A 72089-nucleotide genomic window follows, 5' to 3' on the forward strand; every position below is an offset into this window, starting at 1 on the left:
TTTACTTATGATGGATTGTGCAATGCGAATAAAGTGATAGTTCACCCAAAAATAAAAATTCTGTCATCATTTACTCACCCTCAAGTTATTCCAAACCTGTATGAGATTTTTTCTTCTGTTGAACACAAAAGATGATAGGCCTATTTTAAAGATTACCTCAACCTGACAGTTAACGACACCAATGGGCTATATGCACGCATAAGTTCCGCATTTGACGTAAGGATGCTCGTCCATTTCCGGTTGTGGAGATTAAAGCGGAGGAAAACCGGAGAAAACGGGATTATGGCAGAGTCTTCAATATTTACTGTCCTCCCATCTTTGAAACGAAACGTACATACGTTTAGATGTAATTTTATATATAGTTATGTTTATTTAATATAATTTTAAAAAGAAGCATAAACACAACGAGGGGTGTCTGTTTTATCTGTTTTTGTGACTAACGTTTCATTAGTATATGGAGTATAAAATTCAATATAAATCCTCGGTATTGCATTGGACTCTATGATCGGCGGAAGTTATCGAGCATCCTTAATCCTTCACCGGAAATAACGCCGTGCATAGAGCCCATTGCCAGTTTTTTTTTTTTTTTTTTCCTACTATGGAAATCAATATGTGCAGTTAACTGCAATATTCTTTAAAATATCTTCTTTTGCGTTCAACAGAAGATAGAAACTCATACAGGTTTGGAACAATTTGGGGGTGAGTAGTAAGTAACAAAAATATATCATTTTAGGGTAAACTAACCCTTTAATTTGACTTTGAAAGAAAACTTAAAACATGCACGAGTATAAACTTTATAGGCTACCACAAAGTTTAGAACAAACAGCAATTAAAGACACTTTTGAATTGGCTATATTGGTTAGCTGAGACATTTGACAAAGTTCAAAGCATCCTAGTCAACAAAGTCAACAAATGAGTCCTAGTTTCAGCTCGGGGTATGAACTGTTTAATCATTTATCTCAACGTAAAATAAAGAGGAGGGGCCGTATATGAGGAACTGTAACACGACTCGAGCAGTCCACAAGCCAACACCCATTAAAGTTGGCAACAAAACTCCCGAAACATTCCCGCTAATCTCCCCACATCCATTTAGAGTGACGGGTCTCGCGCATCTCGTTGAATCCAGCGCTTCAGGTAAGACACATTGAACAGAATTTTATAGAATTGAATACAAAACGTGAAAACTTAATCGCGTTGATGTCTCTTTCGGCTCTATAACGAAACTTTATAGACGTTAATTTTCTTATTTAATAGGCGAATAGAAAATCATGTTATGGAAATAAAAAAGCAGTAATCGTGAATTGAAGCTTGTAAAAGAAAGTGCTATCCTAACGTTTTTGCGAGAGCACTAACGCCCATAATTCCTGTCACGTGACTGTACAGCAGCTCCACATGATACTTCGATATGTGTCTTTCATTAAAATACAATGAGCTTTGCATTGCAAATAAATTACAACACATATTTTACATATACATGACAATGACCTACTTCTGGTCTCACAGGAAAGAAAGAAAAAATCTAATATATTTCTTATCTAACAGTCTAATTCTTATTGTGTCAAACGTTAGAGTTTCTGTTTTAATTTCTTCAGAGGAATCATATTTAGTTGATAAATCTTACAACTGAGTCTGAGATATATTCTGAGCTCTGCGCACTAATTTGCAAATGATAGAAAGATGCTGAGATCTTAAATACTGAAATGTTGTAGATGTCAATGAATTCATCTCCAATAGTGTGAGTCAAAATCAAAAGAGGTTTCTGAATCATGTCAAAGTTGCACTGCAACTGTGTCAACATTGAATGTAAGGCACGTTGAATAAATTATTAAAAGATCATTTAATGATGCATTATATCATCATAAAGCCATGTTAGAATACAGTAAGGTGAAAATTGAAAGACTGCCAGCTGCTTCTGGGTTTTAAATGGGGTCTTTTGGGGTTTAAAAACAAAAACTTGCAACAAAAGGTTGTACGTTGATTGTTTGAATGGGGAAACTGATACAGAGCAGAAGGCTGTTAATTACCGGTTGAGCCTCTTCTGTTTAATGAGCTGAATAGTAAAGTGGAAACCATTTTGCTTGAAGCATCCATAGTTATAATTTATTTAACAGTGTCATTAACCCTGTTATTAAGAGCTCAGTCCCCTTATTACCTTTCAAAACCCAAACAAACTGGGCTGGGTTTCCCATAAGCTTTGCAAGTAGATCTCAGTAACCACTAGCACAAGTGATCGATTTAGGATGCTTTGGGGAAATGCAATCTTGATTCCTTTTAATTATTCTAGCAAAAAGATAACAGAAAAAAAAAAACTTTTTTTTTTTTTTTTTTGCTTCATGAATGTTTGTGGATTTCAAAATCTTGGCGAATAACAAACCACTTTTGAATTTTGACAGTGTAAAAATGTATTTGTGTTTTATATGCAAAGTTGCTTAATGATTTTAATGCTGTTTTCATTAAAATTTTGTATTTCTTGCCTTTAGTGTTCTCATCTCTTCATCTCCAGACTGAAACTTTTCCTCCATCACAATGGCAGCGGTAAGAAAAATATTTTGAATGTAAATAGAGGTTTAAAATTTCTAAACTTAAATTGCACATCCACCATTATATTTCCCAAATAGTCCATTATAAAAATATACTGTTACCGTCATCTTGCTATTTACCATTTGTATAAGCACGTCTGACGTGTTTATTCATGCGCTAGCTAATTAAAAGGCAATTTAATTTATCACATATTTGTAGTAAAATAAAAGTTGCTTTGTCTCATTAATTCTCATTTTGCTTTGCCATTAAAAATTTTGAATCTTGTAAACCTTTTGATATAAAGGCTTCTGCCTAAATGTGTCAAATTAGTTTTGTAGACAAATAGTTATTGTGTACATTTTTTAAATAATGGAAAATAGTTCTGTGGAAAAACATCATGATAGAGAATGAGTACACTACTATTCAAAAGCTTGGGGTCATTTATAATGACATTTTATAATGTTACAAAACATTTCGATTTCAATCAAATGCTGTTCTTTTGAATTTTCTATTCATCTAAGGATCCTGAAAAAAATGATTTCAACAAATATTAAGCAGAACGGTTTTCAACATTGACAATAATAAAAAAAAATGTCTCTTGAGCAGCAAATTAGCATATTACACTTTGATATTTTAAGGATTGCATTACTCTGAAGACTTTAGTATAATGATGCTAAAAATTCAGCTTTCCATCACATGAATAAATTACGATTTGAAATATACTAAAACAGAAAACAGGGTAACACTTTATTTTACGACCCGCAAAAAACTGTGTAAATACACTGAAATTACGGTGTACGTTTCTGTAATTATAGTGTACTTCCGTGTAGGTATAAGGGAACAATATGTTAAGTTTTGGGTAATAAAGGGGTAACAAGCACCACTTTAATTTACAGCCCGCAGGAGTTACACTTACCCAGTAACTACACAGAACAACGGGGTAACAAACGCACTTACTATGTAGCAATACGAAACAACACTATTTGCAAAAACAAACAAACAAACAAAAAAACGTTTTAATTACACAATATATTTGCCCTGACATTTAAGTGTCATTGCAATTCAATGGGATAAGGTAAGTAGTAGCCTAGTACTAATTACCACATGGTACAGTATAAATTAAATCATAGCAAAAACAAATTATTTTGACTTAACATTAAGTCGCTAATCTAGTAAGAAATGCCAATAAATTTAATTTTTATCATAGTATATATATATATATATATATATATACTATATATATATATATATATATATATGTGTGTGTGTGTGTGTGTGCGTCGCAACCGTGGGGGATGTGGGTGTTTTAACACCCACACTTTTCTCGGTGAGAGTGTTCAACACCCGCACTTTTTCTGTCGTTTTTCCGCAGTTTTACACAAACGCCTTCCTACAGTCACTCCTCCGTTTCTCTTGCGCTCAGTGTGTGTGTGTGTTCGCTCACTGCGGCTGTCTCCTCTCAAACATGACACCGGCTTTGAGTGTGTCCGGCTGATGATTAACTGTTCTGCCTTAAAGGAACACTCCGACTTTTTGGGACTTTAGCCTATTCACCTTACCCCCCAGAGTTAGATAAGTCCATACATACCTTTTTCATCTCCGTGCGTGCTATAAGTCTGTTTGACGCACCCACCGCTAGCCTAGCTTAGCACAAAGACTGGATGTGAATGGTTGCAGCTTTCATTCTAATCCAAATGAGTGACAAAATGACGCAAACGTTTTCCTATTTACATGTTGTGGTTTGTATAGTCACAGAGTGTGCAAATATCAAGGCCATATGAGACACAGACATCTTTTGACCATATAAATACTATATTTTCTGAAGGGGAAGCACTGCTACTTGGGCAGAGTGATAACAATCACCTGAGACGCACCGTGACGAGGAGCAGAGAGTTCGCTTCGCTCAGTGTTGGAATAAAGAGTCAGCAATTACTAACGTTAGATAGAAAAGCATAGTTTATCATGGGTGTTTGCTTTATTGTATGAGCTGTGACAATAAACAGGGGAGACCAGGTAATACAGTACCATGTTTCATTGATTTCCAACCAAAAACGTACCCAGATTTATAAATATCAAATGAATAAATAATTATTATTACAGGAATCAATATATTTTAAATGCAATTTATTAGCTGAACCAAATGTATTCAACAGTAAATACATTTGCCTATATAATATACAGTATTGCATTACTAAAGGATAGAATAAGGGGAAAGTAATAGCACAAATTGTTTTTGCACAATGAACTCACAGCCTATCGTACCCTTTTGCACGCTCAAGTCCGCGCGCAGGGTGCAAGTTTAACGCGGTGAACGCGCTCGTTTTTTTTTTTCCCAAGCGCGTCCGCACCGCATCAAGATAAAAACATATTCATACCCTAATCATATAATAGTGTCACTAATGTTACATTAGATCTGGCTAAAGGCACTGTTACAGTAGGTCATCTAAAAACATAACGGAACACTTACCTCAGCCGCAGGTGATCCACTTGTCCTGTCTGTGCTATCGATGGGATGGCCGTATCCTTCAGCACATTATGGTCCGTGTGGCAAATTCCATTTTTTCAAAATAGTCGTCCTCATTGAAATGTACCGAGCAAACATAATGTCCCTTGATAATCTTAGGTGTGTTTGGATAAATATCCAGAGTAAGTTAGCCATTTCTTCATCCAGTCAGCGTTTTTAGTTGGAATTCTGTGAAACATGGTTACCTCCCCTGTTTACAGTCGCAGCTATTTACAATAGAGCGAAAACCCATGACTCTAAACTACGCTTTTACTATTTATAAATTGCTGACTCTATTACCCAAACACCGAGCGAACTCTCCGCTCCTCACCACGGCGTGTCTCAGGTGATGCGGTTATTACGCCGTCAAAGTAGCAGTGCTTCGCCTTCAGAGAATAGTTCCCAGGTTTTATACGGTTAAAGATGTCTGTGTCTCATTTGACTTTGTTATTTGTACATTATGTGACTATACAAATCACAACATGTAAATAGGAAAACGTTTGCGTTATTTTGCCACTCATTTGGATCAGTATGAAAGCTGCAACCAGTCACATCGAGTCTTTGTGCTAAGCTAGGCTAGCGGTGGGTGCGTCAAACAGACTTATAGCACGCACGGAGATGAAAAAGGTATGTATGGACTTATCTAACTCTGGGGGGTAAGGTGAATAGGCTAAAGTCCCAAAAAGTCGGAGTGTTCCTTTAAGTCCCGCCTCTCTTGATGTGTTAGATGTATCGGTCAGCTCGTGCTGAGGAGGCGGGAACTTATGGTTGTTTACATCTCCCTTTTCCAGGTACTTTGAATGAGTGTTTATGCTTTCGAGGTTTTTAAATAAGCTTGATATGTGTTTGGGAAGATGTTATGTTTATGTTTTATTGACATGTCCAGTGTTTTCATTATTATATTTCGTATTTTTGGATAAACAGTACAAGACTTGCGTTAGGCATTCTGTTTGTAATGCTGCGTGATTTGAAAAAAAAAAAAAAAAAAAAAAAACGCTCTCTTTGCTCACACGATCAGCATGGTGTTCTGTGTTTTCTCCTAAATAAAAGCTCAAGGGTTTATTTCTTACAAGTGAAGAAATTAGGACAAAAGTATTGTAATTTTGATAGCGTAATATAGAATATAATGACAGACTCTATATCATAACTATAAAGATGTTTGAGCCCTCTTTAGGTAAGCAACAAGTCAATGCTTTTTCGTTGTTCAATGTGCACAGGCCTGGGTCGAATCCAGTTGAAGCTCTTAATTTTGAGCTCTCAATGTGCTCCAAATTGATGCATTTAACCTTAAAGGAACACTCCGACTTTTTGGGACTTTAGCCTATTCACCTTACCCCCCAGAGTTAGATAAGTCCATACATACCTTTTTCATCTCCGTGCGTGCTATAAGTCTGTTTGACGCACCCACCGCTAGCCTAGCTTAGCACAAAGACTCGATGTGACTGGTTGCAGCTTTCATACTGATCCAAATGAGTGGCAAAATAACGCAAACGTTTTCCTATTTACATGTTGTGATTTGTATAGTCACATAATGTACAAATAACAAAGTCAAATGAGACACAGACATCTTTTAACCGTATAAAACCTGGGAACTATTCTCTGAAGGCGAAGCACTGCTACTTTGACGGCGTAATAACCGCATCACCGGAGACACGCCGTGGTGAGGAGCGGAGAGTTCGCTCGGTGTTTGGGTAATAGAGTCAGCAATTTATAAATAGTAAAAGCGTAGTTTAGAGTCATGGGTTTTCGCTCTATTGTAAATAGCTGCGACTGTAAACAGGGGAGGTAACCATGTTTCACAGAATTCCAACTAAAAACGCTGACTGGATGAAGAAATGGCTAACTTACTCTGGATATTTATCCAAACACACCTAAGATTATCAAGGGACATTATGTTTGCTCGGTACATTTCAATGAGGACGACTATTTTGAAAAAATGGAATTTGCCACACGGACCATAATGTGCTGAAGGATACGGCCATCCCATCGATAACACAGACAGGACAAGTGGATCACCTGCGGCTGAGGTAAGTGTTCCGTTATGTTTTTAGATGACCTACTGTAACAGTGCCTTTAGCCAGATCTAATGTAACGTTAGTGAGACTATTATATGATTAGGGTATGAATATGTTTTTATCTTGATGCGGTGCGGACGCGCTTGGGAAAAAAAACCGAGCGCGTTCACCGCGTTGAACTTGCACCCTGCGCGCCTAGCCTAAATTTGAAATAACCATGGAAATAACGAACTTGAGCGTGCAAAAGGGTACGATAGGCTGTGAGTTCATTGTGCAAAAACAATTTGTGCTATTACTTTCCCCTTATTCTATCCTATAGTAATGCAATACTGTATATTATATAGGCTACTGTTGAATACATTTGGTTCAGCTAATAAACTGCATTTAAAATATATTGATTCCTGTAATAATAATTATTTATTCATGTGATATTTATAAATCTGGGTGCGTTTTTGGTTGGAAATCAATGAAACATGGTACTGTATTACCTGGTCTCCCCTGTTTATTGTCACAGCTCATACAATAAAGCAAACACCCATGATAAACTATGCTTTTCTATCTAACGTTAGTAATTGCTGACTCTTTATTCCAACGCTGAGCGAAGCGAACTCTCTGCTCCTCGTCACGGTGCGTCTCAGGTGATTGTTATCACTCTGCCCAAGTAGCAGTTTCCCCTTCAGAAGTATAGTAAATATAGTATTTATACGGTCAAAAGATGTCTGTGTCTCATATGGCCTTGATATTTGCACACTCTGTGACTATACAAACCACAACATGTAAATAGGAAAACGTTTGCGTTATTTTGCCACTCATTTGGATCAGTATGAAAGCTGCAACCATTCACATCCAGTCTTTGTGCTAAGCTAGGCTAGCGGTGGGTGCGTCAAACAGACTTATAGCACGCACGGAGATGAAAAAGGTATGTATGGACTAGGGTTGCAACGGTATGAGATTTTCACGGTATGATAATCGTCTCAGAAAATATCACGGTTTCACGGTATACGATATTAAACTATCATTATTATAATCAGCATCAGCTACAATGGCCCTTAAATGAATAAAAACAGATATTGTCTTTGGTTGAACATGGTTTATTGTAACAAAGTTTTTTTCAGTCTTTATGAAATGTATATTTATTTCCTCAGAAATTCTGGGTTGTCTGAAATAACTGGTCTGGATTCTGTGATTGAATACAAAATGTATTTTTGAGAATGCAATCAGATAAAATGTAACAACTTTAGTTTGTCTATACACAAGAGAAGTTTAATAAATTAAAACATGGACAAAAAAACTATACACAATATATATTTTAGTCATAGGCTAAACCAAACTTTTTTTTCTCCAGGTTGTAGGGGAGAGCAGGGCACAACCTAACGCTTTTTGCTTTTGGCTCAATTAATTAAAAAATAATTAGGTTAGATTGATACTTTTTTTACACAAGCAACATGCACATCTCTGCTACAAATGAACACTTAACGTTTTTTTCTAGGACCTACCATTTTTGTACAGTTGCACTGAAAGTGACAGAAGTGCAAATGTTACAACTTACCCCATATGCGGCGTTAATTGTAACAGACAGAGGGGTTAGTTGTAACACTTGTGTGTAACACACATAATTCAGTACTATTTTATTTGTATAGTTTGATATTGTTTGTGCATCTGTATAGACAGATATCCATACATATCCCTCATCCAATCATCCTTCTATTATGGATCAATATCATGGATAGAGACATAGAAAAGGGCTGCATAGTTTTGCAATAAATAATAATAAATAAAATTATAAATATTGTAATTGCAATTAAATTAGATTTGTGTGTGGCAGCTGCATGATGTACAATTATTATTATTATTAATAATAACAGTAATGATAATACAAATTAGCTTAAAATAAAAATTTAAAGGGTTTATTGCATTAATAACAGGCCATATTTTTAATAAATAAACAAGTTATCATTCATAGAACACTAAATTTTAAACATTTTAAATCCCAACATTGTTTGTGAACGTCTAACAAAGTTAAATGTATAGGCTACTCAAACCTGAAAAGTTGTGTGGCTCCGTTTTCATTTGATTATCATTGTACACTTGGAGGCTTAGTTGTACCACTCTGTTAGAATTAACCCCGCTGTGTATTACATATTTTAAACCTAGCTAACAGTCGCTAGGAATTGCTGACATGTTTCAAAACGGTGCTATGTTTGAGCCAACAAGACCAAGAGGTCCTCGCTGCAGTCTGTAGCACGATGACGTAGCTGGACGGTCCAATACGTGTTGGACCCTGTAACGCGCGCATGCGCACTAGTCAAGTCAAGTCATCTTGATTTATATATCGCTTTTAACAATTTAGATTGTTTCAAAGCAGCTTTAATTTAATGTAACAGATTGTTTTTGCTTTATAGCGGTTCGTGAATAATGTTATTTTACAGCTATAGTTAGTTTTGATTCTGTCGAAATGATAATTTGTTATTAAATTAGGGGATGACACCGTTCTCTCTAAACAGACTTTAAACGCGATCCTGTGATAAACGCTGATGGCACTTGCACATTAAGAATTCATAGGCCTAGTTAGAGAGTTGGTGAACAATCGTTGATCTTCCAAGAATACATTTCACGAGCGAAGCTCTTATTTTCAGAGCTTTTTTTTTTTAATAATTGCGACTTTTTCCTTACAATTGCGAGTATACTTTTCGCAGACTTTATTTCTCAGAATTGTGAGATATAAAGTCAGAATTGCGTGAAATAAAGCCTCAATCGCATGTTATAAAGACATAATTGCTTGAAATAAAGCCTCAATCGCATGTCATAAAGACAATTGCTTGAAATAAAGCCTCAATCGCATGTTATAAAGACAGAAGGTGGAATAAAGCCTCAATCGCATCTTATAAAGACAGAATTAGGTGAAATAAAGCCTCAATCGCATGTTATAAAGACAGAATTAGGTCAAATAAAGCCTTAATCGCATGTTATAGAGAAAGAATTAGGTGAAAGAAAGCCTCAATCGCATGTTATAAGGACAGAATTAGGTGAAATAAAGCCTCAATCGCTTGTTATAAAGACAGAATTGCGTGAAATAAAGTCGCAATTGTGTGCTATAAAGTCAGAATTCTGACCTTTTTTCTCGCAATTCTGAATGTATAACATAAATGCGAGTTTATTATTAAAAGATTTATTTTCCCCATGCTGTTATTATTTTAGCATTTTCCTTACTTATTCATCAATAATTACTTATAATTATTTAACAGTATTATACTACACAGTTTGAACATCATCTCAGTACAATATTGAGCTTACATATCACTTAAAACCAATGCATTCGAATTATAATCAGAGATCGGCACTGCGCATGCGTAAATGACGTCACCAAAACACACATCCATCCACTACGTATTGGACCATCCAGCTACGTCATCGTGCTACAGGCTGCAGCGAGGGGTGTCTCAACAAGACGGTGATTAAGGCAATATAAAGTTAGATTTGGAAACGTATACACCCAACTCAGAAACCGAAAAAAAACCTATGATGAAAAAAATTACTTTCATGGTGTCAAAACACTCTTTGTCCAGTATCTTCACGAAATAATCAAAACTTTCCGCAAATTCGCGGGAGACCGTCTTCTGGCAGCAAGAGAAAAATAGCGGAAAGACAGCCTGCTTGATCCTGACGAACTGTGTAAACGGTCCGTGTTACATTTAACCCCGCGTTAACACCTAGGCCTACTGAACACCTATGAGTTTCAGTCAGTGTATTTGATGATTATTCTTTAAAAAAATAATTATAAAGTGCACATTAAGTGTTCTCTGTCTAGATATGTTCATGTGTTCACGTCTTCGTAGTGGCTGAGACAGCTTTAAAAACCATGAGCGTCATGCGTACTTGAGTGTGTACTAGATCTACTAGACGAAACGGCGCTGCTCATTCAGAGACACGCTGAATATAGAAGGGGCTTGCACACCAGTCTTTTTGCTATGTATATTCACAGACACGCACATCGCGATTTGATTTAGGCTACTGCATAGCTATATTTTGCTTTATTTATCCATCTATCTTTTTAAATCGCACATTTTACGTGGCATCTGTTTTGTAACGCAAAAAGACGCATGTGTGCGTCTTTTTGACAGACCGGGATTCCCTCAGCATGACAGAAATAATATGGCCTTATAAAAGTTATGAATAGCCTTTATCTTCACGGAGGGATGGTGTTCCTGAATATGGGAGACGTGTTTACTCCTTTTGCAGCCACTCTTCGTCCACATATCTTGCAAACTGGATATCCATCTTCAAGGACAACATCACTATCGTTTTTCGGATATAAGTTACAAAATATTCCCATACTGCAGATTTTATTTATTTTTTTGGCGGGAGATAGAGATTCGCAGCCCCTGTCTCGGACATTTTCAGCGCTGTACGGATATGGAGTAAGCAGTCAAGCTGAAAGAAGTTGCATGCGGCAGTGCAGGTGAATTCTGTTTGTTTGTTTTTTTTAACCGCGGATAAGCAAATGTGCACGATATGATAATCGTATATGTCAATATCGCGATAAACAGGTACCGTACCGGTATACCGTTACAACCCTAGTATGGACTTTTCTAACTCTGGGGGGTAAGGTGAATAGGCTAAAGTCCCAAAAAGTCGGAGTGTTCCTTTAAAATGTACCAAATTTTCTTGCGGAGGAGCATGCCCCCGAACCCCCCTAGAGGGACAGGGGTCTACGTAACATGCCCAAATTTAAATGACACATCCATCCCCCACACTTTTCAAAAGTTTGCTACGCCTCTGTGTGTGTGTGTGTGTGTGTGTGTGTGTGTGTGTGTGTTTAATTTTTAACCCACAGATATCAAAATTACCCTGTAGCATTGCACAAGAACATATTTTGCCAGAAATGTGATATGTTTTATAAACAACAGACATACAATTTTTGCCTGGAATATATTAACAGAATAGGTACCTGTTATTTTTTAACTAAATAATTTGCTTGTATATCTGCTTGTTACCCCTTTATTACCCCACTTAATATGTTGTTCCCTTACAACTACACGGAAGTACACTAAAATTACAGAAACGTACACTGTAATTTCAGTGTACTTACAAAGTTATTTGCAGGTTGTATATATCTGTTTGTTACCCCTTTATTACCCCAAACTTAACATAATTGTTCCCTTATACCTACACGGAAATTCATTATAATTACAGAAACGTACACCGTAATTTCAGTGTACTTACACAGTTGTTTGCGGGTCGTAAAATAAAGTGTTACCGAAAACAGTTATTTGAAATTGTAATACATTTTTATAAGCAATTGGATTTTTCTTTTACTATATATTTGATCAAATAAATGTTGCCTTGGTGAGCAGAAGGGACTTAAAAGCATTAAAAAAATCTTAGCGACCCTAAACTTTGTATGTCCAAGATTGAGAGATAGTCTAAAATACATTTTTAACACGTTTTTTCTTTGACACAATCTGATCTTAAAAATATGTGAGTTGTCAAGCAGCCCTGTGACAGGAACTCTAAATTAAGTGTCAGTTTACACTTCTCTGTGTAAAGTTGCTGTTATATCTTCTTTTTGTAGTTGGGCAACCGTGGAACCGTGACTGAGGCATCAGGCTTCAAGCCAGAGGAAGATGCCCAGAAAATCTATGGTGCTATGAAAGGAGCTGGTAAGTGATCAGCCAAATCAGAACCGGACTTCGAGATGAGCATATTTACATGATCACATTTTCTGCTCATTTGAACAAAATGAAAATCATCCCTTTGCATTTTAAATGATGTCTAAGCATTAATTCCTCATATAACAGGAAAAAAATCTCTGGTATTTGTCCTGCACCCGAAAAGGTGTTTCCTCATCGGTTTAGACTAGAGCTTGGCATTATGATGAGAATGCTGCTTTCTAGTTTAATGGACATCAGCTGATTTTAGTGTGAGAAACATTACAAAACACCACTCACACTGTTATGGCGCTGTTATTCACAGAGTCGCTTGTTTGCCTAAAGTGAGTAATGAGAAACATGCAATTTGTATACTATAAATAACAGTGAACATATAATTCTGAAAGTGTCAAAAGTGGAAAAAAAAGAAATATATCTTGCAGTTTTACAATCAAGCATGTGATATCTTGCCTGAGGCCTTAAGGCTAACGTGTAATCCGATACTCTAAACACAAATAAGCTTGTAATTCAGAAAATGTCAAAACTGTATGCAGAAATGAAAATTGTGCAATCACTTCCATAGAACATGAAAACAAAATGGGAAGTTCTCCAGAATAATAACAAAAAATAATATATATATGTGTTTGTGTGTATATATACAGTCATGTGAAACCGAAAGGACACCCTATTCTATGGTCTAAACCATTCTATGGTTTTATGTATCAGGACGTAATAAAAAAATCATCTGGTCCTTGGAAGGTCTTAAAATTAATTGATTACAACCTCAGATGAACAACAACACATGACATATTACACCATGCCATTATTTATTTAACAAAAACTAGGCCAAAATGGAGAAGCCATGGTTGACAAACTAAGTACACCCTTACTGCTCCTTAGGAATTAGGAGGGTAAGTAGCAGTCGGGCGCTGATAATCAAATGCCTTTAATTAACTGATCATCAGTAATTGTGATTACCTCTATAAAAGCAGAAGTTTTGGTAGTTTGCTGGTCTAGAGTATTCAGGTGTGTATTAACACAATGTCAAGGAGGAAAGACATCAGCAATAATCTTAGAGAAGCAATTGTTATTGCCGTCAATCTGGGAAGGGTTACACGGCCATTTCCAAACAATTCGAAGTCCATACAGCGGGGAACATTATTCACAAGTGGAAAACATTCAAGACAGTTCCCAATCTTCCCAGGAGTGGACGTCCCAGCAAATTCACTCCAAGGTGACCTCAGACTCTACAGGCCTCACTTAACATGTTAACTGTTAAAGTTCATAAAAATACAATTAGAAAAAGACAGGAGAAATATGGCTTGTTTGGAAGGGTTGCCAGGAGAAAGCTTCTTATCTCTAAAAAGAACATGGCAGCACGGCTGAGGTTTGCAAAGTTGCATCTGAACAAACCACAAGACCTCTGGAATGATGTTCTTCAGACAGACAAGACAAAAGTAAAGATGTTTTGCCATAATGCACAGTGCCACGTTTGGGCAAAAACCAAACACAGCATATCAGCACAAACAAACGGTCAAGCGCTGTGGTGGAGGGGTGATGATTTGGGCTTGTTTTGCAGCCACAGGACCTGGACCAGTCGACCATGAACTCCTATGTAAACCTAAGTAGTCAGGTGGGGCCATCTGTTCAACAACTATAAATTGGACAATGATCCCAAGCACAGCTGAAAATCTACACCAGAAAAAGAAAAGAAGCAAGGTGTTGCACTGGCCAAGTCTCTGAGTTTTTGCAGAACTATGCCCCCTCTGGTGACAAGCAAAACTGCAGCCAGAGGTGTGCACGCTCATGGATCAGGACCACACACACGCTTGCACAAGCAGTTCATAACCAAAGGAGCATCAGCCCTCAGCTGCACACATCTTTTGTTACAGTCATAATGTCTTTAGAGGTAATAAAGTTATAAATCTGCAAGTCATTTTAAATATATGAAAGGAAAGGCATTTGAGTAAATTACACTCTTATGTGTGAGGGGAAAACGGGGGTAGTAGAAAACTTCGGTTTTTGTTTCCATCTATCTCCATGTTGAACTGTTTTATGTGCTTACTGTATCCACTTATGATTGTATTATTATGAAAACATGTTCATGAACAATATAAGTTATTACTTTGTATAGGATCCCGTTTGAGCCCTAGAGCAGACCGGGGATCTCTTCATTTAGTGAAAGCCTTCCCAATGTTGACTCTCGTCTTATTCCAAAACCTGGCACAAGACACAAGTTTTATTTTCTTTGTCTTACGTGGAGTTTGCGTTGGGGTTTGGAATGATCTACAAGCCGGCCTCTTTGAATCCATCGTCTACTTTTGTCAAAAGTTGACTAAAGTTGTGTCGCTCGAGTTGTCTTCGCTGATCCGGAGAATGGCGGCGAATACACAAACCTGCCAGACATACCACCCCACGGGCAGACTCACTGATAGTGGTTTATCCATATCTAGAATTGTTACTATTGCCTTACTGTTTGTACATAATTAATTGTTCAAAAAAAAAAAAAGCACATACCTAGCACATACATTAATAATGCCCTATTCCCTATAAACATGTGTAATTAATATATGCTCATGAATAGGCCAACCAATGTGTATTTTTTTCTAAATAAAGATGAATATTTTGAACATTCAATGAATTGACAGATGCACTTCCACTTACGATTTACTTTAGCTATTTAATTTTATTTATTTTTTATTACAGTTAATTCATGTTAAATCAATAAAAATATAAAACTATAGGATTAACAGGAATTATAGTTGCTCAACACCACAGGAACAGTTTAAAAAAAAAGTCAAAAAAAAGTCTAAACTCACAACTCCAGAGGTTCACGGAACGAGAAGGTGCGCTGTCATGACAACAATGAAAAAGTTGACATCAAACTAGTCAGCAGGTCACGTGGGAGTGGCAACCAGTTTTGGGGAAGTTCACTTAATGAACTAGATCAAATTTCAGTTCACACATTTTAAAATGAACTAGTTCAGTTCAAAGTTTGCAAAGAGATGTAAGATTTTTCCCATCTTCACCGACCTCGTTATAAAATCCGTTTAAATTATCATACGACGCCTTTGTCGACGGCAGCCGCGGTGCGACACTGGTGTCTTGTGTTGCCAGATTGGGTGTTTTTTTCGCTACATATTGAGCCCTGTTTAGGGTGAGTTTTAGCCGGGTTTTCGCCTGGAAGGCTGTATAGAAATCTGGCACCCCATTAAACGAAGTTAAACTGAGAAAGCGTGCGTTCACAGACACCAGAATGAACGCGTTCACACGTTCATCAGGACAGGCAGTTAAACAATACATTCAGTTCACCCAAAATATGAACAAGTTCATGAACGTGAACGTGTTCAGGCACAACGTTTGGCTGCCTGGGTCTGGAGGATATAAAGTGACCGACTTTTTTTTTTTTTTTTGAGCAAGCATTGATTATGCGTGACACGGTCTCAATTTGCGAGACGCATGAATTGGGCTTCAAACACTGTGCGCGCACGTGCTACGCGGGACGGGTGGTCACCCTACAGACATAGCCAGGTGAGCGTGAACGCGCATGACGTCATGCCCAGTCTCAAATCCGTCCCGAATCCCTCTTATTTATTTTACTGTACAGGATTATAGAGGCAATCGCAGTGATCAGAGAAGGGCTCATTCAGCCCATCAGGCAATTGTTTAAGCATGTATGGGTTAGAAAAACTGGTATTTTTAACATGAAATGTTGCGCAATGCACCTTTAAGAGAGCTGTGCATAAACGAATGCCCGCAAACCACAAAGTTTTTAAAAAGAGTGGACAAAGATTCATTGAGAAAATGATTACTTCAAGTTATTGCTGCTAAAGATTGCTCTACAAGCAATTGAATCAAAAGTTGTACTTGGTTTGTTACACATAATAAATACACACATTTGTTTCTCCATTTTTGGCTTTGACACGATGTAATATATCATGTGTTGTTGTTCATCTCTGGTTGTATTTACCTCATTTTAAGACCTGCTAACAACCAGATGATTTTTTTTATTATGCCCTGATATTTAAAACTCAGTTCAAAAGGGTGTCCTTTCTTTTTCATGACTGTATATATATCAAATATCAAATTGAAAATCACTTTAAAAATCACACTATCCATTATCAATGTGTTTTGGTGAAGATGAAAAAGGTGAAAAGGATGCAGTTATCCGCTTATGCTGATAGTCTCAAAATGGTTAAATAATTTAATTTTTGCATTAACTGTCTCTTGAAATGAACTACTTTCAGGAACCAACGAGGCAGCTATCATCGAGGTCATCGCTCATCGCACTATTGCACAAAGACAAAAAATCAAGGAAGCTTTCAAACAAAGCGTGGGAAAGGTAACATACTTTTTGTCTCATTAACAGCCATCATTCTCTCATTTCAATGCGTTTTATGCAGAATGTCACATAAACAAACAGGAAAACAGGTATCTTCGCATCTGCTTGTCAGAGAAAGTGTTATCAATATCTATGTTTTTTTTAAGGAAACCATGCAGCTAACCTAGCTAGTTTTTTTAAAATCTGAATGTTAGTGAGAAGAAGAAAAAAATCACTCTATTTGCTCGCTCTTTTAAAAGCATCTTGACTAAAATATGGAAGCTTGTTGTTGCTATCTTATCTTTGCGGAAGGTCCTAATGGCAGGGACGATGTGAGCAGCCATCAGTTTGTTTTTACATTAAACACATGGTTTACGAGGTGATTAGATAACAGTGTTGACATTTCTTGATGATTCTGTAGCCGGAATGAAGATAGACAAAGCAGAGTATGTGTCACTGATAACAGATGCTGTCGACTTCAATCATTAACTCTTCAGGTCAATAATATACACACTGAGGGAACAGAGAGTCCATGCAATTTACAAACGGTGTCTTTCAGGAGACATCCCTGCTTTATAACTGTTATCTAACCGACTATGTGGAATGCAGCTCTTTATTGTACTTCCTATCGATTAATCGGTAAACCCTCTGTAACTCCGTCAGTGAAAGTCACAGTCAGGGCTTGATGCGTTGATGTTATTGGAAACTTTGAGTGACTAGAGCGCTCTGTGTAGAGCAAGAAAGTGTGAGTCATTGTGGGGGAAGTTTTGGACAGTGTTCAGGACGGTCTCGTGGACTCGACATGCCTTCCCCACGCAGCTCCCTCTGGAGACTTACAGCAGATATTTCACTGCTGGTCTGCTGTCTCAACAAATCACCACTTCCCAACACCAATTCCATTTGTTTCTCTTTCCTTCTGGGATGTCATATTTGTAACCGTATGGCCTAAAGCATGAATGAATGTGTTTAAGAGGAAATATTCTAATTTTAAGGTTTTCAGCACTGAAATTTTTAAAAGCATGTGGTAAATAAGAGTATATTTGAACAGGAACTGCTTGACTGCTTGAAGTCCGAGCTCACTGGAAACTTTGAGGTGGTTGTGGTCGGCTTGATGATGCCCGGCCCGGTGTACGACGCATATGAGCTGAGAAACGCCATCAAGGTTAGTGAGGGTAGAGGGGGGAAGTGTACTGTGCTTTATTTCCAAAATCAGGGACCATGTTCTTTCTTTCTCTGTTTGGTTTGAAATATGTTGTTTGGTAAAATCATCTTGCTAACCATTTTGCATGGTTGTATGGGTTTTGGACATGTACCATCATTTAAAAATGCATAATTGTACTTCAAGGGATAGCATCACCCAAAAATAAAAATTAGCCCATGATTTACTCAGCTTAAAGTCATTGGTGTCATGAAACTGCACATGGAACATGAACAGAGGTGATCCAAACGCAGGCTTTATTAAAGAGGAGAATCCAGAGACAGGTACAAGGAAACAGGCAGGGGTCAAAACCAGGTAAGCAGTCCAGATCAGCAATCAAACAATTCAGGGATAAGGCAAACGGGAAGACCAGATACAGGCAGAGAGTCCAGGAACCGTGAAACTAGGGAATACTAAGGAAACTAGGAGATACTAGAAAAACACTAGAAGCAGTCAGACACTATACACACACACACAATACTGAGCCCCGAACAAAGGGGAAACTCGGGCTTAAGACAGGTGAACTAAACAAGATGATAAAACACAGGTGCATGAAATAAACCATAATCAGTCCAGGGTAAAACATGAATGAAACAATAAACTAGGAAGGAGTGCCCCCCAGAGGCTCAAGCGGGCACTCCAGCCGCAGATCATCACAATGGGCTCTATGCACGGCGTTATTTCCGGTGAAGGATTAAGGATGCTCGATAACTTCCGCCGATCATAGAGTCCAATGCAATACCGAGAATTTATATTGAATTTTATACTCCATGGTTATACTAATGAAACGTTAGTCACAAAAACAGATAAAACAGACACCCCTCGTTGTGTTTATGCTTCTTTTTAAAATTATATTAAATAAACATAACTATATATAAAATTACATCTAAACGTATGTACGTTTCGTTTCAAAGACGGGAGGACAGTAAATATTGAAGACTCCGCCATAATCCCGTTTTCTCCGGTTTTCCTCCGCTTTAATCTACACAACCGGAAATGGACGAGCATCCTTACGTCAAATGCGGAACTTATGCGTGCATATAGCCCATTGGTCTTCTTTTAGACTAATACAATCAGAGTTATATAAAAAAATGTCCTGGCTCTTCCAAGTTTTATATTGGGAGTCAATGGGTAAATATTTTTTTTAAGTCCATCAAAGCGCATCCATCCGTGATTAAAAACTTTATAGACTAAAAGCCTATAATTCGAGGGTTACTATTTTGGCGTAAGTCGACTTGCGTGTTGTTTTAGTCGATACAGTTATTGGAAGATTTGGAAGTTATGGAAATATGGATATTTGTCTTACACAAACACATTGCTTCACTTCAGAAGGACTTTATTAACCCCCGCCCCTTTCCCACCCAGCCATCCATCCATCGATCCATTTATGACGGATGGATGCGCTTTGATGGACTTAAAAAAATATATAAAAATTATACCCATTGACTCTCATTATAAATCTTGGTAGAGCCACGACATTTTTTTTAATTCAACTCCTATTGTATTTGTCTATACCTTTAACATGTAAATTATGTGGTACACTGTATGCGTTCTAATTTACTATGAATAATACTACAAAAAATCATCAGTCTATTTTAAAATTTCACTTTTAATTAAAACTGTTATATGCAGTTTCATATTCAGTTTGTACTCAAAAAATTCACAAACAACTACAGATTAACAATTGTGTTCAATATTTTTTAAACACATAAATAAATAAAAAACTTATATAAGAATATTGTATTGTTTTAAGCTATTTATCAAGTCACAAAAATCTGAATTCATCGCAATCTTGTTGACCATGGCATATATAATCTATAATGTACTGTATGTTTATATTTTGGATACATATTATGCATGTATATTTATTATATATTAGAATATTTATTTATGTTTATAATATTATAATGAAATGCAATCATGGAGATCTTCATATATAAAACATATAGCAATATAAAATAAAATATTTATTTATAAAATAAAACAAATTAATTAATATAATAAATAAAAATAAAACAATATAATATAATATATAAATGCATAAAATAACTTTATATATTATTTTTTTATTAAAAGTCACAAAAATCTAAATTGATAGCAATCTTTCCACAAGATAATGATACTCAGTGTAACATTTTGGCCATGTTGTTTGGCAACATAACAGGGAAACACTTGACACATCATCTGACCTGTGTGAGTTATTAATGGTAATAGGCATAATATTACCATTATAAAAAACCTTCATCAGCAATATTCCAGATGAACTTATCCTGTGTATTGATGGCTTTAGGTGAATTCTTCATTTTCTTTTCTTCTCTTCCCTGTGTCCAGGGTGCTGGGACGGAGGAGGCTTGTCTTATTGACATACTGGCCTCAAGAACCAATTCCGAGGTTAAGGAAATCATTGCTACTTACAAGAGAGGTACATGCTAAGATTTATGGATGGAAACTGACAGTCTTTTCCATTATGAAATATATACTGTGAACATATATATTTCTTCCCATATTACACTATTTTCATTCACTTTTCTTACGTCATCACAGTGAATGACAAGAGTCTTGAAGATGATATCTGCGGAGACACATCTGGGATGTTCCAGAGGGTCTTGGTGTCTTTACTCTCGGTAAATAAACAAATTGCCTGTGTTATCTTATTTTCTGAAGAAGATTCTTTGATGCCTTTACTTATCTGCTCTTTTGTTTGCCATGTAAACCTTCACCGTCCACAGTGTCCGGCCGGGGCAGGCGTGACCCCTGATGGTTTGTCATGCTGGATTTATAGATATTGTCTTTTCTGCTTTGCTTACAGGCTGGCCGTGACGAGAGCACCAAGGTAGATGAGGCTCAGGCTGTCCAGGATGCAAAGGTGAAGATTTTGACGTGGTTGGCTGTAGCTTTTTGTCTAATGAGCATGTTTGATTTTTGTGGTTTAACAGGTTTTGCATAAATAGGGTAAATTGAGTTTAATTGGGACACTTTTTTCCATTGAGATGATGGGAAAAAGTGTCCCAATCAACCTGAATTCCTCATTTCGTGTTCCTTAATTGTTTCGTTAACACATTTTTAGTCATATATATATATATATATATATATACAGTATATATATATATATATATACACTGTATATTTACAGTATATATAAAATACAACTGATAAAACCCATAGTGTTAAAACCCGACATGAACAACAACCAGCAAAAAACCTCACAAGCCTTACAACTTTGTACGATGATTAGCTTATACAAATAACATATTCATTAAGTCATGTGTTTGGCATGACTTAAATATCCGGGTCATAAGAGTTGTTTGTTTGGGATTCAGTCTATGTTGGTGGTAGCACTGTATGTTTTTGATTCACCAAAAGATTTGATTCATTAAATGAATTTGTTCGGATGGCACTGGTCGCGCTGATTCAGCAGCTGTGAAGTGTTCTTTTGCTGCCTTCCATTCCATAAAGTAAACACTTGCTTTGATATTTTATCTAACACAGTGACATAGTTATATTTTTTATGTGTGGCTGAGATGTGCAAATACTTCAAATGAATGGGGCTGCTCTATTCTCCATATTTACAATGATTCATGGCTTTGTTTCTGTATTGGCTACATTCAGTGAGCTGCTTTTTATTGTGTGTGGTTCAGCCTTAGACACACAACAGACATTCTCATGTTTATTAATCATTAACGGTTAAAAAGCAAATTGCTCAGGTAAAGTTCTCTATTGTTTATACAATAGGACATCTACGAGGCGGGCGAAGCTCGATGGGGAACAGACGAGGTCAAGTTCCTCACTGTGCTGTGTGTGAGAAACAGAAATCACTTACTCCGAGGTATCTGTGCCACCACGTAATAACAGCAATCCCCCTTGCCACTTATGTGATCGTTCTTATGTAACCTTCATAAAACATCATGGGAAAATAACCCTGGAACAATAAAGTAGACTCATTACTTCCACTCTGTGGTGACATTGTTGACATACTGTAGGCCTGCTTCTCATTCTGTCACATCTAATCAATTTAAATTATGTGCAGTACATTTTTATTTTACTAGTGTGTATGTATATATATATATATATATATATATATATATAATTATGTGTATGTTTAATTTATTTCATTTCAGTGAAATAAAATGGTAAAATGATCCATTTATTTGCCAAGTATCATATTTTGCAAAATGACAAAAAAAATGTTAATTATGTGTTATATTAACTCATTATTTTATTTAAAAATGCTAAATGTTTATTACTATGATGGCTAGACGCAGGTCATTGAATTGAACATACAAAATTGTCCGGCCAGTACTATTGTTTGAAACCTTCATCACTGCATTATTGTTTCACACATACTTTCTTTACATACGCTGCAGTATTACATCCAACATTTTCTCAAGCCCTGTTCTTTTGCCAGTGTTTCAGGAGTATCAGAAGATTTCTGGACGGGACATTGAAGACAGCATTAAGAGAGAGATGTCCGGCTCCCTAGAGGATGTATTTCTGGCAATAGGTCAGTTGTGAGTATTGCAATATTTCTGTCATTTTTCTGGTTTGCCTACTTGGAAATAAAAAAGCGTCTGTTCACCTTTGCAGTGAAATGCATAAAAAACAAGCCGGCATTTTTCGCTGAAAGGCTCTACAAGTCAATGAAGGTAAATTAAAACACCAATTGATCTAATATTTGCACATGATAGGGGCATGGCTAGTGCTAAAGTAATCGTGTCTCTTGTTTCTCTTAGGGTTTAGGCACCACAGATAGCGTGCTGATCAGGATCATGGTGGCTCGCGCCGAGATCGATATGCTCGACATTAAAGCGGAGTTCCTGAAGATGTATGGAAAGACCCTTCACTCCTTTATAAAGGTGGGACACAGCTTTCACTGAGGACATTTGACTAATTTAACTCAAAAGCCATTTGAAGGGGTAGTTCACCCAAACATTTAAACTGTTATCATTTATTCACCTTCAAGTTGTTCCAAAACTGTATGAATTTCTTTGTTCTGCTGAAAACAAAAGAAGATATTTGAATGTTTGTAACCAAACAATTGATTGGCGCCATTAAATTACATAGTATGAAAAATAAAATAAAAGTCAATGAGACTTTTGAGTTCAACAGAAGAAAGAAATTGAATTTAGAAATTGAAAGAAAATGATTTTAGTTTTTGAGTCCCTTTAACAACATATCAGTGTTGTAGTACTCGAGACTCTGACTCGTCTCGGACTCGGTCTCGAGACCATATTTTAATGGTCTTGGTCTTGTCATGGACTCGTGTGCATTTGGACTCGGAATTGACTCGTACTCGAACATTTTTTTTTTTAGGACTCGGACTTATTCCCGAGTCCACTCGAGTTCAATTCAAAATATTTTTCATGATTATTAATGTATGTTAATAAAATATTTCTTTAAATTGATTGACACGCCCAGTAATTGGGGATTTTCTAGTGTGCAACTGCGCATGACAAATTGTAATAAAATTACTTTTAACACCACCTACTATGTGGCCTTTTTACCCTAAACTGATCATTAAACTCTAAGTAAATTCAGTAAAAAAAAAAGGATTTCTCTAAGTAAATAAAAGTAAATTAGGTAATCAACCCTCACTGGTCTCGGTCTCAACTCGGACTCGACCGTCTCTGGTCTCGGACTCGACTCTCTATGGACTCGGTCTTGACTCGGACTCGACTCTCTTTGGTCTCGGTCTCGACTCGGACTCGAGTTAGGTGGTCTCGACTACAACACTGCAACATATATTGCAATTGCTTTAAAACAATCCGTGAGAAATGAAGCCAAACCAAACTTTAAATTTTAGCTAATTTTCCAGATATACACACACACTTGGCACTTTTCCACTGCTGGTACGGTTCGACTCACTTCGCTTTTCCTCTGCATGGTCCGACTCGGCTCAGCACGGCATGGCTCGGTTTGCTTTCCTCTGCAGTTAGTACTGACCATACTGACCGGAGTACCGACCAAAATAAGGTCTGACCGTTATAGTTTATCCGCTCCTTGGCAACCAACGAGAGGAAAGTCTGCACTTCGTCCACTGACCACGATTTAGCTATTAAATTTTTGGAAGTCTTCTTTTTCTTTTTTCTTCAAGCAAGTCAAGCAAGTAGTTTTAAAACAGGTGATTAAGCGGTGACTGTTAATGGCTATTTAAATCTAGCAGGTTTGATGTCTCGCAAATACAGTTATACTAGTAGTGATGATTCTGTTTGACTCTGACCAATCAGTGATCTGCAGTGTGTTCACATCACATTTTAGAATCGGCAGGGTACGCTTGGAACCTCAACAGAGGTGGTACCATTAAAGCAAGCCGAAGCGAGCCGCACCGTACCGTACCATACAGTGGAAAAGCGCCACAAGTGGCACCACCACAAGGGATGGTGATGATGCAGTGGATAAGACACATGCCTTTGGTGTGAGAAACCCGGGTTCGAATCCACTGTGAGACACCAATGTGTCCCTGAGCAAGACACTTAACCCCTAGTTGCTCCAGAGGCATGCAACCTCTGACATATATAGCAATTTTAAGTCGCTTTACATAAAAGCGTCATCTAAATTAATAATGTAAATGTAAGTGAGCCAAGCCGAGCGGAAGCGGAAAAGCGGTATAAAATACTAATGTTTAACCCAGTGGTTTTCAATCTTTTCAATGCCACAGACCCTCAAATATGATCATGCTGATGTGAGGCCCCCCCCATCTTAAACACTCGGCAGCTACTGTACAAAATTATTATAATATAATAAAGAGTAAAAAATATATAAGTATATTATAATGTAATAAAATATGATTTTGTTTATATAGTAATTTTATATTATTATGTTACATTATTATTATTTTTTTTTTTTGTACAGTTTTTACACTGTTTTCTACAGACACAAGCACTCCACTGGTTTAACCCATGGTGAAACCCTGTTCTGTTTGTTTTCTAGGGGGACACATCGGGCGATTACCGTAAGATCCTGTTGGAGTTGTGCGGAGGGGAAAAGTAACACATCTGGCACGTTCATTAGTGTGAAACGCTCTCCCTCACGCCTGGCCACCGCATTTCAAACACATTCCTTGTTTGTAATACCAATTAAAAGCAAACAGTGACGTTCTAAATGAGATTTGTGATTTTTTTTTTTTTTTTTTATTGCCTTAGATTTTATGGGAGCCCTTTATAGATTGGCACATCTTGGAGTTTGTCAAATAAATAAAGCGAGAAAAGAACAGCCCATATTGACTGTATTGATCTTTTGTTGTCTTCTGGATATTTGTTTAATCTCAGCACGCTCATTGAGGTCCATTTGCTTAATTATTCAGAGTATAATTTGTTTAATGTACAACATCTTTGTGTACTCGTCCCAATCATACTGATTGCTCATGGTTGCTTGCATCGGCATATGAGATCTCATAAGAAACTATTTTCTAGAAGTCTCACATGCCTCAATTTCATCAAGTGCAGCGTATGAATCACATGAGGCTTGGTAGAATTATGGGGAAATTACTGACAAAAAGCAGTGTATTTACACTTTTACCACTAAGTGGCACTGTGCACAAAATATTACAATCTCTGTAGTTTATTTTTGGACATATTTAAATACAGTTTTAAAAAACATTTGTTCTTTTTCTAGCAATACACACTAAATGCTGACATAAAAAAAAAACTGAATGACTTGAAAATAAGTGTTGTTTTGTTTTATTTATTTATTTATTTAAATCCTTTTTCTTTGTAGTTTGGTCATTAAAAAATAATGAAATTATTAAAGTTAACTAAAACTAAAAATATAAATTGTTACTTAACTGACCAACTTAATTTATTTCAACTAGTTGCCAAGGCATTATTTCTTATTTTCATTTAGTGTAGCTTATTGCACTGAAGTCAAGTCAAATATATTTATATAGCGCTTTTCACAATACAGATTGTATCAAAGCTGCTTCACAGTATCACTCAAAACAACTTAACAGTGTTTGTTTATTACTGGAAAAAAGACATCCAAGTTTGGTAGAGCTGATCAATGGTATGATGGGTCATTTAATTTGAATATCCCCAACTGAGCAAGCCAAAGGCAACAGAACTGAAAAACTCCATCAAGTGACCCGATGGTGTCCTAAAACTCCATCAGATGACCCAATGGAGAAAAAAAACAAAACCTTGGGAGAACCCAGGCTTAGTCGGGGGCCAGTTCTCCTCTGTCATTTATGAGCTTGAGGCCAAATTTAAAGTAACTAAAAATGAAAGAGTCATTATAAAAAACTAATAAAACTTACATAAACAGAACAAAATTACTAAACCTTTAACTAAAATAAAAATCATAAATATGAATAAAAAAAATAATAGTATCTCAATGATACTAAAATAACACTGTTTGAATATTTGTTATTTTTCCAGCAATAAATACTAAACCAAAAATGTCAATTTAATGACTTTTATTTGTTAGTTTGTTTATCCTTTTTTTCTTGATTTTTTTTTTAGTTTGGTCATTTAAAATAATTACTTGAAAAGTACTCGAAACAAGTTAATTTAAAATGTTTAAACTTATGACAAACTTATGCACCCAGCCCTGTTGTATTTAAATATTCCTACACAGAAAATGTTAAGACCAATTTATTTGAAACAAATTCATAGAAAGTGCCTGATACAGACAGATAATGGCAGCCATGATGCCAGCAAACAAGTGTGTGTGTGTGTGTGTGTGTGCGTGTGCGTGTGCGTGTGCGTGTGCGTGTGTGTGTGTGTGTGTGTGTGTGTGTGTGTGTGTGATGAAAAAGCTATCCTGGGCTAATGATGGCCCACAGCATAAATACATCTCTATTTTCCCCAAGATTTAGTAGTGAATTTGGAATAATTTCAGATTTTTTTTAAAGTTGCACTGTAAAAAATATTGATGGTTTAACTTAAAAAAGTAAGTAACCTGGTTGCCTTAAAATTTTAAGTTCATTGAACTGGAAAAAGTGAGTTAATACAATGAAGGAGAATGATTTAATAATCAGAAACTCAAAATTTTATGTTATCTGAACTAAATTAATTATTTAAGTTGATTTGACAAAAGAAAAAATGTTGTGATTACACTGTAAAAAAAATATTGTTGGTTTAACTTAAAAAAGTAAGTAACCTGGGTTGCCTTAAAATTTTAAGTTGATTGAACTGGAAAAAGTGAGTTAAAACAATGAAGGAGATTGATTTAATCATCAGAAACTCAAAATAATAAGTTATCTCAACTAAATAAATTATTATAAAATTATTATCTAAATTATTATAAAAATATGTTGTGATAACAAATCTTGAAAATATTTTTTTACAGTGTACTTTTTTTATCGTTATTATTGGAGAACCAGAGTAACCCAGAGAAATAAACACACTCCGTGTGTGTGTGTGTGTGTGTGTGTGTGTGTGTGTGTGTGTGTGTGTGTGTGTGTGTGTGTGTGTGTGTGTGTGTGTGTGTGTGTGTGTGTGTGTGTGTGTGTGTTTGAAATTGCGAGCGGCAAATTTCCCCTGAGGCCAGAATGTCAAGCTAGTGCGCTGCACAGATCTTTAACATGTTCCCAAGTAAGTCAGTTTTCTGTACTGAGAAATTAAGACGGTTTCAGTAGCCTTATTAACATGGACATCCCGAAAAACCATATGCCATTCTGTGATATTTAATTTTCCCATAAACCCGCTTTAATAAACAATCTGTCAAAATGTAAATCAAAAATGTTGTGAAACTCAGTCAGAACTGCCAGAGGGCAGAAGCATATGAATGATGGGTAATCTGTCTGACAAACAGAGCTGCATGACCATCTATATACGCTGTGAATCTAGAGTAGGCTAAACAAAACTTAAACTTAAGTACGATGCAACAACACAGGAAACAAGCAGCGTTCTGTAACAAAGTTTAAAGAGAGGAACAGCTTTATGTTGTTGGTTGATTCAAGAGTAATAAAACCTAAAAATGATATTATCAATAAGTTATGACAACATTTTTTTACATTGCCTTAACTCATCAAAATAAGGCAGGCCATTTTCAACTTTTTATGCATTATATAAACTCATTTTTTAAGTCAGTTTAATGTAATTTAAGTTGAAATGACTTTTAGGCAGCCTTTTTTTTACAGTGACTATATCAGAAATGCATAATTGCTATCTTATTTGACCTAATTATTTAAAGAACAATGACATTTTTGAAAGAAATGCTCATTCACCATGCCTTTACAGCAGTTCTTCTGTAAAGGCCATTCTGCCACAGGAAGTTGACAATACGGTGCCTGCCACAAACCACACTGCATCCTTCTGAACATAGTGTTCACATATGTTGGCGTGGGAAGGTGCGCGGAGCAAGAGTGAACGGTAGAAGATAAGAGTTTAAAAGTGGGGTAACTTCTCATCAAGCATAAATTAATCAAGATAATGTGAGAGAAGAAGTTCTTTTCTGGGTAAGCTGGCTGAAATTGCTTTATTACTTTATCAGTTGGTTTCATTTCAACACGGAAATATTTGAAATAGATATGTAGTAGCAGCTTTGCTTTGGTGTAAATATGATGCATAAAATGCAGAGTCAGGAGGAGGTAGTCTTAATAAGCTGGCTGAAATTGCTTTGTTACTTTATAAAGGCATCAAACTTTCCACATCAGTAAGTGTCATTTCAGCAGGTAAGTATGTTTTTGATATAAGTAAACAGCAGCAGCTTTGAAGTTATATTTCATAAAATGCAGATTAGTGCATAAATAATTAAATAATGAAATTAGCACAAATAATACATTATGGTCAGGAGGATATGTGATCATCCCAAATGACCAGTCTGAAATTGCTTTATTACTTCATAATACTTTCCACATCGGCCGGTTTCATTGCAGCAAATTTTGCAGCTTTGTTTTTGTGACCTTATAGGCTACTGCATAAAATGCAGAGTAGTGCATTAACAATAAGTGACATCAACAATAATGAAATTCGCACTAAATATAATACAAATAAAATCAATAAAAAGTAAAAAATATGGCATAAATAATGCATTATGGGTTATGTGATCATCTCAAATGACAAGAAGTCTGGGTAAGCTAGCTGAAATTGCTTTATTACTTCATAAAGCATCAAACTTTCCATGCCGGTCTGTTTCATTTCAGCACATAACTACGTATTTTGAAATAAGATGCTGCTGTGTTATATTTCATAAACTTCAAAGTAGCACATGAAAAATATTATGACACAAATAATGCATTATAGGTCAGAAGGAGGGTCAAGAAGGCTCTCAAAGCTATATGTTAACAAACAGTTCTCCTACCCAGCGAATGCTCCTCCTCCTTGCATGAAGACAAATAGTCTTGCCCAGCGACTTAACTTACTTCTGGGAGTTTCCACACAATTATCTCTCATCTTTTTAAAGCCTATGAACTTTCGAAAATGAGCAAGCTGTTGATATCTCCATCTCGATGGTGAAAACGTTCCGTCGTTGTTCTTAAATGTGAATCTGTTTCTTGCAGGACATTAATCCACCACGCAAAGGAAGACAGAATTTTTTTTATAGTTGCATTTTGGGATTGACCAATCCATTGTCTCTTTTTCACTGAAAGCGTCCTCTCAGGATGAACGTCACCAATTCCAGCCTGGTTCCCTTGCTAGTTCTTCCTCTGGCGCTGGTCATCTTCCTAACGGTGACGGGGAACCTGCTGGTCATCCTGGCTATTGCTTGCACCTCTCAGCTCCACACAACCACCAATGTCTTCATCATCTCCATGGCCTTTGCAGATCTCATCATGGGCTGTGTGGTCCAGCCCTTGGGCTTGAGCATGGTGGTTAGCGGGAAGTGGCTGTTGGGCAAAAAGGCTTGCGACCTGTGGACGTCCGTGGATGTGCTGTGCGTCACGGCCAGCATCGAGACGTTGTGCGCCATCGCCGTTGAGCGTTATGTTGCGGTCACAAGACCCCTCGAGCATCAGATCCTCCTGGGCAAGCGCAGAGCCGTCTACATCGTATGCATAGTGTGGATGGTGTCGTCCCTGGTTTCCTTCGTGCCAATCATGAACCATTATTCTCATGCAAATGCCACCGTTTCGGAAGACTGTTACAATAACGAAGAGTGCTGTGATTTCCATACTAACGAGGTCTATGCCATCTTCTCCTCAGTGGTGTCATTCTATGTGCCCCTCGTGATTATGGTGTTTTTGTACGGGAAGGTGTTTGCCATCGCGACCAGACAGCTGAAACTCATCGAAAAAGACAGACTGCGCTTTCCGAGCACAGGCATGGAAGATGCTAGTGAAAGTACAGTTTCTGCAAGCAAAACAGCTGGTGGTTATAGGAGGAAGTCGACGAGGCATTATGTAAAAGAACACAAGGCGCTCAAAACACTAGGGATTATTATGGGCACCTTCATTTTGTGTTGGCTGCCCTTCTTCTTGTTCAATATCATCAAGGTCTTTAATCCCAGTGTGCTGTCACCTTTCGTGTTGCTCTTGTTGAACTGGCTCGGCTACACCAATTCAGGCCTGAATCCAATCATCTACTGCCACAGTCCCGAGTACCGTAATGCCTTCCTGAATCTTCTAGGGTGCAAAAAACTGGCTAAGAGGCTAAATCACGACTCCAGCAAACATCTACAGAGCCTCACCTCATACATCCACAACAACAGTTCTGTAAGGATGGATTGCTTGGGTCACATAGATCCGACTGCAGAGGGTGGGAACATGTGCTCTGACACGTGTGCAGTTCTTGAAGTGCAAGAGCCTCTCAATGACTAAAATGTGGCATGGATCAATGTAGAAGAGACTTAAGGGTAAGGTAAGAGTGAAAAAACTCAAAGTATTAAATGTGCCTCTTGAACCTCTTGAATGAATCCGTTCAAGATGGTGAGGTGGGATGTGCTAATACTTATCTAAGTGACTGGATCTTCACTTTGAGGATGGTCAAATGGCTGGGGAAAAAAATCCCATTAACATTTAAAACACCAAGAATCCCTAGAAACTGCATAAAAACATGCTAGAACTACTCAGAACACTTCATACCAATTTCTGGCTAGCATTCACAATACCCAAGCATTACGGCATTGAGTTATGAAGCAGCACTCACATTATCTTCTGATATTCTACACATTTACTGATGCAAAAGATATGATCCCCCAGCTATTTATTCTTTTTTTACAGTGTGATATAAAACATGATATTAAAAATAAAATTATAAAATTATATATTAAAAAACTGTGGCAAGGATTAAAATATGATCTGGAAAATATTATGATTAATAATAAATAATTCACAATAATTTCACAATAGAGCATAAATTTATGGATTTGGTTTAGTTCAGTAAACTAAGTAATAAAGTAAAAGTAAAGAATGATCGGTAACACTTTATTAGGTAACACTTTATTTTACAGTGTCCTTGTGACATATGTTACATGTACTTACCCTAATCCTACCCTAACCCTATAGTACATGTAGTTAATTGTTATTATTCAGTACTTAAATATATAATTGCACTGTAACAATAACATGTTAAAATAAGGTGTAAGTACTTCATACTGACCATGCATAATTATAATAACAGAAAATTATGCATAGTTACAAATAACTAACCCTAAACCTAACCGCAACTCTACTTTCTACTTTAATTACAATTACTCAGTGCTTATTTGAGCAAGTACAATAAAGTACAATTAAATGACCTTACAATAAAGGGTAACTGAATGAACTCTAACAATCAAGCTTATCTTTGAAAAAGCCACATATGAGACATTCTCACATAAACTGTACCATTTCCATGTGGGTGGTGATTGTGGTTTGTCAACTTATCACTTTCACATTTGTTTGAAAACATTTCAGGGTTTCACTGAACTTCCTCTTTGATAAATGGAATGCACAGAACAAAATAACTAACATCTCTAACTCAAGCTAAAAAGACAAGTGTACTCAAAAGTGAACTTAAAAAATATTATGGTCGTCAGAGGAGATGGCCTCGAGGGCAACATGAGTTGGGGATTTTTACCTCTCTCTACCACTTCACTTCCAGTCAGTTTTCTTCATATCTTAATAAAGGCAAAAAAAAAAAAAAAAAAAAAAAAACACCAGAAACACCAATAAAAACTTTTTTTTTTTATGGTCATATTAAATACATTCTGACATGTGCAAAAAATATCAATACAATTTGCTGACAAAACAAACAAGCACCCACACAAAAAGTTTTTTTTTTTTTTTTTTTTTGTGGCAATGCTTCTCAGAATTATATGGGTCACAGCTTGCCACAATGTTTCCATGTACCATTATCCTGGATATGGCATATGACGGTGATGATTACACAAATTAGGACATAAATGTATACCTCTTCCTCTCCAAAAAAAGAACCAGAGAAGCAGCCTTGATTTGTCCCACAATGCATTTCATTGCAATCTTGATAGATGTGAAAAGCACTCAGCAAGATTAAACCTCTCATCCTTTACCTCTTATCTTTTAAAACACTCTGGGTGATATCAGACCCTCAAAACTGATTAGAACAACACAATTCAAGATGTTTCTGAAGTGGCTGAAATGATTTGGCAGAGACATTTGTGGGTGTGTGTGTGTGTGTGTGTGAATACTTGGGTGGATCTTAAGTGTTCATGACCTCATTAATGTGAGATAATAATAGGAGACAAGAAGTAGTGCTGTGACTGTTTCATGATGCTGGAAAAGGCCTTGAGTGCTTACGTGATGAGCTCATATGCGTTGTATTTTAATCTTTTGTGCATAAGCTTCGTTTTTTATTCATCATTTCAAAATAAAGGGCTTAACACGCCAACCTTAGGAGTAAAATAATCTTGTTGCAAATTGATAGATTACGGCTCTTCTGTATTTTATTTTGAACATCACTCACCAAATATGAAAACTACAGATTGTGATTGTAACCTTTCAAATGATATATTTTGTCAATATTAGTTGTATAGTTAGTGTAGGAAATTACTGTTTTAAGTAAGTAATGGTTCTGGGGGTCGGTGACACTCAAGGTTAAATATTAGGAAAAAAAAGATGGTAATGATAATGTAAGTATATGATTTTTCGCTTTTTTTTTTCAACAAGCCATGCCTTTCAGTCATGATTTTATAAATATAATTGTCTGTAGTACAATGGGTGAGTTGTGCACCAAAATGAAATAATTAAAGTTTGGGAATGAGCAATAGCAAGCACAACTAATAAATTATTAATATAATCAAAGAACTAAGTAAAGAGGACAGTACAGACAGCAGAATCTGGCATAATATTTCTGGTCTAGAGCAGAATTATGATTCAGTTTGTGGTTGTTTTAATCAACAACATATATTTATACCATAGGGGATTAGACACTAGTGTACGTGAATCACATGTACTTTATGGGGATTGAAAAGAACACTTTTGAGATACTGCAGACACAAACACATCTGAGAAACATTTCAGCATAATCCAAAAGATGTCACAAAAGACGTGTGTTGATAGAAGCCTGCATATTGTGCGTAAACAATCCACATATAAGTACCAGGACACACAGAAACATACGCACTACTCTCTTACAGATCAAATGTCTAATGAATTCATGATTATTTTCCTCCCACAGGCACATTGAAGATTGGAAACAGATCCTATTTGCTCTTCAAGGGAATCAACTGTACTCTAACGTCACGCTGTTCAAGTGGAGCCCGACTGTGTGAAGGCAAAATAGACCAATTTTCATAGTAAAGAGCAAGAAAGCATAAACAAAATATATACATATATATATATATATTGAGAACAAATAGTTACATGAAAGAATCACGCAGAGAGTTATTTTTGATTAAACTTCTGATTAAAAGTTGAAGTCCTAAAATGCCATCTCTCTTCACGTTACAAACCATCAGAAAAACAAATTTGTTGTGCATATGGACACGACACAGTTTTTTTTTTGTTTTGTTTTTTGGATCAATTGGCCCTTCAGAGATGAATTTGAATGAAAACTGCTCAGGGTCCAAAACATGAGTAAAGACCGCCATTGGTTATTAAATTAAAGAGTCGCTTGCCCATTGGTCCAAAAATAGGAACATGAATGAGCACATCACACAAGCATGTGCTGCCAGTGCCATATAGTTAGTTTCAATATTTGTCGTCTTCCTTTTAAACAGCACTGAAAATGGTGCTGAAGACACATTTCCAACCTCAGCGCAAAAATTACCATTGGAAAAGAATGATTGGAATTATTCTTTTTGCCATTTGTCTGATTTCAATAGCCCAGATAAATGCAGTGTGAAAGCTTTTGTCAAATATGCAACCACGGCCAAACAAATCATGACAATTGAATAGTTGCATGTCTGAGTGTTTGGTTTGGGATATTGGTGTTTTGATCAAATGTGAATATGCACATGGCATCAGTGGTTGGTGTTGAGGACAAACTTCTATTCATCTTCTGATCAGAGCACCACGAGTCGCTTTTTCTTGCTTCTTTGATCCTGATCCACAAAAAACCTTGTACAGAAATTTGAAGCAGAATGAATGAATGCATGCACTTTATAATATATTTACAAAAATCTATTTATTGAAAGTCTTCACGTGGAGTGTTTTTCATGCAGCAATCTCGAAGAGCTACGTGGAAATATTTGATTTTCGAATAACAAGCTGTTTCTTCACATGTTTTTATCAATTCAAATCAGTGGCATCACGGGGGAAATGAGTCATTTTAATTGAGTCTGTTCTTTCTGCTTGTCATTGTCTTGTGGAAAACATCAAATGCATTAGTTTTATAAAGCTCAACTCCACAACTATTCAAATGGTGGAAGAATTGTAATTAACTGCAATCTCACAAAAGGTCAGAGCATCATTTGCAACTTCTGTTTTAGTCTTTTCCTTGGCTGTTGTTCCGACACAGCAGTCTGAATTGAGAATCCTGAGGTTTTATTTCAAAATGAGATGCAAAAATCTGTCATTCTGAAGGTGAATGCGAGCTTGATCCCATTGACAATCACCTTAATGTAATTAATACAAGAACCTTAATATAAGAAAACAACGTTTTTTTTCTGAATAATAATTTTTACCTTCTGTGGGTTTATGCGAGCCCGTTCACATCCCAAAGCGCCATATAGGACGCTTTTGCAAAAGCGTAAATATCCAACGCACATGGCACCCTTTAACGTGAAATGAGACGCAGATATATTTGGGCAGAAGGCGCCCCCTAGTGGTCTAACCCTTACCCAACACCATACCTAAACTTAACCATTAACCGAAGCGTCTCATTAGACGTTTAAGGGTGCCATGTGCGTTGGATATTTACGCTTTTGCAAAAGCGTCCTATATTGCGCTTTGGGATTAGAACGCGTTGTTTATGCACAGCCGGCTAGTTTGCTAATGTCATAAAAAAACACCTGCCAGAGGAACAATATTCATATTATTTCTGCATGCACTGTAAGTATACTGCTTGCAATATAGGGATTTTCTTTATGTAAAATATGCTTAACAACTGATCAAAATATAATATCCCACAATGTGTGCATTAAAAGGCTTTCCATTTTATGTGTTATGAATGAACTGGAAGTAAAATGTTTTTTACATCTTTTGTTTAACTTATTAAATTGATTTGATTGATTTTTCTTTGCTGATTATTTTTATTTCTGATTAAAATGCAAAATAACTGTAAAAATAAAATAAAATGATTTAGAAGAACTATACAATATAGAAAGGTAATGTTTCACATACTTTTGTATTTATTATTGATATGATATTCCATTCTCATCAAAGTGTACATGAGAAGAAACACAATGACAACTGCAACTGTGAAAAAATTACCATGACTTTATACGAACTGTCCTGAATTGATTTGTCATGCTCATGCATAATAAAGTTTACATCCCTGAAATTTCAAAGCAATGGTTTATTACGAATGCACTCTAAGAATGCCAAATATATAGTTTTAGCATTAATCATAAGCTATCATATGATACCCTTCCAGCATCACAGTACCCGACATGAAATAGGCCAATGGTTGAATCACAAGAAAATATAAACAGCATTATAAATAGCATCAGCTTTCAAATCTTGCAGAGACCATTAGGATTGGCACTGAGCAGTTGCAGCAACTTAACAGAGGGAATAAGGTCAAGAATTTAGAAAACACACTTTTGCCAACCTGCTTATTGTAAGATAGTAGACCTGCTATTTACATTACAAACACACTATTTAACAATAGCTCAACTTTTTAAATACACACTGATAAAAATGATTCTGTGGTGAAGTAAATACTAAAATAAATTTTACATTAAATTCCCATCATGTTTGCATCACAAATTTGTTGCATGTTTCATCACAAATTTGCGTGAAAACTTGCAGAAAAAAAATGTACATTTTAGTTATTGTTTTTTTCAGTACATATAGCTATGATGAAATATGAGGTTTAATGAACACGAAATGTGAGGTCGATAAATTAATTTATACTTAATGTAAGATTCAGGGGTGATTCTAGGATTTTCCTAGTTTATTCTTTTTTCTAGGATTTTAATATTTATTGTTGTATTTTCAGTTTTACAGACAAATAAGCAGTACAATCACAGGACGGGACCAAATACAACTGCAGTACACGTATAAAAAACACCATCAACAACAACAAAAACTCTTAGATTGAGGTTTGCAGTTACCCATAACAAGCATAGGCAAAGGAGGTCAAAACTGATTTTTGCCCAACGTGACATTATGGATAAGGTGAAATTGTACAAATGGACCAAATGAGATATATAAAATACGTAATGCCATTAACAAACTACCTTCAAACTCTAAAGCAGCTTTCCCATTTATTTCATTATGATTATAGATGCACAACATGTAAAAGGCATGAAACCCTTTTAGAGTGTTTGCTTCCTAAGTTAGGCTATTTCACAGACACACTTGGTCTGAGCTGAAATGATGTTTAAAAAATATTGAAAGAGAAGCCTGTCTCTCTTTCTCTCATCACTTTAGTTAGGCCAAGCCTAATGTTTGCTTTAGAGAGGAAAAAGCTTTTTGAAAATTACTCTCGATTCCAGTAAAATGTATAGGCCAGGCATAAAAGCCTGTACAAAGCACAGGCGTGATTGCTCATGAGAAGCAGCTTCGTGGTTCAGCACAATGCTTCCTCATCAGAGTAGAGCCCTGCTCTCTTCATCACTGATTCAATCTCCTGGTGCAACAGCACAGCACTCGCACAATACACTGCACTCAGTCAGTATATGATATATATCAGGGCTCGACATTAACACATGTCCGGGACAAGTTTTTGAAGAGGCAAGTGACCAGACAACTATGCATCGAAATGCAAGAATGATTCTGATTTTACTATATTCAGAGAGCCCTGCACAGTTGTGGTCAGAATTATTGGTACCCCTGGTAAATATGATCAAAGCTGTAAAAATGAATCTGCATTGTTTATCCTTTTTATCTTTCAATTGAAAAATCCCAACCTTTCACTGCAGTTTTTTCCGAAACAGGTTGGCCGTAATTATTGGCACCCTTTTATTAAATACTTTTTGCAACCTCCTTTTGCCAAGATAACAACACTTATAGGTTTCTCCTATAATGCCTGATTAGTACTTTGGAGAACACCTGACAAGTGATCAGAGACCATTCCTCCATACAGACTCTCTCCAGATCCTGCAGATTTCCAGATTCTCTTCAGTTCAGCCCACTCATTTTCTATAGGGTTCAGGTCAGGGGACTGGGGCAGCCATGGCAGAAGCTTCATTTTGTGATAAGTGACACATATTTGTGTTGATTTTGATGTGTCTTATGGATTGTTGTCCTGCTGGAAGCTCCACGGCCCATAATAAGATTTCTTGAAGAAGGTGTTAGGTTTTAATTTTTTATCTGTTGGTATTTACTAGAATCCATGTTACTATGTATCTGAACAAGATGTCCAGGACCTCCAGCAAAAAAAAGGTGATATTGTTACAGTGTCTGGTTTATGTTCCCTGGTGTCCACTAGAGGTCCTCCTTCCACACGGTGTCATTCACTTCCCCACAATCCTTGTCTGCGCTCATCAATGTTCATTGCACTCAGCTGTTCCCCATCATGATTGTCATGTTCTGTGTGTATATATACCCTGCCTATTTAGTGTTTGTTACGGAGTTGTTGTTATTCGTCACACCACACCTGTGTCCTCTGTCCTTGCCAGTTTTGTTCTGGTTCTCGTGTATGGGCTGCTTATATGGATTTTGACCCATGCCTGGACTGTTGTGAGTACGGATTACCCTACAAATAAATACTGAGATTGGATCCTTGTTTCCTGTGTGTGGTATTGTGACAGAACAACTCCGTCATGAATGGATCCAGCAGTACGGGGCCTTCGAAAACTTTATTTTATTATTTCGCCATGGCTGCTCGCAGGACTGAGGAGACCATGGCAGCCAACCGTCAGGTTGGAGAGGTGGAAGGCCCCATCTTACCACCTCATCACCAAAGAAGGAGAAGGAGGAGGAGGTCAGCGTCCACCTTCCCTAAAGACCCAGAGGCCGTCCCCAAGTAGCCCGCTGTCATTCCGGAGGCCGTACCAGAGACTGTTCACATCATGTCTGCCGATCCAGAGACTGCTCGCGTCACGTCTGCCCAGCCAGAGACTGCTCACGTCACGTCTGCTGAGCCAGAGACTGTTCACGTCCCGTCTGCCCAGTCAGAGACGGTTCACTTCACGTCTGCCCAGCCAGAGACTGTTCATGTCAAGTCTGCCGATCCAGAGACTGTTGACATCCCGTCTGCCCGGCCAGAGACTGTTGACGTCCCATCTGCCCAGTCAGAGACTGTTCTCGTCCCGTCTGCCCAGCCAGAAACGGCTCACGTCACGTCTGCCCAGCCAGAGACGGCTCACGTCACGTCTGCCCAGCCAGAGACGGCTCACGTCACGTCCCGTCTGCCCAGCCAGAGACTGTTCACGTCACTTCTGCCCAGTCAGAGATGGTTCACTTCACGTCTGCCCAGCCAGAGACTGTTCACGTCCCGTCTGCCCAGCCAGAGATGGCTCACGTCCCGTCTGCCCAGCCAGAGACGGCTCACGTCACGTCTGCCCAGCCAGAGACTGTTCACGTCACGTTTGCCCAGTCAGAGACGGCTCACGTCACGTCTGCCCAGTCAGAGAAGGTTCACGTCATGTCTGCCCAGCCAGAGACAGATCAGGAGATGCCCATCCTTGGGGCCACAGAGGCACTGTCCGACTATTTAGAGCAGCTTGGCTCGGATCCTGGAGAGACCCTTCAGGCCTTTCGTGTCCGTGGTTCCTGAGCCGGAGCCACCTGTTCCTGAGCCGGTGTCTGTTCCTAAGCCGGTGTCTGTTCCTAAGCCTCCCTCCACTCTGGCCACCTGCACGACCTGCGTCCCCCTGGCCCGAAGGGTCTTCACCACCCTGGCCGCCTGAAGGGTCTTCACCCTGCAGGAACTAACTACATTCCCCACAATCCTTGTCTGCACTCATCACCGTTCATTGCACTCAGCTGTTCCCCATCATGATTGTCATGTTCTGTGTGTATATATACCCTGCCTTTTATTGTTTGTTGCGGAGTTGTTATTATTCGTCACACCACTTCTCTGTCCTGTGTTCTTTACCGGTTTTGTTCTGGTTCTCGTGCATGGACTGCTTATATGGATTCTGACCCTTGCCTGGACTGTTGTGAGTACGGATTACCCTACAAATAAATACTGCGATTGGATCCTTGTTTTCTCTGTGTGGTATCATGACAGCTATATGTATTTTTTAACGGCCTCTATTGGTGATGTTTCAGATTGCAACCAATTTTTACAAGAGCACTCATGCTCTTGCCTGTGCTCGAACACAAGAGCGAGCACTCATGGTACACCGCCACACTGAGACTTTCAACACACCAGAGAAAGCATCACACAACATGCTGGAAACTCATGTAAACTCCCACTGCAATGTTACAATAATATGCTACTTTTATCAGCTTGACGTAGAACTAATGCTCCATGCTCTTACCATGATAACGTTACATTTGTGGTGTTATCTAGCCTAAGGCATCTCACAACTATTTGTGTATCTTTCACAATCAGCAATGTCAACATAGGTGAATGTATAATATGATAACGAAAACGGTTAGTGAACTAGACTGACAGTAAGATCGTAGGAAGTAATATTGCTGTACTGAACATGTCTGGAAATGTCTATTATAAACAATATGATAGTGGGATGAGTGACATTAGACAGTAGATCTAGTACATAAAATAAAAGTTAGACCCTAAAGCACCTACTTTTTGTTATCCTGGAACAGTCTTTTGTGTTCATTTCATGTCTCATCTATGTTGTAGACCTTGCTATTTCATTACAGTTTACCCTTATTTCAGCATATCTGAAAACTTGTAATTTATCACAATAAAAATAGCAGAGGTCTCTCCATAATTCAAACGCTCTTCCGATGTTGATCCGTGTTTTCGTCCTAAGTCGATCCGATTCATGTTTGGCCTGACGAGCTTCAACAAGCTTTGTGTTGGAGTCTGTGTTGTGCTGTAGGCAGGTTGTTTTTGGATGTAATCAGACTCCATGTCGTTAGCTGCAGTGCCGTACGTCGCATAGACTGTACACTAACCTAAAGGATTATAAGGAACACCATACTAATACTGTGCTTGACCCCCTTTCGCCTTCAGAACTGCCTTAATTCTATGTGGTATTGATTCATCAAGGTGCTGAAAGCATTCTTTAAAAATGTTGGCCCAATTGAAACTTTCTTAATTTCTTTTCACGTACCTACCCCGAAGTAATAAAATAACACAAAATTCTGCATCAAATTTATAAACAAGACAAGCATTTTTTTTTTCAGGCCTGATTGTGTAGGGAATTACAAATTGCCTGCCTTGGTGTTTGTGCGGTGTTTCCATATACCCCCCCCCCCCCCCCAAGGGGGAAGTTATTGCAATAGTGATGACAATGACACTTAATTCTAATACAGCATTGACAATGGCAATATTGATGATAATAATAATAATAAATGACAATGATGATGGCAGTGGTGATCACAACGGTGAGAGCAAAAGACATCAACAACAGCAATTACAACAATGAAACAACAAAAGAAATAAAAGTGAAAATAGTAATCATAACAGTAACAGTAAAGATAGTAATAACAATGATGACAGAAACAAGTTCAAACAACTAAAATTAATATTTGTTGGTTGATTAAGAAGGTGGGAGAAGTCGGAGTTAAGAACAGAGAAAGGATTCATAGATGTAAGAGGTCAGAAAGTTTTGGGCGGCAGGGGTTAGTTTCAGATGTGTAATTATGAAGGGGAGATGCGAGTTCCATTGCAATGAAGTCTGTCATAAGATTTTTCCAAATGTTAATGTGTAATTTATTTCTGGTTTTCCAGTTCATGAGGATAGTTTTCTTGGCGATGGTTAGAGCTATGAGGAGTATTTTAGAGTTTATAGTTTTATCAGTGATTATTGTGAGGTCCCCCAACAAGCAAAGGGAAGGCGACAGTGGGATGTGGCAGCCAACTATAGTGGATAGTGACTGTGTGACCTCTTCCCAAAAGTGTTTGATTGGAGTGCAGTGCCAAGTTGCATGAATGTATGTATCTGTAGAATTTTGATTGCAATGTGTGCAAACTTCTGATGTGAAACCCATTTTAGCTAATCTATTGCCTGTGTAATGTGTTCTGTGAAGTATTTTGCATTGTATTAACTGAAGATTCGCATTTTTGGATATGAGATAGATGTTTTTACAGATTTGGGTCCAGAAGTTGGCATCAGGGGCTATTGAAAGATCATTTTCCCATTTTATTGTTGGTAAGTATATGGTCTGAAGTTGATTTGAGATCATTTTGTATATTTTAGAGAGAAGTTTCTTTGGAGAGGAAAAGTTCTAAATTTGTATCTCTGATGTTTATTTTTGTCAGGACAGAAGATCTCTCCTCTCCTCTTCTCCTCTGACCTCTAGCATCAACAAGGCATTTTTGCCCACAGGACTGCCACATACTGGATGTTTTTCCATTTTCACACCATTCTTTGTAAACCCTAGAAATGGTTGCGCGTGAAAATGTGTAACTCAGTAACTCAGTAACATTTGCTGGAATTCTGAAGTGTGTTACTTACCAGTGGACACACTTCTTGCGCATGCGCGTGCGATCGGTATTTGTGTTTGTAGCCCCTGAGAATTTCTTCATTAATCCTTTATTTTCTTCTTTACCACTCATTTATAAACAAGCACTTTCTATTTTTATATCATGTGAACTTATCCTCGATACTACTCCTTATAAAAAACAATTGGATTGCTTTGATGTCGCTACTTATATCCAACCTTCCGAATCTCGGCTACTAGCCTTTAGCCCGCTAGCATTTCACGCGTGACCTCTCACCTATTGGCCGTCTCATTTTACACCCGTTTCACTGAAAGGATACGGGTTTATCCGGCATTTCAGTCCTAAATTGTAGTATCACTACTAATTTACTGTTCATCTTTTACAATGGTGAACATATCAGATGCGTGTCTAACATTACCTCTGAGTGCAGGTGAGGACACATTCGAGCTCTTCTCGGTGAAGCAGGAACTGGAATACGTCGAGAAACAGATCCGTGGTCTGCTGGTGAAGCAAGCCGAGCTGTTGGATCGGCGCTCAACGCTTGAAGCATCACGCGCCGACGCTCACAAATCAGTGGTTAGTAACGTTAACTCTTTGACTCCGACTTCATCTACTCCGTGTGTTCCTCTGCCCTGGAGGACGCGATCATCTCGGGCTTCATTCACTCCGGCACCGACACAACACCGTGGACCATGGATCACACAACGGAAGACACGAGACAGGACCAGAGCTACCTCTCCGCCCCTCCCGGTCTTCGAGATCTCCACCCGGAACCGCTTCTCCCCTCTTCGCGAGCCGGAACGCGACGACGCCGTGATCATCGGCACATCCATGGTCCGTCATGTCCGCGCTACCTCGGGTAAAGGTAAGGTGTTCTTGATGTCGCTGCACAGGTTCCCGAGATCCTGAACGGGGACGAGCGCGTCGGAGCTGTTGTGCTGCACGCGGGAGCGAATGACATTAGGCTGCGGCAGACTGAGGTTCTGAAGAAGGACTACAGGAGCCTGATCGAGATGGTACACAGCACAGTGCCTAAAGGAATGATCATCGTGTCTGGACCACTTCCCACGTACCGACAAGGACAGGAAAGGTTCAGTAGACTATTTGCATTAAATTAATGGTTAATGTTATTGTGTAATGAACAGAAACTGCTCTTTGTAAATAATTGGCATCTGTTTTGGGAGAGACCCAGGCTGTATCGTGCAGATGGACTCCACCCCAGCCGAATCGGAGTGGCTGTTCTGACGGACAACATCTCCAAGACGTTACGCACCAGATGACTAGTAAATCAAAGTCCAAATCACAGCCTTTGTTGTCCAAACTTAACTAATATGCATAGTGTGGAACATTATATAGAAACTGTGTCTATTCCTCATTTAGTGAAGCCAAACAATAAATCTAGTGTAGGATCTAGCAAAAATCTTATTGTAATTAAACCAGAAAATGTAAATATCAGTGAACAAAAACAATTTCTAAAGCTAGGTCTTCTAAACACTAGATCGCTCACACCTAAGGTGTGTAAGGTTATTGTAAATGAAATGGTCACAGATAATAATGTCGATGTTCTGTGCCTTACTGAAACCTGGCTTAAACCAAATGAGTATTTCGGTCTAAATGAATCTACTCCGCCAGGATACTATTATAAACACAGGCCTTGTCTGACCGGTCGTGGTGGCGGTGTTGCAACAATCTATAAAGATATTTTTAATATTACTCAGAAAACAGGTCATAGGTTTAATTCATTTGAAGTACTTGTGCTAAATGTTACGTTATTAAATGTAAGAAGGAAATCCATATTACAGGGTTCTCAACAGGCACGTGCAGAGGGGGGGGGGCGTTGGGTGCTCGAGCACCTGCCCTTTTGCCCCTTGGTGCCCAAAGTGCCCTTTTGTCAAGACAAAATTTCCTCTCCTTTTTTTTTGTATTTAAAGGCACTTTTGTGGATGCCTGCCCCATCTAACTAGTAGTAAAATGAATGAATAATAATTTAGCTGTAAATAAAATGACCCACATGATGACCTTTCACTTGATTCCTCACGCTGCACGCGCATTTTTTAATTTCGCGCGGCTACGCGCAATCCCAGAGGATAGCTTCAACTCTTGCGGCTGCTGGTAAGTTGTGTTCTATTCTCAGCGAAGTGATTTTGATGTTTGTTTACTTATTATTATTATTTTACTAGAACGACGTGAAGAGAGCATGCAGAGAGATCTTGTTTGTATTGCTGTGTGTAGGCTGTAGAAGTAACGTTAGCTTGCTGTTTGAGGGAGAAAACTTTCACGGGCGTGGAGGGGTGTTATTTGACTAAAAAACTCAAAAAACTCAAAAACTATTATTTGTACTTTAAACTATTAATATTATTACAGTATTTATTTAAAAAATTATTTTCACATAAAAAATATTATCACAACTCTGGTAAGTTATCACATAGGCTTACCAGTTAGTATCTTATGATTTGTGTGCAGAAGGCTCTGTGAACATCTGCCCTAGTAACGTTACTATTATATACTATTATTGTATTATTATACTATAGCAGCCTAGGTAGAATCTGTAGCTTTAGCAGGTCAGTGGACTAGTGAGCCAGTTCCAAACACTGTCAGCAATCTTTACATCTTGTCATGGTCACATAAAAATGGTTTAATCAGCTAATAACCTATATTTCTGTTTATTTTAATGTCTACAGTCTCAGATCAACTCCAGCAGTATCAGCAGCAGCAGCAGTAACAACATCAACAGCAAAGGCAGCAAACTCACTTAAGGACTTAAAGTAAGAATTTACCAGAACAGGCATCACATTAATGTTAAAAATCTTGTAAAGTATTAATTGCTGTTTCTGTTTGCTTTGTTTTTATTTTCATTGTATAAAATGTAACTCTTGTATTTTTGTAAATCACTTTTTGCCATGAAAATAGCCACAGATGCTGATATGCCATTAAATAAAACTATACTGTACTGCACGAAACTTGGGCCAGGTTGATTTTGTCCTATACAGTTCACTATAACAGCTGTTCTTTATTATTCTGTATAACAGAGAAGAAAAAGCCATCAGGTTGGGGTAACTTAAGATGCTTCAGTTTCTAATCCCAGAGTTATATATAAATATATAAATTATTTTTTAAAATTTTAAACTTTAAAATTGTCTTTTCTGTTCTGTTTCTTTTTCAAAACTGCATCAATGCATTTGCTGCTGTATCGATGCAGAATCATCTGTATTGATATATTACTGCATTGATATTTTGAGCACAGCCCTATAAAGCCTTGTTTCCATGTGCCCCATTTTATACTTTGAGCACCTGCCCCTCCAGAGGTCTCTGCACGGCCCTGGTTCTCAAGTTTGAGCAAAAGCTTGGAGTGAGATCACATCCGGTTAGGGGAGGAGCCATAATGAAGCCCCGCCCCACCCATCCCCGCCCCCAATTTTACCCATTGTTCATAATTAACCAGAACAAATTAAAATTATAACAATTAGTAAATCTGATAAATGACAGAGCAATTCATCACATCAAATACTCTTTAATGCAGTATTACAAATATAGCTAACCAAAAATATAAAAATTGCTCCAAACAGTTTCAAACAAATCTTTAAAAATTGCATTTTGATTTTTGAATGCGTCTTCTATCTAGACGAATGAATTATTGTGTGGTGGGACATTGAGAACAAATGGACAGATTAGAGTGCACCACCTCTTCCACTGTCTCCTCCTCTAATCTGGCAACCTTTTTAGGGGGCTTACCCTTTGGTGCCCAAAATGACAAAATATCTTTCTGCTTTTTTCCTGACATCTTTGAAAAATACAAATGCAACATTATGACAATGATTAAATATTACCCAGAGCAATCTGCTGTAATACATCCTTAATGTAACTAGAAAGACTATTAATATTACAGTATAATATAATTTAAAATAAAATCAGTAAATCTTCATTCCTTTCCATACCCACTAACATTTCTCTTAGTTCAGATAACGTAAGATAGCCAAACTGAGCCTGGTTGCAAAGTAGTTGTAGAGTTTTTGACTGCATCAATAATAATGTACGATGGGCTATATATTAAATGTTCTAGCCCAACAATGTTAGACGAGCTTCTTCCAACTTACCTTCTTCTCCACCACGACACATGTGTTCGCGCGATGTTGTTGGTTACCTAGTAACGAACGTACGGTGGCCGAGGATGTTCCGTCCATTTCCGTGTGTTCGCGCTACTGAATGACATGTATAGATCAGTGGTGCACGCAGCGCGCATATACACTGTTAGAAATTTCTTGTAATTTTACAGGAAATTCCTGGCTAATAGTTGCCGTAAATTTACTGTAAACAGTATACAGGACTGCTATTGTAAAATAACTACAACAAGATACTGTAATTTTACAGGATAGAATACTGTAAATTTTACAGCAAAATTTTATATTTACGGCAACTCAGTAGCCAGGAATTTCCTGTAATTTTAGGTATTTTCTGTAATTTCATAGGACAGCATATTGTAAATATTACAATTAAATGTTGTAACTTGGATAAATGTCCTCTTTCAGACTTCTGCAAAGAAAAACAAAACACTTTTTTTTTAAATATATATTTTTATTTTCTCTTAAAACTAATGAGAAAATGAGTCCACAATGCACATTTTGTACGTTTTTCTCTGCCTGCCCATCTGGGGATGCCGCAAAAGGCTCTGAAAACAGGGAGGGAAACACACTTATCAGATAACATTTAAGACTGATATGACATGGTCATTTCCATGACATGAAACATTACAGGGATAGTTCACTTTGATATACATTTTTGGTATGTTTTAGCTTACCTCAAGGGTATCCAAGATGTAGGTGTCTTTGTTTCCACAGTATTTTCAATTTTGATATCTGTCTGTCAGTCATGTAATGGAGGTCTATGGTCACCACCTCAAAGAGCATGCACAGAGAAGTCCAAATTAAACATGATTTAATGACTCATAAATGTAAGTAAACATTGATGGCCTAAGACACAAAACAAGCGGTTTGTGTGAGAAAACGAACAGTATTTATATCGTTTTTACCTCATGTAGCCACAGCCACAAAGCGCCCATGCCCTTAGATCACTTGAACGTGGCTGTGATTACAAGAGGTAAAAACAACATAAATACTGTTCGTCTTCGTCATTACTAATGGAGGTATATTTGATTCAAATCAACTGAACGCCTGTGACAGTGTGATTTGTAGTTGTAGACAAAAGCCATGCATGTGTATCAGTAAATTTGAAGCCAAAGAGAGAAATATTTTAAGAGTTGCAAACTTGTAAACATTTTTTCTCTCCCAAATTACACCATCTCAAATTCCTTTTGATGTTTTAGCTTACCTCAAAGGCATCCAAGATGTAGTTGTCTTTGTTTCCACAGTATTTTCAATTTTGATATTTTTAGGACAAACCGTCGTTGTCTATGCATCATATAATGGAGATTTATGGGGCCCACCCCAAAGAGCATGCACAGAGAAGTCCAAATTAAACATGATTCAATTACTCGTAAATGTAAGTACACATTGATGGCCTAAGACGCGAAATGAGCGGTTTGTGAGAGAAAACAAACAGTATTAATATCGTTTTTACCTTGTGTAATCGCAGTGACGTCCAAGTACTCTGAGGGCGAGGCCGCTTCTATCTGCGCAAGAAAGCCCCGGAAGTGATCTCTCGCGCATGTGCGTCACTCATTGTTTACACAGATTTCGGAAGTTTTACCTTTCACTGTGAAGATCTAAATATCGAAATCGTCTTCCATTGCAATTTCCTGTACATCTAAATATGTTTAGATCTTCACAGTGAAAAGTAAAACTTCTAAAATCTGTGTAAACAATGTGTGTACATGCGCAAGAGATCACTTCCGGGGCTTGTGCAGACCGAAGCGCCCGTGCCGTCAGATCAGTATGCATGGTTACAAGAGGTAAAAACGATATAAATACTGTTCGTTTTCTCAAACAAACCGCTCGTTTCATGTCTTAGGCCATCAATGTGTACTTACATTTATGAGTCATTGAATCTTGTTTAATTTGGACTTCTTTGTGCATGATCTTTGAAGTGGTGACCATACACCTCCATTATATGACTGACAGACAGGAACGGTTTGACCTAAAAATATATCAAAATGGAAAATACTGTGGAAACAAAGACACCTACATCTTGGATGCCCTTGAGGTAAGCTAAAACATATCAAAAATTAATTTCAAAGTGAACTATCCCTTTAACGAACTTGTACGCTCACATTTTTGATACAGTTGCTGCAGTGATTTGGTGTGAAACGCATTTATACACCAGCATCAAGGAATGTGAAGTCGTGGAGGAATTTATGGACAACTGTAAATTAATATGTGAATTCATCCAATGAGAGTTGCAACCTTGAATAATATTTCTTGTATATGTCTTGTATATGTATACTGCTTATTTTAGTTCACACAATCATTTCTCAGCAAGTTTAATCGATTATTTAAAAAAGAAAAATGTAGTTTCAGCGTGAACTTAAAATACAATTGTGCATTTCATTTCATAAACGTATATATGAACTTTATGAAATGATGCACAAATATATTTTAAGTTCGCTTAAAATTATTTGGGTAAATTCACATACTGATTTGAGCATGTGCAAAATTTCTCCACAACTTCACATTTCTTGATGTGTGTGTGTGTGTGTGTGTAATGTGTGGATTTTCTCTACAACTACAAATCGCACTGTCACAGGCATTCAGTTGATTTAAATCAAATATACCTCCATAATTGCTATAATCATTTTCATGACAGTGTCATGTTTAAACTCACCTCTGAAGGAATTCAAGTGTGCTTGCAACTTCTGCTGGATATTGCAAGTTGAAGACAAAGTAGGCAGCGAAGACTGCTGCCAGTCCATTCAGGAGGTTACTGTGGGGCCCCATCACACATGCTCCTTCCACGGAGATATTCCATGTGTCTGCGCCACGAAGTATCTCTTCTAAAACATTATGATAACAATATGATATGAAACATAAACAATATGATAACTAAAAGCTGCACAACACACTATTGCCACCTAGATGAATTCAGTAATGTTCAAGTGGAGAAAGACTTCCACACCACCACTTGAACATTATTATCTCCTTTGACCCGTACACCCTCCATCAACAACTCAAATAAATTATTTTTTTATGTGCAACAGTCCTCCGTCAAACACATGAATTTAATAAAGAATTAACTTTTACAAAATAAGGGAAGATTATACCTGGGACAACTAATCGAGGTGTGCTTGGCAGGGTGACAGCTCTCTCAATACCAGCAGCCATGGCAGAGGGCTGGAGAGAAAAAAAACATTAACATTAACAAAGTTAACCATGGGTAAGTTGAGTAAATGACAAAGAAAATTTGCCCCAAAAGCTGGAATGTTCTATTCAACACCAAGGGGGAAATCAGTTTCGATTTATGGTGCCAAATGTAGAAACAGCTGCATATGGCAAATCTTTTTTTTTTTATATGGATGCCACATCAATAAAATAGTAAATTAAAATCCGCTGGGGGTGGATGGGACTAAACGTGATAAACCAATCAGCCAAGGTCCAATATTCAAGCAATGTCTGCCTGTGCGTTGACTGCCTCGGAGAATGGAAAATTAGAATAACTTGTGCAAAGTGTCCATAGCAAAGGATGGGGCTGGTGATTGATTTCTGGTAATTAAATGGATTGTTTACTTTGAAATTAATTTTTGATATGTTTTAGCTTACCTCAAGGGCATCCAAGATGTAGGTGTCTTTGTTTCCACAATATTTTCAATTTTGACATTTTGCCATCATCATTCTGCCAGTCATATAATGGAGGTCTATGGTCACCACCTCAAAGAGCATGCACAGAGAAGTCCAAATTAAACATGATTTAATGACTCGTAAATGTAAGTACACATTGATGGCCTAAGACACGAAATTAGCGGTTTGTGTGAGAAAACAAACAGTATTTATATCATTTTTACCTCGTGTAACCACAGCCATGTCCAACTGAACCGAACTGAACCGTGTCCAACGTCCCGCCGGAAGTGATTGCTTTCGTGTGTACGTCACTCATTGTTTACACAAAGATTTCGGAAGTTTTACCTTTCACTTTGAAGATCTAAACATATTTAGATGTACAGAAAATCGCAATGGAAGATGATTTTGATATATCTAAATATGTTTAGTGAAAGGTAAAGCTCCTGAAATCTCTGTGTAAACAATGAGTGACGTACACACGCAAACGATCACTTCTGGCAGGACGTTGGACACGGTTCAGTTCAGTTCAGTTGGACATGGCTGTATTATATGACTGATAGACAACAACGGTTTGACCGAAAAATATCAAAATTTAAACTACTGTGGAAACAAAGACACCTACATCTCGGATGCCCTTGAGGTAAGATAAAACATATCAAAAATTAATTTCAAAGTGAAATATTCCTTTAACAATTACAAAATAACAGGACAGAGATGGGAGTGAGGGAATGGTTAATTTATTTGTATGCACTGCAAGTTGTACTCACATCAGACATAAGCATCCAGAACCTTCCCCACTCCTGGTGTCTTCTGCTGTTGGAAGTACTATGATGTTCTGACTCACTCTTTTTCTCTCGTGTTCACCCTCACCACTCTCTGCATAACGGTTTAAACAAACAACAATAAATAAATGTTGTGTGCTGATCAAGAGTTTTGTGCAAGCAATTTAAGGTCGCGACGCTTGTCCCATAACGTTAGCTGGCTTCATTCGGTGATTGAAATAAATATTATTAACATTAATTCAAGTTTTGCAGTATAGAGAAACGATATTGAACTCTCCGAGCGAGCTTGTAACTTTTTCTTGGCATGAAACAGTAAATAATCAAACCAGTGGAAGCCTGCAGTGCATTAAACTGTTGTAACTAATCAAACCTATCATGCAATAAGTTATAACGTTACCCAGTCTATGGTTATACCAGGCAACAACAGCGCGCCGCGCCCAGTCGGAAATCAGACAGCCGCGCTACCGCGGGGGTGTTTTTCCACATTCGAATATTCATTTTCAGTTTTTAAAACTTTTTGAATATATTTTCGAATTTAGAATATTCTTTGACAGCCCTAAATGAGATTCGAGCTAGCTAGCCAATCCATCCAAACAGTGAAAGAACCATATTGACGTTAACGTTACTTCAGGCAGATTAAAATAGCATCAATTTGTGAAGAACAAGGTTGCAAATGTTAGCAATTACCAGTAACGTTACGTACCCGATTTCAATGGACTGATGGAAGAATAAATGTTATCTAATCAAAGCAGACGAAACCGTCACCATCCACTCAGATAACGAGAACTAATAACGTTTTATTTACGCGCTATAAAAATACATGTGTAACGGTAACAGTAAATTACATAACGTGAAGATAACTTACCTTCGTCCCAGAATTGCTTCTTTTCCGTCTTCTTGAATGACGGCTTACTCCCAGAATGTACGTTTAGAACTAACCGCCTAAAAATTCAAAATTCAGACCGCGATGATCCCATGATGCAACGCGGTGGCTGTAAAACCATTGTAAAACTCCGTGAATACAGTGAAATTACAATAATAATACAGGACTGTCCATTAATTTCCCATGGTGCATTGCCTTTTACAGGTAAAACGCAAATACAATACATTGTTGTAAAAATTTCCTGTAAAAATTACATCAATTGCTAACAGTGTATGTTGCCTAGTAACGAACGCAATCTGGCGGAGATACGCGCTGGCGGCAGGAAACTTCACTTTGTTTGCCGGCGCCTCGTATACAACGTTAGAAAGCTTTCAGCCAGGACAACTTGGTTGGCATGCCTTTTCAGCGTGAGAAATACACAGTGTGGCGTGTGAGCGTGTGAACCGGTCGAAATGCGTGTGTCTCACGGCCAATGCGTGAGACTTGAGAACCCTGATATTATCTCTAGCCTTGGCTACTGTATATAGACCTCCAGGGCCATATGCTGAATTCCTAAAAAAGTTTGCAGACTTGATCTATTGGTGAATGTCGATAAAGCAATAATTGTTGGAGATTTTAACATACACATAGATAATACAAATGATGCTTTAGGGGTTGCGTTTACAGACTTATTAAACTCCTTTGGGGTCAAAAAAAAAATGTCAGTGGTCCCACTCATCGTCTAAATCATACTCTAGATTTAATTATATCATATGGAACCAATCCAACTGATATAGATATTATACCGCAAAGCGATGATGTCACTGATCATTACATGGTGACTTGCATAATACGTACTGCTGAAATATGTCATGTTGCGCCACGTTATAGACCAGGCAGAACAATACTTCCAACCACTATAGATAAGTGAACCCAAAAGTGAACCCAAACAAACATACGAATTAGAGGAAATGACTAGCAGTGTCACGGTGCGGGTGCAGGCAGAAGAACAGGCGGAGATCAGAATCTCGATAAAGAGACATTTAATTCAAGAATACAGGCAGGAGGACAGGGTTACACAGCGTAACATACAACATTGACCGACAAACACAGGCCGACAGAGGGAGAACTAAATACAAGCAAGAATCAAACTAAACGAGGTGCAAACAGGTGAGAATGATGAAGACAGGACGAGGAACAGGTGGCTGATTGGGGGTGAGTCCGGGAGAGGAACAAAAGGATCCGGGGAAGTGTGGTGCAGATGACGGGACAAAACAGGTGAAGACGACTGACTGTGACATTACTCCCCCCTCCCGGAAGGCGTGGCCTCACGCCATAACATCAATGGGGAGGGGGGGTGGGCACCCTGGAGGCTGTGGAGGGCGTGGTCAGGAGGAGGAAGCCCCCCAGGGCGGAGCAGGATGAGGGCGAGGCCAGGGCGGAGCAGGCTGAGGGCGTGGCCAGGGCGGAGCAGACTGAGGGCGTGGCCAGGGCGGAGCAGACTGAGGGCGTGGCCAGGGCGGAGCAGACTGAGGGCGTGGCCAGGGAGGAGCAGGCTGAGGGCGAGACCAGGGCGGAGCATGATGAGGGCGAGACCAGGGCGGAGCAGGCTGAGGGTGAGACCAGGGCGGAGCAGGCTGAGGGCGAGACCAGGGCGGAGCAGAAGGAGGGAGGACCCCTGGTGGAGCCGATGGTAGTGGGGCTGACAACACCAGGGGGCCGACTGACAGGGGCGGAGCAGATGGGAGAGGAGACCAGGGTGTAGCTGAGGGACAGACGACATATGGTGCTGAGGAGGGACCGAGGGACCATGGTGACACCGTAGGCTCTGGTGACTGAAGTGCCGACAGGGGTACAGAGGGACACGGTGAGGCCAGAGGGAGTGAGGGCTGACGGGTGACTGGAGGGAGTGAGGAGTCCGACAGAACCGAAGGGGTGACAAAACGGGGCGGAGCCAAAGTAAGGAAGTCCATAGGTGAGGGGAGGATGACGAGGGAGTGAAGGGAATCCGGAGGACTGAGGGAGCCTGGCCGAGCTGGTGGACTGAGGGGCCATGGAGGAGCTGAGGGAGGTAGGAGCCACGGGGGAGCTGATGGGACAGAGGGCCGAGGAAGTGTCCAGATGGAGGAGGTGTGAGGCGAAGACCGGGGATACACAGACCAGGCTGGTTTCGGGGAGCTGAAGGGCAGGAGAGCAGAGGGAGGACAGATGAGAGGAGGCGGGAGAGGGAGGCTGGGTGGGATCCCGGTCTCTGGTTGGACGGTCTCTGGCCGGACGGTCTGGACGGTCTCTGGCCGGACAGTCTGGACGGTCTCTGGTTGGACGGTCTGGACGGTCTCTGGCTGGACGGTCTGGACGGTCTCTGGCCGGACGGTCTGGGCGGTCTCTGGCTGGACGGTCTGGACGGTCTCTGGCCGGACGGTCTGGGCGGTCTCTGGCTGGACGGTCTGGACGGTCTCTGGCGCAGGCTGGACGGTCTCTGGCGCTGGCTGGACGGTCTCTGGCGCTGGCTGGACGGTCTCTGGCGCTGGCTGGACGGTCTCTGGCGCTGGCTGGAACACTGGGCCCCCCCCAAAAAAATATTTGGGTAGAGTCCCCAGATGAAGGGCAGATGGGGAGTGGACGGTCTCAGGCTGGGTGAGGCTGGGCGGAACCAGCAGAGAAGAGCATTCTGGCTCAAAAGGACTGACGGTGAGCGCGGGCTCGGCAGGGCTGACGGTGAGCGCGGGCTCGACCGGGCTGACGGTGAACGCAGGTTTCCGGGGAACGAGACGTAACCGCGGTCGCAGGACCGGGTAGAGGATCCCCCGGAACATCACGGCGTCCATGTTGCTTTTGGGTCGGTCAATCTGTCACGGTGCGGGTGCAGGCAGAAGAACAGGCGGAGATCAGAATCTCGATAAAGAGACATTTAATTCAAGAATACAGGCAGGAGGACAGGGTTACACAGCGTAACGTACAACATTGACCGACAAACACAGGCTGACAGAGGGAGAACTAAATACAAGCAAGAATCAAACTAAACGAGGTGCAAACAGGTGAGAATGATGAAGACAGGACGAGGAACAGGTGGCTGATTGGGGGTGAGTCCGGGAGAGGAACAAAAGGATCCGGGGAAGTGTGGTGCAGATGACGGGACAAAACAGGTGAAGACGACTGACTGTGACAAGCAGCTTGAGCACCATTTTCACTAGTACATTAGATATTTTTGCACCAATTAGATTAAAAAAGGTTAGAGAGAAAACTAAAGCACCATGGTACAACAGTGCTACGCATGCTATCAAGAGAGAAACTCACAACTTAGAGCGTAAATGGAAACAAACTAATTTAGAGGTCTTTAGAATCGCGTGGAAAGACAGTATGTCACGTTATAAAAAGACACTAAAAACAGCCAGGGCTGAGCATCTCCGCAAACTAATAGAAAATAACCAAAATAATCCAAGGTTTTTATTTAACACCGTGGCTAGACTAACAAATAAACAGACATCACCAGAGCAAAATATACCGTTACAGTTTAGTAGTAATGATTTTATGAATTACTTCAATGAGAAAATAGAAAGCATCCGAAACACAATTATAAATGTACAATCCTATGGTGTCTTATGATTCAGCCTCAATTATGGCCCCTCTAGAACAACTACACCGCTTTACAACGATAGGACAGGAAGAGCTAACTAAACTTATCATTGCATGATCTAAACCAACAACATGTTTATTAGATCCAATACCCACTAAACTACTGAAAGAACTATTACCTGTAGTGGAAGAGCCTCTCCTCAATATTATTAACTCGTCTTTATCTTTAGGTCATGTTCCAAAAATATTCAAGCTGGCAGTAATAAAACCTCTCATTAAGAAACCGCAATTAGATCCAAATAACTTAGCAAATTACAGACCCATTTCAAATCTTCCATTTATGTCCAAAATACTAGAAAAAGTAGTGTCCGCTCAATTGTGCTCTTTTTTGCAAGAAAATTATATCTATGAAAAAATCCAGTCAGGATTCAGACCGTATCTGTCACGGGATGAGGTGGTGGAGTGCAAGAGTGCAGGCAGAAGTAGGGGGAGGAATCCAGATTAACAAAAGAAACGTATTTATTTTAAACATACAGGCAGGAGGACGGGGTTTCACAGAGTAACATTCAACATCGACCGACAATCATAGAGTAAAACAGAGGGAACTAAATACACAGAATAATCAAACATAATGGGGTGAAAACAGGTGAAACAGATGATCAAGACGAGGAACAGGTGGCTGATGAGGGAGTGAACACGGGATAGGGTGACGAGAGGATCCTGGGAAGTGTAGTGCTGAAGACAAGACAGACTGGTGCAGACGGAGGACTGTGACAGAACTCCCCCCTCCCGGGAGGCGTGACCTCACGCCGCAGAACAGAGGAAGGAGGGGGGACGAACTGGGGGCTGAGAGGGGCGTGGCCAGGGCGGAGCAGGCTGAGGGCGTGGCCAGGGCGGAGCAGGCTGAGGGCGTGGCCAGGGCGGAGCAGGCTGAGGGCGTGGCCAGGGCGGAGCAGGCTGAGGGCGAGACCAGGGCGAAGCAGGCTGAGGGCGAAACCAGGGCGAAGCAGGCTGAGGGCGCGGCCAGGGCGGAGCAGGCTGAGGGCGTGGCCAGGGCGGAGCAGGCTGAGGGCGAGACCAGGGCGAAGCAGGCTGAGGGCGAGACCAGGGCGGAGCAGGCTGGACGGTCTCCGGCACAGGCTGGACGGTCTCTGGCGCTGGCTGGACGGTCTGTGGCGCTGGCTGGACGGTCTCTGGGGCTGGGCTGGTCGGGCCCAGCGAAGAAGAGAGCTCGGGCTCGGAGAGACTGGACGGAACCAGCAGTGAAGAGCGTTCAGTCTCTGGAGGGCTGGACGGAACCAGCAGTAAAGAGCGTTCAGTCTCTGGAGGGCTGGACGGAACCAGCAGTGAAGAGCATACCGTCTCTGGAGGGCTAGACGGAACCAGCAGTGAAGAGCATTCAGTCTCTGGAGGGCTGGACGGAACCAGCAGTGAAGAGCATACAGTCTCTAGAGGGCTGGACGGAACCAGCAGTGAAGAGCATTCAGTCTCTGGAGGGCTGGACGGAACCAGCAGTGAAGAGCATTCAGTCTCTGGAGGGCTGGACGGAACCAGCAGTGAAGAGCGTTCAGTTTCTGGAGGGCTGGACGGAACCAGCAGTGAAGAGCATACAGTCTCTGGAGGGCTGGACGGAACCAGCAGTGAAGAGCATTCAGTCTCTGGAGGGCTGGACGGAACCAGCAGTGAAGAGCATTCAGTCTCTGGAGGGCTGGACGGAACCAGCAGTGAAGAGCATTCAGTCTCTGGAGAGGGCTGGACGGAACCAGCAGTGAAGAGCGTTCAGTCTCTGGAGGGCCGGACGGAACCAGCAGTGACGAGCGTTCAGTCTCTGGAGGGCTGGACGGAACCAGCAGTGAAGAGCGTTCAGTCTCTGGAGGGCTGGACGGAACCAGCAGTGACGAGCGTTCAGTCTCTGGAGGGCTGGACGGAACCAGCAGTGAAGAGCATTCAGTCTCTGGAGGGCTGGACGGAACCAGCAGTGAAGAGCATACAGTCTCTGGAGGGCTGGACGGAACCAGCAGTGACGAGCGTTCAGTCTCTGGAGGGCTGGACGGAACCAGCAGTGAAGAGCATACAGTCTCTGGAGGGCTGGACGGAACCAGCGGTGAAGAGCGTTCAGTCTCTGGGGGGCTGGACGGAACCAGCAGTGAAGAGCGTTCAGTCTCTGGAGGGCTGGACGGAACCAGCAGTGAAGAGCATAGAGTCTCTGGAGGGCTGGACGGAACCAGCAGTGACGAGCGTTCAGTCTCTGGAGGGCTGGACGGAACCAGCAGTGAAGAGCGTTCAGTCTCTGGAGGGCTGGACGGAACCAGCAGTGAAGAGCGTTCAGTCTCTGGAGGGCTGGACGGAACCAGCAGTGAAGAGCATACTGTCTCTGGAGGGCTGGACGGAACCAGCAGTGAAGAGCATTCAGTCTCTGGAGGGCTGGACGGAACCAGCAGTGAAGAGCATACAGTCTCTGGAGGGCTGGACGGAACCAGCAGTGAAGAGCATTCAGTCTCTGGAGGGCTGGACGGAACCAGCAGTGAAGAGCGTTCAGTCTCTGGAGGGCTGGACGGAACCAGCAGTGAAGAGCATACTGTCTCTGGAGGGCTGGACGGAACCAGCAGTGAAGAGCATTCAGTCTCTGGGGGGCTGGACGGAACCAGCAGTGAAGAGCGTTCAGTCTCTGGGGGGCTGGACGGAACCAGCAGTGAAGAGCGTTCAGTCTCTGGATGGCTGGACGGAACCAGCAGTGACGAGCGTTCAGTCTCTGGAGGGCTGGACGGAACCAGCAGTGAAGAGCGTTCAGTCTCTGGAGGGCTGGACGGAACCAGCAGTGAAGAGCGTTCAGTCTCTGGAGGGCTGGACGGAACCAGCAGTGAAGAGCGTTCAGTCTCTGGATGGCTGGACGGAACCAGCAGTGAAGAGCATACAGTCTCTGGAGAGCTGGACGGAACCAGCGGTGAAGAGCATTCAGTCTCTGGAGAGCTGGACGGAACCAGCGGTGAAGAGCATTCAGTGTCTGAAGAGCTGGACGGAACCAGCGGTGAAGAGCATTCAGTCTCTGGAGAGCTGGACGGAACCAGCGATGAAGAGCATTCAGTCTCTGGAGAGCTGGACGGAACCAGCGGTGAAGAGCATTCAGTCTCTGGAGAGCTGGACGGAACCAGCGGTGAAGAGCATTCAGACTCTGGAGAGCTGGACGGGACCAGCAGTGAAGGGCGTTCAGTCTCTGAAGAGCTGGACGGAACCAGCAGTGAGGAGAGCTCGAGCTCGGCAGGGCTGGACTCGGGCTGGACTGGTGTGACCGTAAGGAACGAACCACAGACCCAAAGAGCCCTGTCCAAAAACTCGGAAAACGGCAGATGGAGGTCCTCGAGCAGTAGAATTTGGGCTAATGGGTCGTCCAAACCTCTCCAGAACCGTAGTTTCAGGAAATCTTCCTCCCAGTATATGTCCTGGTGTAGGTGAAGATAAACCTCTACGAATTCCTCCAAAGAGGCCCCATTCTGCTCAAAGAGGAAAGCCTCCATCTGGTCGTCCATCTTTGTTGGTTTGTGGTCGGTCGATCTGTCACGGGATGAGGTGGTGGAGTGCAAGAGTGCAGGCAGAAGTAGCGGGAGGAATCCAGATTAACAAAAGAAACGTATTTATTTTAAACATACAGGCAGGAGGACGGGGTTTCACAGAGTAACATTCAACATCGACCGACAATCATAGAGTAAAACAGAGGGAACTAAATACACAGAATAATTAAACATAATGGGGTGAAAACAGGTGAAACAGATGATCAAGACGAGGAACAGGTGGCTGATGAGGGAGTGAACACGGGATAGGGTGACGAGAGGATCCTGGAAAGTGTAGTGCTGAAGACAAGACAGACTGGTGCAGACGGAGGACTGTGACAGTATCATAGTACAGAAACTGCGCTAGTTAAAATTACAAATGATTTACTTTTAGCTTCTGACCAAGGCTGTATCTCAATACTAGTCCTACTTGATCTTAGCGCTGCGTTCGACATTATAGATCATAAAATACTCTTGGATCGACTACAAAACTACACTGGTGTTCAGGGACAGGCATTAAGCTGGTTTAGATAGTACCTAACGGACCGTTATCATTTTGTCTGTTTAAATGGGGAAAAATCAAAGATAACGTCTGTAGACTATGGAGTACCGCAAGGATCGGTGTTAGGCCCTCTGCTATTCTCAATATATATGCTGCCACTTGGTAATATTATAAGAAAACATGGAATTAATTTCCACTGTTACGCTGATGACACTCAATTATATATTTCATCACGACCAGAGACGAAAACACTAACTCATCTAAAATGAGAAAGTGTCTCAAAGATATAAAATGCTGGATGACGAGTAATTTCCTGCTATTAAATTCAGATAAAACGGAGGTATTACTTATTGGTCCAAAAAACTACTCACAAAACCTCTTACAATACAACTTTAATATAGACGGATGTCCTGTTACTTTATCCACTACAGTAAAAGACCTGGTTGTTATACTAGTCTGCAACCTGTCTTTCAAAAATCATATTTCATATGTTACAAGAACAGCCTTTTTCCACCTTAGAAACATTGCTAAGCTATACGTAACATGCAATCTGTTTCTGATGCAGAAAAATTAGTTCATGCATTCATGACCTCAAGACTCGATTACTGTAATGCTTTATTAGCCGGTTGTCCTGCATCGTCAATAAACAAGCTAGAGTTAGTACAAAATGCAGCTGCTAGAGTTCTTACTAGGTCAAGAAAATATGATCATATAACACAGATTTTATCATCTACACTGGTTACCTATTAAATTCCGTATCAACTACAAAGTACTACTACTGACCTATAAAGCCCTAAATGGTTTAGCTCCTACGTACCACCGCGTTCCTTAAGATCACTAAACTTGAGGCTTCTGGTCATTCCTAGGATATCTAAGTCCACTAAAGGAGGGAGGGCGTTCTCGTATTTTGCTCCAAAACTCTGGAATAGCCTTCCCGATACAGTCCAAGGCTCTGACTCGCTGACACAGTTTAAAACTAGATTAAAGACGCATCTCTTTAGTCAAGCATTCACATAATGCTTACCTTTTAGTCCTCTGTTATGCCATACGGAACCGTTTGCCACTGAAACTGCTGAACGCACCAGTGGGACTCGACAGCCTTTTAGACAAACGGGTCGGCACGTATGGTTGGGTTACGGAGAGTTCGGGTTGCGGAGAGTTTGTGAGATAGTGGTTTTCTAACACCGACATTATGAACATCAGCGGCTAATTATTTCCCATTTGCCTTTCTGCTGTTATCTCGGGACGCTTGTCCCGAGAAAAATGGCGTTCGTCAGGTCCAGTTTTGTATCCAGCCTCTCACGGGGATTTCGGATGCCTGTGATGAGAAGACCAACGCCTGTGAAGAGAAGACTCAATGCCGGCGATATGTTATAGCGCCGTTTTATATATAAACAATATTTATATTTAATATTTATATATAAACAATATGAATGTTAGCCAGAGGAGAACTGGCCCCCGACTGAGCCTGGGTTCTCCCAAGGTTTTTTTTATTGGGTTTGGTTTGGTTCCTTGCCACTGTTGCCTTGCTTTTGGCTTGCTTAGTTGGGGATATTTAATATTTAAAATTTAACAATATTATTGATCTGTGTTGTACTACTTTCATGTTATCACTGTGAAGCTGCTTTGATACAATCTGTATTGTAAAAAGTGCTATATAAATAAATGTGACTTGACTTGACTTGAGTAACTGAGCAGATTGTGAAATACTCAGAACGGTCCGTCTGGCACCAACAACCATGTCACGCTCAAAATTGCTTAAATCTCCTTTCTTTACCATTCTGACATTCAGTTTGGAGTAGAGGGCTGCATAAGGATTGAGTCCCACCGGGTCCCACGGGACCCAACGCAAATCTCGCGGGAGCGGGCGGTTTAAACTTTGCTGTGGGTGGGAATGGGCAGCTAAATAAAAAAACTGTGGGATCGGGAGGTAGCCTAGCGACATGATGGAGATAATAAATGATGTGGAAAAGAACCTCAAACGAGGTATTTACTGCACAGGAATATATATTTCAGAGATATTTTACTCATCAAAAATTCTAGGGGTACCAATAAATGTGGCCAACGTGTTTTGGAGGAAAACATTTATTTCATAATGTGAGTCCCCCCCTCTAAATTAACTTCAATGAAAGATCCATGAAATCAAATGAAAGGAATAAAATATCAAAAGGATAAACAATGCAGATTTATTTTTACAGCTATCTTTGATCACATTTCCCAGGGGTGTCAATAATTCTAACCACAACTGTATATGCATGTTGTAACGGTCACCAGGTGGAGTGCCCTTGAGAGTCACCAGAGGGCACTCCACACCAGATGTTCATGTTTCACTCACAACTACATTTCCCAGAACTCACTGCCCGGACTCATCATCACTGATCACATTCACCTGTACCTCATTCACTGATTGCATTCACCTGTGTCTCATCCTGTTAGTCTGTCTATATATCCACAAGTTTCCGAGGGGCGCTCCTGTAAAAAATAAAGTGGGTGAAACTTCCGGTGACGCGGCGGAAGTAGCATTCCAATGGTATTTTGTGTGTTAGTTAGCGAAGAGGCTAGCTGTTTTTCGGAGAATTATTTTACTATTTAAAGACGCAAATCTTTATGAGAGATGTCGTTACGGAGCTCAGGGACAACATGTGCTGTTCGCGGTTGTATGTATAACCGGACTAAACTAATTCAGTGGCTTAAACGTGATTGTTTTGAACATAAGCTGAAAACAAAATCAGAGTGATCCTGCCAACGACTGTAGTTTCCATCACCTCCCAAAAGACGACGAATCTTCCTGTGTACATTTGTTTAAATTCTTAATGTTCTATAAACTCTATCAGCATGTGTTTGGCTGTTCACTACTGATGTTACACCTAAACTCAGGATCAAAGCCTGTGTTGACAGAATACCAAATGTGCCAGTTAATGTATTCAAGTAGCACATTCATTTATAATTTTGATTAAACTCCAAAGCACAATGACTAAGTGTGTATTTTTTATTTTAATTGTTTGTCAGCTCGCACAACTGTCTGTCACCATGCCTTGATGAGTATTGATTATTAATAATGTTATTATAATACTCCCAATCAACTACTGCGGAGGGTAAAGGGACTGTTATTTCACCCTTTTGAATTTCGTTGAGGTTGTGTTCCCACATCGTTAGCTAGTTTGGATCGCTATAACTTGAATGACTGTCAACTGTTGAATGAACGAGTGTCAAGCATGTCAAATCGCCCTTTGTTTACTTCCAACCGGAAGTCGCGACCACTTTTGACGCAAGGCCTCATGTGGTGTAGGAAACTTGTGGATACCTTGTGTTAACAAGGACTCTTTGCGAAAAAATACCAAGGAGTTGGAAAATGGCTGTTATTATCCCAATTAGAAAGCCAGGAAAAGATCCTACTATGGCTTCTAATTATAGGCCAATTGCTTTGTCGTCTCACCTAGGTAAAGTAATGGAGAGAATGATTGTGGAGAGAATGACCTTTTATGTTGAGTCTAAGAATTTGATAATGCCGTTTCAAAGTGGCTTCAGGAAAGGAAGATCAATAATGGACCCAGTTATTAAATTGGAAAGTGATATAAGGAAGGCCCAAGTATGCAAAGAAGTAGTTGCTGCCATATTGTTTGATATGGAAAAAGTATATGATATGCTTTGGAAGGAAGGTGTGTTAATTAAAATTCGAAGGCTTGGAATAGATGGGAAAATGTATTTTTGGATTAAGGACTTTTTAAGCAATAGACAAATTCAGGTGAAGATAAACAGTAGCTTCTCTGATTGCGTATTTGTGGAAAATGGGGTACCCCAAGGAAGTGTTATTTAACCAATTCTGTTCTCTATTATGATAAATGATATATATGATAAACTTGATTATAGTATAGGCAAATCATTGTTTGCAGATGACGGCGCTCTCTGGAAAAGGGGTAAAAATGTAAATTCATTGTTAAACATTTGCAAAAAGCTATTGACTTGGTTGAAGAATAGGCTGGAAAATGGGGACTCAGGTTTTCTGTTGAGAAAACTAAGGTAGTATTTTTCTCTTTTAAAAAAAATCAAGAAAGGTTTAAATTTCGAATGTATGATAGAGAGTTAGAAAGAGTAAATTGTATGAGATTTTTAGGTATGTATTTTGATTCTAAACTTACCTGGCAAAATCATATTGAAAAGGTTGTTGACAAATGTAAGAAAGTCATTAACATAATTAGGTGCTTGTGCAATAAGGACTGGGGAGCAGATATGACTTCAATAAAAAGATTATATGTTGGATTAATTAGGTCTATTGTTGACTTCGGGTGCATGATGTCACGGGTGACAAAATCGCTCAGTAAACGGAACCTTCTTGAGAGTCCTGAGTTTCCTAGGGGAACGTATTGGGTGCAACACTCCACTACGGTTCCGGGTGTGATGGAAACATGCCCGTACTGATTAGCGCTAATGCATTGCAGGTGTGAGAGAGAGAGGAGCGGCACTCACACAGACTCCCTGTTTCATAAGCCACGATATAAAAGGGGCATTTAGAGAGTGTTTGCAGCACGGTTGGTGGGTGTACAGTGTGTCAAGATTCCAAAGGGTTGACAAGAGCAGACATTAAAGTGGGTTGACTCTGGGCAGTGCTGGATACAGGCTTCCTTGGAAAAATCGTTGGAGTGTGGAGATCGCCCATTCGAGTTTGCTGGGTCAGATTGATCGTTTGTGGGAGGATTGCTGGACCGAGCTAGGGCTGGATCTGTGCTGTGGAAGGAGAGAGGAAAGATAAGTGAATTGTTTTCATCCTATGAACATTTGAACCACTTGAAGAGGATACAGTGAATGTGGATCTGACTGTTGGAGGAGTTATGTGTTTCAGAGTGTGATGAGGAGGAATTAAAAGTGAAAACCCTGTAAACAAGCGCAACGGACGGAGTGGGGCCTCTGTCCAACCCTATCGTGTGAGTGAATTGCAGTGCTTTTGCCTTATTGATACACATTGATTTATTGCTGTGGAATTGAAGTGAACACAAATGTGCTGCGTCTTTGTTGAGAAGTGGCCCCCATCCATGCTTACACGTTCGTGGAAGGTTATTATATCTGCCCCCGTCAGAAGCCCAGAGTGATAAAGTGAACTGAAGAGAGAGTACTTTGTACTGTGAAGATCCCCACCTGTTCTACTTGCTGTTTGAGCCCAGAAGCATACAGCACCACTGGTAAAGTAACCTTATGACTCACTGTCCCCCTATTGTGAACTGAAGAGAGAGTACTGTGTACTGTGACTATCCTCACCTGTTCTACTTACTGTTTGAGCCCAGAAGTATACAGCAACGCTGATAAAGTAATCGTTTAACCCACTGTCGCCCTACTGTGAACTGAGGAGCGAGTACTTGGTACTGTGAATATCCTCACCTGTTCTACTTACTGTTTGAGCCCAGAAGTATACAGCAACGCTGATAAAGTAATCGTTTAATCCACTGCTTCATTACCGTGCACCCACGAGAGTACCCTGTACTGTGAAGAATCCTTACCTGCCATACTTACCGTCTGAGTCTGGAAGTCTGCAGCACCGCTGGGGGAAAAGTAAGCTTTTAATCCACTGCTTTATTATCGTGCACCAACGAGAGTACTCTGTACTGTGAAGAATCCTTACCTGCCATGCTTACTGTCTGAGTCTGGAAGTCTGCAGCACCGCTGGGGGAAAAGTAAGCTTTTAATCCACTGCTTTATTATCGTGCACCAACGAGAGTACTCTGTACTGTGAAGAATCCTTACCCGCCATACTTACTGTCTGATTCTGGAAGTCTGCAGCACCGCTGGGGGAAAAGTAAGCTTTTAATCTACTGCTTTATTATCGTGCACCAACGAGAGTACTCCTTACTGTGAAGAATCCTTACCCGCCATACTTACTGTCTGAGTCTGGAAGTCTGCAGCACTGCTGGGGGAAAAGTAAGCTTTTAATCCACTGCTTTATTATCGTGCACCAACGAGAGTACTCTGTACTGTGAAGAATCCTTACCTGCCATACTTACTGTCTGAGCCTGGAAGTCTGCAGCACCGCTGGGGGAAAAGTAAGCTTTTAATCCACTGCTTTATTATCGTGCACCAACGAGAGTATTCTGTACTGTGAAGAATCCTTACCTGCCATACTTACTGTCTGAGTCTGGAGGTCTGCAGCACCGCTGGGGGAAGAGTAAGCTTTTAATCCACTGCTTCATTACTGTGCACCAACGAGAGTACTTTGTACCGTGAAGAATCTTTACCTGACATACTCACTCTTGGGTCTGGAAGTCTGCAGCACCGCTGGGGAGAAGTAAGCTTCAACCCCCCTGCTCCATCATCGTACATCGACGAGAGTCTCTTGAACTGTGAGAAACCCTTGGTTGAATAAAGATTGTTACTCCTTTGAAACTTGTCTCTGTCTCCGGGTCCTCTGTTGTGTGCCTGTGGTGTCGGCTCCTCACGGTGGTGACTCAGTTAGAGGGGGGGTGGTTGGTCACCCGAGCGTTCCTCCCCTCGACCTGTGACAATAGCTTATGGGTCTGCGGCAAAATCTGAATTAAAGAAGCTTGATGTTGTTCAGGGGTTGGCCCTTAGGCTGTGTTCAGGAGCAATGAGAACTTCCCCTATTTCAGCGCTTCAGGTTGAAGTAGGTGAAGTGCCTTTTGAGTTGAGACGACTACAAATGTCATTATCATATTATGTTAATTTAAAGGGGCATATGGAAGATCATCCAACTAAAAGTGTCCTTATTTCAACATGGGAGCAGGAAAAAAGTAAGAGAGAGTCATTTAGTGCAAGTATACGCGAAAAGATAAAAGAAGCGGATATAGAAAAGTTTGAATTTAGTCCATCTGTAGTCTATCCACCGCACCCACCGTGGATGATAATGCTTCCAGATGTTGATATAACTTTACATGAAAATATTAAAAATTATAGGGGGGATAGTGGTCAAATGGCTATGAGATATGTGGATAATTATTATGGATATGTGCAGATCTTTACTGATGGGTCAAAACAACCAGAAACAGGAAAAGTGGCAATTGCATATGTGATACCAGAGTTTGATATTCATTTTCATGCAAGAGTTTCAGATCATTTGTCAGTGTACTCAGCAGAACTAATAGCAATTGTGATGGTGTTGCAGTGGGTAGAACAAATTAAACCACTGAGAGTAGTTGTGTGTTCAGATTCGTTGTCAGCTTTAGACAATTTTAAATTAGGTAATTCGAATGAGAGGCATGATATTTTATGTGAGATATTGACTTTGCTTCATAGTATTCAAAATGGGGGGACACATATAAAGTTTGTTTGGGTTCCGGCCCATGTAGGTATGGTTGGTAATGAGATGGCAGACAAGTTTGCTAAACAAGCTTTGAAAGCGACAAATGTGTCTATTATATGTAAATTATCAAGGTCAGAAGCTAAGTCAATAATTAAAAAACATGTTAAAAAGTTTTGGCAAGATAAATGTGATAGGGGAGATTAAGGGAGGGGTTTTTACATGATAAATCCTGAGGTTGGTCAAGGTCGTCTGGTTGTAAGATGTCGAAGAGAAGAACAAATTTTTACAAGAATGAGAATAGGGCACACTGGACTAAATAAAACATTACAGCTAATAGGAAAACATGAGTCAGGAAATTGTGAGATATGTAATATGCCAGAAACAGTGGAACATGTTTTTATGATGTGTAAGAAATTTAAGAGAGAAAGGATTTTAATGAAAAGGAAAATAGAGAGTAGTGGGGAAAGGTTTATCTTTAGAGATATTTTGTCTAAAGCTTCCGACCATAGAATAATAAAATATGTGTTAGAATTTTTAAAGAACACTAGGATCATTGAGCGAGTGTAGGGTTTTTTTGTTTTTTTTTTTGCTATAGTGATCATCAAGCACAACATATATGGAGGGTGGCGGTAGTGCGCTAAGTAAGTCCGCATCCGCCGTTAAGCAGTCAAAGAAGAAGAAGAAGAAGACTTATTGCATTGCCACGGCTTGTAGTATTGCATTGCCACGGCTTGTAATTTCTGAGCGTGTATTCTGTTTCTTGTTTCTCTGGTTTTGATCCTGGTTTGTTTCCTGACTTCTGCCTGTTTGCTGCCTGCCCCGATCTTCTGCCTGTTAACTGACGATTCTCTGTGCTCACTCTCTGGATACCCTGTTTTGCCGCTCTCTGACCCTTGCCTGTTCAACTACTCTCTGTTATGAACTGCTCCGAGGCTTGTAGATGTAGATCCAAATGCAGCTTTATTAAGAATAGTCGTACAGGCAGGGTCGAGAATCAGCAGACAGGGCAATGGAGAAAACACAGTGGGAATCCAAAAAACAGGCAGAGGTCAGGGCAGGCAGCAATAATCAAAATCCAAGAACAATCCAAAGTCAAAAACAGAAAAACAAACACGAGAAACGCTCAGAAATGCAGACACACAGTACAACAAGACTTCGCAATTAGTGAATGTGAACACAAGGTATATATAGACAGACTAACAGGATGAGACACAGGTGAATGCAATCAGTGAATGAGGTACAGGTGAATGTGATCAGTGATGATGAGTCTGGAAAGTGAGTTCTGGGAAATGTAGTTGTGAGTGAAACATGAACATCTGGTGTGGAGTGCCCTCTGGTGACTCTCAAGGGCACTCCACCTGGTGACCGTTACACATGTATAAAATAATATATAATAAATAATATATTCAATTCTATTCCTGTAAATTGATAACCAACAACAACAACAGAATAAAAAAACCTTCAATACTTCTAAATCTTTAGCAGAGACACATATAGGGCACAGGTGGTACCTACTCCTCTATAACTGCCTGAATTCAGTCAGTGTCGAAATAATATCATTTCAACAGCTATTTTTGCATGCATGTGCCTATTTCATTGATGCGATGTTCTTTGAATAAAGCACATGCCTGCGCAACAAAGACGCAGGATGAAAAGAACAGATGCAGCTCAAGGTGTGCAGGTTCATCAGGAAAACAGGTTAGAAGAGTTCAAATGAAGAACGCTCAAAGTAAAATACTTCTCTCACTGTCCCTTCAATGCCCTCCCCCTCTCTCTCTCTCTCTCTCTCTCTCTCTCTCTCTCTCTCTCTCTCTATATATATATATATATATATATATATATGAAGAGTTCAGATGCAAAAGCCTCTAAATGCCATTTGAAATTTTCTTCTAAAATGACAATTTTTATCAAGCTTATATATTTAAGTTCAGTAATTTCACTTAAATGACAATTAATAGGTCATATTCATTGCCATTTAAGTGAAATTACTGAACTTAAATATACAAGCTTGATAAAAATGATCATTTTAGAAGAAAATTTCAAATGGCACTTAGAGGCTTTTGCATCTGAACTCTTCATATATAGACACATACAGTGTGGACTTGATTTTATGAATTTTATGAATTGATTGAATAACTATAAGTGGACTCTATGAGAGCCCATTTATATAATTTAAGACCACGCACATGGATAAACTAGTCATAAACCATCAGGAACATGCATTTACAGTAAAACATTCTAATAGTCCATTTCAACATGTTCCCTTCTATTTACATTTCCTGGAAACAGTTTAAAATAGCAGAGTGGGCCAACAAGCTATAGAACATTTTGCCATTTGCCTTCATGCTGTTCCAAACCTGAACAACAAACTTGCAGGTTATAGGGGTTTGGTACGGCATGAAGGTGTATAAATGATGACAGATCTATATGCTTCCACAGAAAAAAATAAAATGCTCTGTACAATTTCACAAATAATCTGTTTTGATGGTCTTCCCATGCAAGCTGAGCAAATGACACACAATAAAACCCATGTGGTATTCAGAGCACATATAAAGACATGCATTTTATTCTCCACTCATACTAGAATGTGATTATTTCCCATAGCAACATGCAACAGGCTGATCATTAAATATCATTAAGATTTCAGCATCCACAGAAATGTTTTTGATGCTTTTAACCTTTAATCGGAATCTCAACTGTGACGCAATGATCTGGCACAAAGAGAAGACAGAAGAAAAGAAGAGGAATGTGGGAATGAATTGAAGTGTAAAATAGAGGTGGTAGTAATGAGAAAGGGAATTATGTTGTGAGGGAGTGAGGACAGCTGGGAGCTGTGGTCACTAAAAGCAAAATGTATGTATGTTTTGTGAGGAAAGATAAAAAGTGCACTTTCTTACAACAGAACTGATGCCATGTTTTTTTTTTATGTCAAATTTATTTATCACCCTTTGATGCCTTCTAAAGAAAACATAAAAAAGAAAATGTTCTACACAAAAACAAGACAAATAAAAGCCATTAACAATCAGAAAAGACATTCTGCTGATGCCATGCAGGCAAACAGCCAGACAGCAGGCTGCTAATTGGTTTGAACATGTGGAAGCCACTGAAACGTGAACAAATAAATCTAAATTAAAGGCCAAAGTCACAATTATTCAATAACGATGATAAATGTCAGCTGATTTATACTCAGCATCCTGAGCGTGCTTTCAACTTAAAACGACTATATATCTGTATACTTACAATGTACTCACATAAGGAGACATCTATCTATCTATCTATCTATCTATCTATCTATCTATCTATCTATCTATCTATCTATCTATCTATCTATCTATCTATCTATCTATCTATCTATCGGTAACACTTTATAATAACTACACGCTAATAATCATTAGTTAAGCATGAGTAAACCATTAATTCATCATTCATAAAGCATTAATAGACATTAATAAGCAGTTCATAAATACAGCTATACATGCTTTCTTCTTGATTTAAAAGCATATCTATAATTTGTTTAATGATTGTATTTTCATCCTTTATTAATGATCAATTTATCATTTCTAAATGAAGCATTTTTTATAAACCAGTTATTTAAGAGTTGTCCGTGGTTCATACGATTACTTAGAGCGAGTAAGTAAATGATTAATAAACTATTTAAATGTACATTCATACATCTTATTATTCAGACATATAGTGATGGTTACTTAATGTGTTAATAAATGCTTTATTAACATGTATTAGTGCTGTAATTAAGGATTAATTTGGGTAGTTATAAAGCATTTAGTAGTGGTCAGTTAACTATGTTCGTGAGCTCATCTAAAGTGAGGACTAGTCATGCCTTGTAAAGCATTTTTAAAGGCTGTTAAATATTTCTATGTTCTGTATCACTGTGTTGTGTTTGTTACATTTTACTGTTTAGAAGATTGACAAGTCTTTAAATCGCCTTTATAAATGCTTTAAAAAGCATGAATAGTCCTCACTTTAGATTAGCTCACAAAAATAGTTAACTGACCACTAATAAATGCTTTATAACTACCTGTATTTACTACATTTACTTACACTTTCTAAGTGATCTTATAAATGACTGACAACTCTTAAACAACTGGTTTGCAAATAATGTTATACTTCATTTAGAAATTATTAATTGATCATTAACAAAGTATGAAAATACAATCATTAAACGCATTATAGATATGCTTATAAATCAAGAAAAAAGCATGTATAGCTATATTTATAAACTGCATATTAATGTCTATTAATGTTTTATAAATGATGTATTAACTGTTTACTCATGCTTAATGATTAATAGCGTGCAGTTATTATAAAGTGTTACCCTATCTATCTATCTATCTATCTATCTATCTATCTATCTATCTATCTATCTATCTATCTATCTATCTATCTATCTATCTATCTATCTATCTATCTATCATCTATCTATCTATCTATCTATCTATCTATCTATCTATGACCCCCCAAAAATATAATAAAGACAAGTATGCAATTGTAAGCTATTTAATCTACTCTCATATAATGGATTAATGCAGCCTCGTATAAATTAAAGAATCTGATCTGAATATGACGGAGGCCATAAAAGGTGTGCTATTAAATTATCTTGTGCGAGTAGAAGCTCGTCCTATGATAAAGTGCAGCAGACCTATCTGATATTAATTCAGCTTGTGCTAACACCACTCGCTAATGACGTCATGCGCCACCTTGTTTTCCCCTCAAGCTAAGTTTTGATATACTCCACACACACACACACACACACAATAATATTTCCCTGAATGTCAGGCCTGTGTTTCTCCTTTTCAAGTGTTTTGTTGATCTCTTCATTACAAGCATGCTATATAGCAGTGGGTCGTTTACTGCTAAAAAGGACGAGTCGGAAACCGGTTCAGCGAAGATGTTAAAGGAATATTGGATTATTTATTATAAATGATTCTTCCATACCAATCATTTGTTTTTGTTTTTAAATTAATATACCCCATTAACTTTAATCAAAATTATTTGTTTAGACTTGTACTGGATGTACCACTAGCCCAGTACCTGCGTTGACATAAACAGAGAAAAGTAGATACAGTTCTGTTTATTAACCGATAGATCGCCCAACGTTACGGCTTTAAACTGATTAAAACATAACAAATTACAAAATGTGTGATAAAAGCAATTGCAACAAATCAATTCTTAGAAGCTGAGCAAATAAAAAAGAAACGGTACTGCTAAATGGTGGTTTAATTTAGTTTTAGTGTTTTTATGTCATTATTATTCATCAGAGCAGTTGTTTGCCTAACATGTGTTTGTTACTGGCAGCACAAAATAGCAGATTTTTGGCTCTCAGGCAGTAGAGCTCATCAAAACTAACCACATAAGTGTGAGAAAATTAATACAACTAGTTTGCTTGTGATTTTGACCTCTGGGCTTGTATCAAATTAGCATTTTCCAATTTTACTTTATTTTTTGGAGTGATGGTGTTTTGTGTCAGTGGTTAGCAACTATTTAATGCTTCTCTGCCTGAAAGAAGTTGATCAACTTTACCCCAAATTAAAATTCTGTCAGCATTTACTCACCCTTATGTCATTCTAAACCTCTGCTTTCTTAAGCCTAGTTCACACTACGTGATTTTAAGCCCGATTTAAGCCCGATTTGCAAATCGTTGAGTCGCCGACAAGTCA

The 72089-nt window shown here is 39.3% G+C and overlaps 3 protein-coding genes across 5 annotated transcripts; 2 read left to right on the forward strand and 1 right to left on the reverse strand.

The window, feature by feature from the left end:
* Positions 1–992: 992 nt before the first annotated feature.
* anxa4 (annexin A4) lies at positions 993–25417 on the forward strand. The gene is made up of 13 exons (XM_039664385.2): positions 993–1134; positions 2481–2535; positions 12611–12698; positions 16934–17028; positions 18056–18169; positions 20537–20627; positions 20750–20829; positions 21015–21071; positions 21938–22031; positions 22611–22706; positions 22790–22848; positions 22936–23058; positions 25133–25417. Exons 2-13 carry the CDS (start codon positions 2527–2529, stop codon positions 25190–25192), a joined length of 966 nt encoding a protein of 321 aa, XP_039520319.2. The 5' UTR covers positions 993–1134; positions 2481–2526; the 3' UTR covers positions 25193–25417.
* Positions 25418–28472: 3055 nt separating this feature from the next.
* Positions 28473–33879, forward strand: adrb3b (adrenoceptor beta 3b). 2 transcript variants are annotated; one of them, XM_039664382.2, is made up of 3 exons: positions 28473–28598; positions 29643–30939; positions 33718–33879. In XM_039664382.2, the coding sequence occupies exon 2, from the start codon at positions 29745–29747 to the stop codon at positions 30897–30899; it is 1155 nt and encodes a 384-aa protein (XP_039520316.1). In that variant the 5' UTR covers positions 28473–28598; positions 29643–29744; the 3' UTR covers positions 30900–30939; positions 33718–33879. The 2 variants fall into 2 exon arrangements, with proteins under 2 accessions (XP_039520316.1, XP_039520317.1); XM_039664383.2 differs by having other exon boundaries at positions 29643–30934.
* A 12581-nt stretch (positions 33880–46460) lies between these two features.
* On the reverse strand, positions 46461–51489 carry LOC120472371 (uncharacterized). Of its 2 annotated transcripts, XM_089126284.1 has the most exons (6): positions 50666–51489; positions 49881–49988; positions 49385–49454; positions 48949–49117; positions 46970–47066; positions 46461–46840 (listed from the first exon to the last, which is right to left on the reverse strand). In XM_089126284.1, the coding sequence occupies exons 3-5, from the start codon at positions 49443–49445 to the stop codon at positions 47060–47062; spliced, it is 237 nt and encodes a 78-aa protein (XP_088982410.1). In that variant the 5' UTR covers positions 49446–49454; positions 49881–49988; positions 50666–51489; the 3' UTR covers positions 46461–46840; positions 46970–47059. The 2 variants fall into 2 exon arrangements, with proteins under 2 accessions (XP_088982410.1, XP_088982408.1); XM_089126282.1 differs by lacking the exon at positions 49881–49988.
* Between the last annotated feature and the right edge of the window lie 20600 nt (positions 51490–72089).

This window comes from Pimephales promelas, chromosome 23 (assembly GCF_988280905.1).
Source record: "Pimephales promelas chromosome 23, fPimPro1.hap1.1, whole genome shotgun sequence".
Lineage (NCBI taxonomy): Eukaryota > Metazoa > Chordata > Actinopteri > Cypriniformes > Leuciscidae > Pimephales > Pimephales promelas.

What these genes read in the sequence shown, in the direction of transcription:
- LOC120472371 (XM_089126282.1), bottom strand. An exon ending in ACCTCGATTAGTTGTCCCAG is followed by an intron (nt 49,118 to 49,384) that starts GTATAATCTTCC and finishes ATAATGTTTTAG; the next exon opens with AAGAGATACTTCGTGGCGCA.
- adrb3b (XM_039664382.2), top strand. Translation starts at nt 29,745, where the DNA reads ATGAACGTCACCAATTCCAGCCTGGTTCCCTTGCTAGTTCTTCCTCTG.
- anxa4 (XM_039664385.2), top strand. An exon ending in AGCTGAGAAACGCCATCAAG is followed by an intron (nt 18,170 to 20,536) that starts GTTAGTGAGGGT and finishes CCCTGTGTCCAG; the next exon opens with GGTGCTGGGACGGAGGAGGC. An exon ending in TCTTGGTGTCTTTACTCTCG is followed by an intron (nt 20,830 to 21,014) that starts GTAAATAAACAA and finishes CTTTGCTTACAG; the next exon opens with GCTGGCCGTGACGAGAGCAC.